Source organism: Arachis hypogaea, chromosome 8, assembly GCF_003086295.3.
Source record: "Arachis hypogaea cultivar Tifrunner chromosome 8, arahy.Tifrunner.gnm2.J5K5, whole genome shotgun sequence".
NCBI classification, from domain to species: Eukaryota; Viridiplantae; Streptophyta; class Magnoliopsida; order Fabales; family Fabaceae; genus Arachis; species Arachis hypogaea.
Window position 1 is genome coordinate 15,229,948 of NC_092043.1, and position 59,002 is coordinate 15,288,949.

The following is a 59,002-nucleotide window of genomic DNA, read 5'->3' on the forward strand; positions in this document are numbered from 1 at the left end:
TTAATTCAATTTATTACTATGATATGTAAATCAAATTTAATTTACATAAATATATACATAAAAATATTTAAATAATATTTTTTATTTTGGATGATTGGATAATATTAAATTATTTTTTGTTTATATAAATATATGTTTTACCTAAAAAATAATAATATTTATTTATCATGTAATATTATTCGAACCAATAAATTGTTGTATCTAAGAACAGAGGAAAGAAAAATATAAAATTGACAAAATAACGTAACCTTTGGTTAGTTATTAATTAATTAATCACAAAAGCAGAATATTATGGTTGGGTTTAGGTTGAGATATATATGATTCTCAGGACCAAATAAAAGTGGGACAACCACTAATGAGTAATGACATTGTGACAGAAACCACGTGTACCAAAAATAAAGCACTTGAAATTTGAAATACTCGTTAAATCTCTTACTAAATAGATAGTTAGAGATAGAGAGAGAATCCTGGTGGTACCTAAAATGAAAATGAAAAAAAAAAAAGAAAAGAAAAGAGATCTTGATTTCCTTATTTGGAAACCTTAACACAACAGATTAAAAGGGTTCTTTAGTTGTTTATTATATTTTTTCAACATTAATAAATGACATTGTTCACGTAAAACAGCGACACGTGCACCATTTACAACATCGTACTTCAGACAATGAGCATCTCACCATCTTCTTGGACGCGCATGCTCTTCCACAAAATTTCCGTTATCATAAAGTAAAAAATAATTAGGTTTAACTATTTTATTGCTTCGTGTAGTTTTGTAAAATTTTTAATTAAATTTTTATATTTTTTTTAATTAAATTTTTGTATCAACTTTTTTTTAATTTGATCTCTACATTTTTTTAGGACAAAAAACACATTTAAACTAAGAAAAGACAAAAATTACGTGAATCAGCCAAACCGAAAATAACATCACAAATCAACCAAAGTACGTTTTTATGTAATTCGAACTAGCATGATTCGAATTATCGTAACATATAATTCGAACCAACTTAACTCGAATTATGGAGGAGCACGTGATGAACATAATTCGAACCTACCTAGTTCGAACTACCAAGGAGCATAATTCGAACTCAATTGGTTCGAATTACACTCAAGAACGACTCACCAAGTAATTCAAACTAAGCTGGTTCGAATTACTCACAATTCGTTCCAAACACTAATTTCTATTACTAGCATAGTTTCCGCATCATGTCTTAATTTAACTCGTAGAGTTATTTATTCCGGTGTGCATTCAACATACATTTCATTTAAAATTCCGGAAACAAAACATATTCATTAATTAAGACCCCGTGCACAGTATACATCGCACTAACATTAACAAATTCTATCACTTATCAACTACAAATAAGAAAACCGATAATAGTAGAATCTAAACATGAAAGTGAAATAAAAAAAAGTACCAAAGCTAGCAACACACCTACTCATGTCCCTGTGTGTGCTTTGTTCCTCCGAGCTGTGGGCAACTCCGACGTGTGTGGTCGGGCTGCCAACAAAGCCCACATCTCTTTGGCCGGTTCGGATCTGCCTCGTCCATATTGGTCTGTATCCGAGTGGACCTCGGACGACCCTCTCTCGCACGCCTCTTATTCGGGTCCGGGATGACGGTCGGCCCGTCATATGGTGGTCAGAAACCCTCAGGAATGGGAGGTGTGAAACCCATCCGATACACATTGAACACCGAACTAAGATGATACACATGGTGGACGTAAGGCTCCCATGTAAGCCGTGAGTAAGCACAGCATGCCAGTGCGTGGGGACACGGGAAATGAAGTGCTTGGAAGTATCCGTAGTCACATGTCTGAGATGCAAGCGAGACTCTGTAGCTACCCAGTGAGAAAGAACCAGTCAGAGTTGTCTCTGCGACGGTGAACTTGGAGTTATCCCTGTCGTACAAAATCACCGTGAAGCACCTAGCCGTCTTCAAGTTGGCCTCTATACACTTCACCAAGTGCTGACTAAATTGTCGTCCGGTTCCCAGCTGCGCCTCAGCCTCTCTCCCTTTGCGAACAAATAATTCGGCTAACCTTCCGTATGTTGCCTTCACTAGCGAGCACACAGAAAGGTTTCTGACACCCTTGAGGCTTGAGTTCACACACTCAAAGATATTCGTCGTGATGTGTCCGAATCTACGCCCCTCATCACAATAATGTGTCCACAACGAATACTCAATCCGGTTCGCCCAGTCACACATCACCGGGTCTTTAGACCTCAGATTATCAAACCAGTAATGAAACTCGACCTCGGTCTTAGCATACGCCGCATTCACAAGTAGTCTCCTTGTGTCTTTGCCCTTGAAGGTTAGGATGAAATTTACCGCTACATGTCGAATGCAGAATGCAGAACGGCAGGTCTGGAGCTAGAACCGGCTACCGTGGCTAAAGTGGTGGTATTCCGGTTCGAACTCCCCAAGTTGGATACCACGTCAACCAACTTTGCCAACAGTTCTGGTGTCCTCACCTCTGAAAACTGCCGGCGACGATGAAACATGACATGCAAGTCCTCATCACTCCCGATCGTGAAACAATCATACTTTACGGTTTTCTGGAGCACCGTGATTGGAATGCGATAGAAAAACTTCTTAACCCGTTTCACACCTTCTAGACCAAGTTTCAGCAGTACAGAGCTAACAAGGTCCTCATACCTCGTCGTAGGCCTGACGATAATACAAAGCAGATCCTTATCAGTGAACTTCACACCGGAACGAGTTTTTCTCTTAATGGATCCTCTGTGGTGAACCAACACTACGAAACTCTCCTCACTAGCCATCTTACCCCCTCTAATGAGAGCAGCTCACGTTCACACCATATATATACAGGTCTGGTCCTCACTAATTCGAACCATCCTGGTTCGAAATACAATTTGTGTAATTCGAACCTACTTGGTTCGAATTACGTTAAATTACGTGCATGGAGGTAAGTCGAACCTCCTTGGTTCGAATTACTTGAAATGTGTAATTCGAACTCCCTTAGTTCGAATTATAAGCTCATAGTTCGAACCAAATCAGTTCGAATTATATACAAATGTAAATCGAACTTTGTTAGTTCGAATTATATATTAATGTCCTTTGGTTGATTGATGGAGCAATTTTCTTATTGGCTGATTCACGTAAATTATCTCCTCCCTTGGCTTATTTCGATTTTTTGCCCTTTTTTTATTTGAGTTCCTGCACTAATTTTTTTTAGTTAAGTCCCTATAAAGTTAAGCCAATTACTGCTAAGAGGAACCAAATTAAAAAAAAAATTGATGCAGAGACCGAATTAAAAGAAAAAAAAAGTATAAAAACCTAATTAAAAATTTTACAAAATTATAGAGACCAACAAAATAATTAAACCAAAAAATTAATATACAACTATATTATACTATATTATATGAATATTAAAATTAATTATCAAAATTAATTATTACTATAAAATATATATTAAAATATATAATACATATTAAAAATAAATTCAATAATATATATTAATATAAATAGTAATTAATTTCAGTAGTTAATTTTAATATATAAATAATATTTTTAATATATTAATTAAAATTTATCTAATTTTATACGGTAATTAAAAAAATTAAGTTTTTTAATGTTTCTGTGGCACATTTATCAAACAATTTTTTATTTTAATAACCTTAATAAATATTGTAAAAGCGATTATTAACAGTTTAACACGACTCTTAATTATATATATAATTTTAAATGACTATTTAAATAATAAATCAGAACATTAAATTCAATCAATATGAAAAATAATTAATTTTATTGATATAGAATCTATAATTAAGCCAATAAACTTTTTTCTACACTTCTAATATATATAAATTAAATTAATTAGTTAATAAAAATATATATTTAGGTCTTACTAGCAAATTAAAACTAGTCAGGACCTACCGAAAATGCTTTAAAGTATACTTTTACCAAAAATCCTACAAATGACCATGTGAAATTAGTCAAAATAATAAAATATTAATTTTTTAAATTATTACTTAAAACATTTCTTAGCAAGTGAAGAGTATTATACTTTATTATATGAGAAGATCTTGAATATATATTTTTTATATTTTATATGGATGATTTAAATTTTTAAGAATAATTTATTGTTTTGGTTGACTAACTTACCATGCTATATCATAATAATAATTTAGATGTCAAATAATATTTCTTAGTATATTTTTTTAAGCAATTATAATTTAAAAGAGCTATCATATTATAATTATTGTTCAATAAATATTACATTCCCTACTTTTCCTAGAATGAAATAACATCAGTCATCTTTTAATTAAAATTTTCAAATTTTAATGTCTTCGCTTGAAGTCTTTTAACACTTTCACCAATGAATTCTACACATTAAAACAAATTGAAAATAGAACACTTCAGGGTTTGAAAAAAAAAATCTCTCCATATAAAATCAGAATGGACGATTATGAAACATTTAATAATAGAAATTGGATATTAATTATTTCGTTGAGATCGAAGATGCACTCATAAAATTTTATGGATCCGTCACTGGTTTAGACCAATTTGATTAAACTTAATTGCCAAAAAAACTTTAAATATATAGTAAAACTCATTTTAAAATATTCTTTAAGGTATAAAAAATAAATGTTTTATCTCTTTTCTCTTATCAATCACTTTTACTTAAAAAATAGAAGATGTACAAAAAAGTGTGCACAAAAGTAGTAGTACAAAATTTTTTTTTGTATAATAGATATATATATTTACATAAGATAATAGACTTATCGAATTTTGATAAATATTTTGAAAAACTATGTGGATACTCTAAGTAAAAGTGTAAGATATATAGCATCTTGATGACTAATCACACATCAATTTTAATTATAAATATTTAACAAATAAGATTTTGAATTAGTGTCTATTATAATAAAGGTGAATAATAGCAAAAAATTAGTGTTTATGTTCGAATTCGCCGTAAAATTGACAGACTCGCGTCAGTTCTGAACTCCAGTTTAACCTCTGCTATAAAATTGTTTAAAATAGCGGTTGTTCAGTTATAAACTGCTACAAATCAATCGTTTTGGATATATATTCAAGAATCAGCAGATTTTCATCTTATTTTTCTCATGCGAATACAAACAAGAGCAGATAGAGGCGCGAAACACACCTCCATGCGCTAATCTTTACCACCGTGTAATTTAGTTTGTTAGTATCAGTTGCATCGCGTTTCCTCTTAGTGGATCCAAATTTGATAAAACAATAACTGTCTTATTGAATTCTAACCAAAAATAAGAAAGGCGCAATTTTCCTTCGGAGCTCAAAAATAAATCATTTTATTTGATAACACTCAAAATCAATAGTTACAACGCAAAAAGGGTGACCTATGCATGAAAATATAATAATTATAAAAATTTCAACCGCATTTACACATTGAGATCGAGGAAAGAACCTTAAATACATATATCTGTTTAGTAAACTGGTAAGGAGGAATGTTAGAATGTTAGGGATCATAAATTTTTGGGATTTGTAGTCATCAAATAATTATCAATGATAATTTTAATGGTGTGAGATTAGTATAAAATTTCATCTAATGACTTACTATTATTTATTGATTATATGTTGGCCAAAATTTAATAAAGTTGTTGGCTCTTTAAACTTTTTCATTGATAAATTATATATATGTGTATAGTTGTGTACGATCAACTTAATTAATAAGTCCCACTTGAGTCTTTTAAATATACACGTAATAAAATTAATTTAGATTTGTTGAATATCGTAATTAGTTCATTTATTCGCTTAAATAAATATTAAAAGTTTAAATTATATCTTATGCATATAACAATTTATTAGTCTATAATAAATTTTAAAATAGAATTTAAATTCACAACAAATTAATTTTTAATATGTGGATTAAAAGATATCATTACCAATATATATATATATATATATATATATATTATACACACGCATAATGAATAGTTAAATAATGCATTTTGATGGGAGCACAAGGATTAATTAAGGTGCAGAGATGCCCATACTAAACTACTAATAATTGATTGCCAGCGAGAGAGGATTGCAGGTAGCTCTGTAATTAAGGTGAAATCACGTGTATAAACTATAGTCCGTACACATCCATTACAGTGCAACAGAAAATATTAGAAAAATAAAAATGGAAAAGATGATGGCCATTACCGTCAAATGAATAATTATTTATATATTTTTAATTTTTAAATAAGTACATAATTTTATAGTACTGTGTCAAATATTTTATGAATAAAAATATAGAATTTGATCTTTATTGATTCATACCAACAATTTCGACTTCAGCAGCTTTGATCGAGAACTGTTTAATAGAAAAAAAATCTTCGGGTCTCACTAACAAATCGAGATTCTCCACTCAACAAATCATATCAGAATAATCCTAAAAATCCAACTAATAGCTCAGTGCAATGGCTAGAAGCCAAGATTTTTTCGCCTATATAAATTTACCATTCAATCCTCCTCAGGGGACAATTTTCTTAACAAACACAAAGAAAATACCACACAATAACAATCTCTTACTGTTTTTGGTTATTTATTCTCTCTTAGAAAAACCACTGACTTGAGCGTCGGAGTCTCTTTTGCAGCTTCCACGCCAAGCCTGTCCAAGTTCTGAGGACCACCTTCCGAGTTAGAAGAGATCCGCAGAGGAAGCGTGTGTCCGAGCTATAATTCGGAAGAGATATCCTTAAACGGAACATTTGGCGCCCACCGTGGAGCACTGAGTAACTAACCCCACCTTTCTCTACACTACTCCTGTTTCGTTTTGCAGGGTCACCAATCTCCGCAAATGACAGACAACGAAATTCAACAACCCTCACAAGCCGAACTATTGGCCATGATCGCGGAACTTCAAACTGAAGTTCAAAAAATAGCCGAGCAATCGTCGAAGAATCCAGGAGGGAATAGCTCTCAGGCTCGAGAAATAGAGCCGCTAGAGATTACTCCGCCAAAGGAAAAACTCACACTTGATAACCCTTTCTCGGAAGGTGTCATGAGTGTTCAAATGCCAAAGAATATTGTGCTTCCCATCGGGCTCAAACCCTACGAGGCTACGAGGGATTCGACGACCCACGTGTACACATAAAAAAATTTCAATCCATGATGTTCTTTAACGGTGCCTCTGACTCTGTACTCTGTCGATCTTTTCCAACTTGTTTAGATGGTGCTGTTTACTTTGGTTTTCCAACATTCCCGCAGATTCCATCTCTTGCTTCGAGGATTTGGCAACGTCCTTTATTGACTATTTTGCAGCTTCAATGATATATGTCCACGGGGCGAATTACCTCAACACCATTAAGCAGGGTTCACATGAAAGTTTGAAGGATTATATGACCAGATTCGCCAAGGCAACCATGGAAATACCCGACCTCAACCCCAAGGTACACCTCCACGCACTAAAGAGTGGCCTGAGACTAGGCAAATTCCAGGAGACAATAGCTATAACCAAACCCAGGACCTTAGAGGAATTCCGCGAAAAGGCGGTTGGACAAATGGAAATTGAAGAGCTTAGAGAAGCTCGGCGAGCGGAAAAACAACAGCCTCGGCGAGAAGAGGAAAAACACCCCAAGATACTGAATCAAAAGGACAATAAGAAGCCCTTCAAACTAACGGCGAAATATGATGCCTATACCCAGTTCAACACCAGGAGAGAAGACATCATCAAGGAGATATTGAATGCAAAGATCTTCAAGCCACCCAGCAGAGCGGGCTCATATCAAGACCAGAGATACGTTGACAAATCAAAACACTGCGTCTTCTATAAAAAATTTGGCTACACAATCGACAAATGCGTGATCGCTAAAGACCTCCTGGAGAGGTTGGCCAGACAAGGCCACCTGGACAAGTATATAGGCGGCCCGAATGCAACAGACCTGATAGAACACCGCCGACCTTCAACCAGAACAAAATTCAAATACTATAGAAAAGGCCAAGCCTCAACCACCACCAACAAGGGGAGTCATAAACTGCATCTCAGGAGGATTTGCAGGAGACGGACATACAAGCTCAGCAAGGAAACAAAGTTACAAAACCATGTTAATGGTCCAGACGACGAAGGAAGCAACCACACAGCCACCAGCCATACCTACCATCACATTCGAACAATCTGATTACCAAGCAACAACTACTAACCTTGACAATCCCGTGGTGATATCAATCCAAGCAGGAGATCTCCTCGTTAGAAAAGTGCTACTTGATCCTGGCAGTAGCATAGATATTCTCTTTTACTCCACTTTTCAGAAGATGAAACTCAGTACAAATGTGATGCAGCCATACTCAGGAGAACGAGTTTCCATCCTGGGAAGCGTATGGTTGAAAATAACAATGGGGGAGCACCCACTATACAAAACAAGAGATGTGCGATTCCTAGTAGTCGACTGCCCCAGCCTATACAATATAATTCTGGGTAGACCATCTTTAAATTCCTTTTGTGCTATAGCATCTACTGTTCACCTATGTGTCAAATTTTAGGTATCTAACAACAGAACAGCAACAGTATACTCCAACCAAATAGAAGCTCGATGATGTTATAACGAGAGCCTAAAGAACAAATCAGAAAGCAGCTCAAGAGCCGAGCTTTCGAAAGAGTCCTACCATGTATCAAATATCTCAGGAACGGTCGACCTAGATCCCCGAGAAGACCTACAAAGCAGGCCCTCACCCACAGATGACCTGGTGAAGGTAATTTTAGACACCGATCATAATCATGTTACTTACATTAGTCGTTCACTCCCTGCGGGAACCAAACAATACATAATCGGCATACTTCGAAGAAATGCTGACCTTGTGCATGGACCCCGATAGACATGTCAGGCATTGATCCGAACTTCATATGCCACAAGCTATAGATCGACCCAAAAATCTAACCTATAGCACAAAAGAAAAGAAACATGAGTAATGAAAAAAGATCGGTCTGTCTAGAAGAAACACAGAAACTACTAAAGGCTGGATTCATCCAGGAACTACGCTTCACAACGTGGCTCTCTAATGTAGTTTTGGTAAGGAAAGCCTCAGGTAAATGGCGAATGTGTGTAGACTTTACAAATCTAAATAAAGCATGTCCCAAAGATGCATACCCCCTCCCTTGCATTGACAAATTAGTAGATAATGCATCCTGTTACAATGTTTTAAGCTTTTTAGATGCATACTCAGGGTATAATCAAATACTAATGCACCCCAAAGATCAAAACAAAATAGCATTTATTACTAAATTAGGGAATTATTGTTATAAGGTTATGCCTTTTGGACTTAAGAATGCATGTGCCACTTACCAACGCCTAATGAATAATGTCTTCGGAAAGCAAATCGGAAAAACTTGGAGGCTTACGTCGACAATATGGTAGTAAAAACAAAACAACATCAGGACCACGGAGTCGACCTTGAAGAAATCTTCGAACAAGTCAGGAAACACAACATGCGGCTCAACCCCGAAAAGTGTGCATTCGGGGTAACTGGTGGCAAATTCCTTGGCTTTATGCTGACATCTAGAGGCATAGAGGCAAATCCAGAAAAAATGTAATGCAGTAATAAAGATGCAAAGCCCTCAGACGGTGAAAGAAGTGCAATAATTAAACGGCAGACTAGCTGCCCTATCTCGTTTCCTCCCATCAATTTCCACACACTCGCAACATTTTCTCAACATAATCAAGAAATAAAATAAATTTAATTGGAACGCTGAATGCGAGACAGCCTTCCAAAAACTCAAAAATAATTTTGTCCTCCCCACCAGTCTTACAAAAACGAAGTCCAGGTAAGCCTTTACTAATATATTTATCTGGTACCTCTAACGCTATAAGCTCGGCATTGATCACAGAAACATATGGAAGACAAGACCTAATATATTTTGTAAGCAAAACATTACAAAATGCAAAGCTAAGATACTCACCAATGGAAAAATTAGCTTACGCATTGGTGGTCACATCTAGGAGGCTAAGACACTACTTCCAAAGCAACAAAATCATAGTAAAAACAAGCCAACCTGTATGACAAATTCAAACAAGACCAGAAATCTCAAGAAGACTGGTGAAATGGTCGGTTGAGCTCTCAGAGTTTGACATTACCTATGAGCCCAGGACAGCAATAAAAGCACAGTTCCTGGCTGACTTTATAGCTGAATTAGCAGAACACCCAGAACAGCATTGCATTTGGGAGCTATATGTTGATGGGGCCTCCAACACCGAAGGCTCTGGAGCAGGAGTCTTACTCACCAACAAACATGATCTACAAACCAAACAATCCATTTGGTTCACATTTCAAACAAGCAATAATCAGTCTGAGTATGAAGCATTACTTGCAGGATTAAGACTAGCACAATCTCTCAGTATTACTCATCTTCGGGTCTACTGCGACTCACAACTAGTCGTACAATAGGTAACAGGGCATTTTCAGGTAAGAGATCAATTAATAGAAAAATATCATGTGATGGTAAAAGATCTCATCTCTCATTTTCATTTAATACAAATCACACACATAGCTCGGGAACAGAACACCCGAGCAGACGCCCTATCGAAACTAGCAACAACTAGGAAAACTTTGAATGATTCTGTTATATCTCAACTAACCCTTACTGAATCGAGCTTTAGCAGCAAAGCTATTATTTCAATATCACAGGAAGATGATTGGAGGACGCCATATAAGCAATACCTACAAACAGGGAATGTGCAAGAAGTAGCCAATATCAAAACATTCAGAAGGCGCACAACATCTTTCACACTAATCGGAAAAGAGATATACAGAAGAGGTCTTTCTCAACCCCTCTTATGATGTTTGAGTAAGGAAGAAAATAAAATCGTCACGGACGAAGCCCAGGAGGGAGTATGTGGCAACCATATAGGAGGATTAAGTCTGGCATCAAAAATAGCTCGGGCCGAATATTATTGGCCAATAATGAAACATGACTGTATTAATAAGGTTGAAAAATGCGACAGCTGCCAAAATCATTCTTCGGCCATCCACAACCCTGCTGAGCTGTTACATACCTGGGAGGTAAGTTGGCCTTTTCAGAAATAGGGCTAGATATTCTCGGGCATTTTCCAAAAGCCCCAGGCCAGATAAAATACTTACTTGTAGCAATTGACTATTTTTCAAAATGCATAGAGGCTATTCCGTTAGCAAAAATAGGAGCTGATAAAGTAAGGTCTTTCATTTGAAAAAATATTATTTGTCGTTTTAGATTACCTCATGATATTATCATTGATAATGGCTAGCAATTCACTGACTAAAGTTTAGCAACATTTTTGAATGAATTTCAGATAAAGCACTATTTTTCATCAGTAGAGCATCCACAAACCAATGGACTTGCCAAGGTGGCTAATAAGGTCATCCTCAACGCATTAAAGAAAAAGCTCGGAGATGCCAAAGGCAAATGGGCCGAGTTGATCCCTGAAGTTTTGTGGAGCTACAACACCACAAAACAAACAACAACACAAGAAACACCATTTAGATTGGTATATGGGACAGATGTAATGATCCTAGTATAGATCTCAATATCCTCACCACAGACCAATCACACCACAACAAACGAAAATGGCAACATCAGAAGAATAAAACTCAACACAGTAGACGAAGACAGTGACAAAGCTAAAACAAGACAAATAGCAATGCAGGAAATAATAAGAAAGAAGTATAACAATAAGGTACAGCCAAGATCCTTTGCCGAACAAGACCTCGTCCTCAGACGAACAGAAGAAGCAAGAAAAACTCATGCACATGGCAAACTAACAGCAGCATGGGAAGGCCCTTATCAAGTTATATAAGTCGTTGGAAGGGGAGCATACAAACTTCAAACACTCCAGGGCAGAGATGTCCCTGGAATTTGGAATGTTTCGTCTTTGAAATTTCACTTTTCATAAAAATGATATGGACAAGGGGAGACACTCTTTTTCCTACTCTCAAGTTTTTATCCCATACAGAGTTTTTTTTTGAGAGGTTTTAATAAGGTTCCCCACCCTCATATCATCCACATATACAAACATTGTTGGTTAACAGAAATACAAATATCCAAATCCAAACAATTCAATCTACAATCAAGAAAGGTACCAACAAACCCTGCGAGAGATAATTTATAAAAAGTCAATTAGAGTCTATCAAAGTCTCACAAAACAAGTCACTTTACAAAATAAAAAGTCAAACAAACATTTCAATCTGCCTTTCCAACAGAAACACTCTCGTCCTCCTTGTCAGACAGAGCTTCATCCTCAATCAAATGGCTATTACTAACGATCTTTGTTACGTCCAATTTACTCACATCAGCGTCTGGAGCAACAACTCCTATCTGCGCAACAGCACGGTCAAATCCGAGCGTAAAAGCAAAAAGGATATCCTCCTCTAACTCAAGAATGCGAGCTCTAGTTTTCTTAGCTTCCTCGACTTTAGACTCAAGGTCAACCCTGACCTTTTGCAATTCAGCCTCAAAATTTTTGAGCTTTTCTTTCAAATTCTTCACTTTGCCCCTGAGTTTTTTCACTCTTAAGTCTCTCTCCTCCAAAGACTCCTTCAATTTTTTGACAACAAAAATATTGTCACCCTCTACAATAGCATCCAACTCGGAGGTCCGGCCAATAGACAGAAGCCTTGCTCCAATAACCTAAAGAAAACAACAAGTTATAAAAAACAAATAAATCAAGGGCAAAATAACAAACAAAACTACCTATAGGTAGCGGGAAACTCCAACTTTCCCAGCATCATGGATAACCTTTACATCAGAATCCACTTGGGCGACTTCATCAGCAACAGCCATGAATGGACAATCAGAAGACCAGAGAGAGTTTTGAGGACCTTCTTTGTAACCATGAAGAACCATTTGACTCTCATACGCTGCACTAATCTTCTCGACAGTAAAAGTAGCAGAGCCCTCCTTTACGCCAGTAAGATCAACCACCTTTGACGAACCGTCAACTCTCTTTCTTTTAAAACTTACATCCTGCTTCACCCCACCTCCCTCACCGACCTTTACAAGCTTCGTTGATAATCCTTCCTTCCCCTTCTTCTTGGCCTTAGAAACAAAGGCCTTCAAGTTAACAGTAGTAAGCGTAGGAGCTTTTTCACCTGTAACACAACACAGAAACCATATAAAGCCACAACAAAACACCAAAAAACACAAAATACACCATTAGCACCTAAATTACCTAGATACTCCTCCATCGCCTCCCTATCCCCTTCAAGTTCTAGTAAATTAGAAATGGAAAGCAAAGCAGATGAGGGCATTGCGCTCATTAAAAAATTCAGAACATACTCTTCACTGGCTACTCTAATCTCACAATCTAAAATTTGTTTAGGTTCTGGAGACCAGAAGACAGGGAATCTTTCCTCAAGCAATGAATCCAAAAAGAATAGGTAAAAATTCTTGACAATATGAATCTTTACGAACATTTCTCTGAAATCTTTGAAAGATTGTTTGTATAGACTAAAGACACCACGACCCGGATGGCTACTCAAATTAACCCACCCACCCCTCCAGACACCTTTAGCTTGGAATAATGAAAAAATAAACTAAGAGAGGAATAACACTCAAGGTGTTCCATCAAGCATTCAAAAGTTCGCACAAACGCCCATGAATTCGGGTGTAATTGCGTCGGAGCACAGTTCAACTGGGCTAAGACCCCACATTCGAAATCAGTAAAAGGGAATCTCATACCAAGTTTAGTCCACATGCAGGTACATATATAAAAGTAGCTCCAATCAAACTTTTTTTCGCAGACTTTATCATTCTCATCACAAGGAAAAAACCTAATCTCTAACTCGTTAGCATTCTTCACCCACCTAGCTTCGTTCAACTGTTTCACCAACTCTGCACTACTAAAAATAGAAATGCAAGCCCTCACATTACCATCAACCCAACTATACACATCCCCCCTACAACCACATCATGTTCCTTTCTCCCCATTACAGAAAAGAAACCAAAACAATGAAAAAAAGTACAAGACAGAAGTTCACTAACTTTTTTTAGTCATGATGTTTCTCTCGGTACAAGTACAACCCTCAGAAGACAAAACGTCCACTACACCCACAGGCAGTTGAAAAGGCAAATACAACTCCCAAGGCACTCACTACCCCACGATCCCTTACCTACTCGTAACAAAAAAATAGAAGGGACAAGCATAACACATAAATACAAAGCCCAAGTAACTAGAGCCCATATAAAAAAAAGAGAGACAAAAAACGAACAAAAATACGTTGACCTTGGGGGCTCCTACGATACATATTCTCATAAGGCAAAAAAGCTCCAGAAGCCGAGAATATAGAAGCTCAACCTATTTTTTACAGGCCAAAGTTGGGGGTTGTGATCCATACCAACAACCTCGGCTTCAGCAGTTTTGACCGAGCACTGCTTAACGGAAAAAGAATCTTTGGATCTCACTAACAAATCGAGATTCTTGACTCAACAAACCATATCAGAATAATCCTAAAAATCCGACTAATAGCTCAGCGCAATGGCTAGAAGCCAAGATTCTTTCGCCTATATAAACTTACCATTCAATCCTTCTTAGGGAACAATTTTCTTAATAAACACAGAGAAAATACCACACAATAACAATCTCTTACTGTTTTTGGTTATTTATTCTATCTTAAGCGTCGGGATCTCTTTTACAGGTTCCACACCAAGCCCGTCCAAGTTCTGAAGACCACCTTCCGAGTTAGAAGAGATCCGCAGATCAGAGAAAGTGCGTGTCCGAACTATAATTCAAAAAAAAAGTATCCTTAAACAGAATATTTATTATTTATATTTTTTTAAGCAAAAGAAAAATTTTAACAAAAAAAAAATTATTATGTAATCTTCACTTCAAATTAATACGAATAATTTAAAGCCCTATTTTAATAAAAGAACATACGTATTGTATATAATTATTTATTTAATTTGTTTTTGTCAAATGATTTAAACATATAGTAGATCCATGTATATAATTTCTGGATAAGAAAAACTATATAAAGTGTAAATACAGTGAAGCTAGAGAATATTTTATCTTCCAACATTACATGTGAAATTAAATTATGAATTCATTCGGTTCGTTTCTTTTTTATTGTGGGCAAAATATATATATTATAATAATAATTTTTATAATTATATTTTATTATTATAAAATATAATTAGTCTTTAAATTATTTAATTAATAAATTAAAATATTAAAATAATAATATAAAATTAAATTTTTATTTTTTTGAAATTTTATATTTTAAAAAGATTAAATAATTTTTTATTATCAATACCATTAAATATTTTTTTAATATATGTCGTTAAATAATTATTTAAAAATTCATCTTTCATATGATTAAAAAATTGATTTTTTATAATATTCATATTTAAAAAAAAAATTTCAATTGATATTGTCCCAAAAAAATTAAAATTAACTTAAAAAAATGAATAAACAATATTATTTTAATTTCTTATTTATTATTATTATTATTTAATTATTTTTTATTTAATAGTCAATATAAAATTTTTTTTGAAAAATTAGATATATGTTAAAAAAAGTTTCAAAGAAATAGATATACCTTAAATATATATATTCTAAAAAAAGATTTTAGATATCATATTTTGATGTAATTTTTTGTAAATAATATTAAAAAAATATTTTTATTCTTAAAGATTTATAATTTTATGTCAAGTGAATTTTTTTAAAATGTTTTAATTGTGAATGACTAATTTTTTAAAAAAATTAAAAAGAAAAATCTAAAGATCAAATTTTGTTCTAAATATTTTTGTGTATCTTTTAAATATTTATTCAAATGTTGACAAAATAATTTAGATTAAATGGATATGTTATTTGTTAAATACAAAAGTTTTTTTTGTCACTTTTAATAAATATAATATTTATTAGTTATTTTTATCGCAATTTTTAAATCATTCGGGGATTATTTTGTCTGATCTGACCTTAAATCTTTTAATTTGGATACTAAATTAGTAGTTACCTCTATTTTGAACAAATAATCATATATATATATATATATATATATATATATATATATATATATATATATATATATATATATATACACACACACACGGCACAATAATGATGTTCACTAAGCATATATATAGATTTTTTCAAATTTTAAATTTATTTATTAGTTACAATTATAAAATAATAAATTTATAATTATTTCACTCCTTTTTAAAAGTTATTGTAACAAATTCATTTGAATCTTGAATTACCATTTATTTCTACATAATTGAAGTTGATGAGTAAAGTTCAATCATGGTGGGTCAAATTTAATTATATAGTGGGGACAAATAAATCTTATTACTATGTATCAGTTAAGAAAATTTTGTATTCCACTTGGGGGCACTTGCCCCTACATCTATGAACATGAATCCGTTCCTGATCCAAATTCAACAAAAATCACTTTCATTAGACGCAAGTCACAATGTATATACATGCACGCTTCACTAATGCAAACATATCCTTCTTCTTCTTTATATTCATTCTTCTTTGGATTCCTTTTTCTTCTTCGTGTGTTTTCTCTTCATCGTCATTCTTTGACTGTTGTTGTTTTACTATATTTTTTCTTTTTCTCCTTTTTTTTCTATTAATTTTGTAACATTAACTTTTTTTATTTCTCTTAAGAGAATGAAAAAAAAGAATGACAAAAAAATAAAATAAGAAGAAGATGACAAAGAAGAAGAAACAACAGAAAGATGAGGAGGAGGAAGAGAAAGAATTTTGAATTATGTAGAACTTATCAGAATAAAAATACACCAAAATTTTTTAACAATAACACATAAATTTCTTAGCTTTTACACCTAAATTTTGCTACAAAGGCAAAAAAATGTCTTCTTTAATGCTATATTTTTTTTTCTTTTTTTAGTTGAATGAATGTAGGTTCATTCTCTTCCTAGTATTTTTGTATTATTATGTGTTTCTTCTTCTTCTTTGTCTAATTTTTTTGTTTTTATTCTTGTTAAGAGAGTAAAAAAAAACTTAAAAAGATAAAATAAGAAGGAAAAGATAAATTAAAAAAAAGATGATGGTGATGAAAAAAAAAAGAAGAAGAAGCAACAACAGAAGATGAGAAGGAGAAAGAGGAAGAGTTTTGAATTATGTAAAAATGATACATGCTTTAAATGTTCGTGATATGAAGAGTTCAACTGTTATTTATTAGAAGATATTAGTTTATATTTTTAAAATATTTTAATTTAATTTGATGTATTTTAATTTTTTTTATTTAGTTACTAGATTTGGCCTTATGCTGCACATACAAGCCTTTTTGCCTTACAAGTTTTATAAGTTGGCACAAGTCCAACAAAACACACGCGCATTACACTCCCACATTCAAGAGTAAATACACGTACGTTACTCAACCACCTCCTATTTCCAAAGCGCGCTACTCATCACCATTATGAACGACTCTTCTTCTTCTTCCTCGATGAAAACCAGAACTGTCATTTTTCTTCGCGTTTCTCCTCATCCTCCTCCTCCTCTTCTTCCTTCTTCTTCTTCTTCTCCTCCTTCTTTGTGTTTCTCCTCCTTTTTCTTCACGTGTTTCATCTTCATCGTCGTGTTTCTCCTCTTTCTTCTTTTGATTTTGCTATATTATGTATTTTTTCTTCTTTGTTTGATTTTTTCCTCCCAAAAAGGATTATGAGAATATTAAATAAGAAGATGAAGAAGAAGAAGCAGCAGAAGATGAGGAACATGAAGAGGAAGAGTTCTGAATTATGCAGAACTTATCAGAATAAAAATACACCCAAATATCTTTGTTTTACACCCAAATTCGCTGCAGATACAGAAATGAGTTATGTTATGTGTACACTAAAATCAGCCATCAAAGTCAACAAAGGGTGCAAAATACACCCAAAATACACCATATTAAAACAAGCATAAACTATAGAATGCAAATACAACTATAAAACCATCATAAAAAATGACAAAAACCAAATTCATGAATCATAACTAAACAGAAACTAAAACAATTCAACTAAAAGAATAAGACAATTCACCCTCCGTCAGATGAAAAGTTATAAACTGTAAATACACCCAAACTTTTATTAAAATACACCCAAATATTCCTGATCTACACCTGAATGTCTGATATAAAATGAACAAGATTATATTAATTCTAATCAGAACTAGTACATTAGATTCAATTCAAATAAAGCAGAATTAACAGCAAATTTCATAGGCAAGGTTCACGCACTGGTTCATTTGACAATCTGAAGTTGAATTATCCATTATCTTCAAAAACGATTTCAGAGTTTGATGTCAAAAAACAATGGAAATCGAGAATAATGAAGAAAGAGAACAGAGAGAGAAAAGCACATAAATGAAGAAGGAGAAAAAGAAGGCAAGAAATTCGAAAAAGAAAACGAAATCCTTTCAAAAATTAAAAATCTGTCAGAGGCGCGTGAAACATATGTGCATAACAAGCGCGTTTGAGCGTAATATCATATAGAGAACTTGTAAGACTTGTATAGTAAAATCACTTGTATGTAGAGATTAATTATTTTCTATATTTTAACCTAATAAGAGGTTATAAATACCTCATAAACTAGGGTAGTTGTAATATAGAATGATTTAGAGATTTGAAAACCCCTTTTTTAGTTTTGTGATAAAATCATGATGTGAACAGTTGAGGTTGGGGAGTCCCTCTCTTGTTGCATCGGGAAATTGAGTAGAAGGTTGAGGAGTCTATTTCTTATTGCGTCAAGAAATTGGATAGAAAGTAGAGTGATTCTCTTTGTACTCAATTTCAATCTATTATTTTTTATTCTATTTCAATTTCAATGTATCTTTTTTTATTCAGTTTGAATACTTATCTTCTTGTTTATCTTTTATTTCTTTATCAAGAACGTATCAGAGAAAATACACCGAAATTTTTAACAATAACACATAAATTTCTTAGTTGTACACCAAAATTTTGCTACAAATACACAAAAATAATTTATTTAATGTTGCATTTTTTCTTTTCCCTTTTTTCTTATTTCTTTCTTTCTTTTAGTTGAATGAATGTAGGTTCATTCTCTTCCTAGTAATTTTGCAGCATTATATGTCTCTTCTTCTTTTTTGTTTGATTTTTTTATTTTTGTTAAGAGAGTAAAACAAGAAGAAACTTGAGAAGGTAAAACAAGAATGAAAAGATGAATAAGAAAAAAAATAATGATGATAAAAAAAGAAAAAGAAGAAGCCTCCGAAGATAAGGAAGAAGAAGAGGAAGAATTTTGAATTATGCAAAACTTATCAGAAACAAATACACTGAAATTTCTTAACAATAACACATAAATTCTTAGTATTTATATCAAAATTTTGCTACAAATATACTAAAATATTTTTTTAATGCTGTATTTTCTTCTTCTTTTTTTCTTATTTTTTTTTTAGTTGAATAAATGTAAGTTCATCCTCTTCCTAGTAAATTTGCAGCGTTATGTTTCTTCTTCTTTGTTTGAATTTTATTTTATTTTTATTCTTGTTAAGAGAGTAAAGAAAGAAGAAACTTGAGAAGGTAAAATAAGAAATAAAGATGAATAAGAAAAAATGATAATGATGATAAAAAAAGAAGAAGAAGAAGTAGTAAAAGATTAGGAGGAGGAAGAGGAAGAGTTTTGAATTATGCAGAACTTATCAGAATAAAATACACCGAAAGTTCTTAACAAAAACACATAAATTTTTTAGTTTTTACACCGAAATTATTCAACTATAGAATCATAAACTATTAACGAATTACATTAACTAGATTTGAACCACACCTCAACCACTTGATTCTCTTCAAAACAATAATCCAATTCGTCTTGGTTCAATTGATAGTCTGGACTTAAATCATTCATTGTCTTCGAAAACGAAATACCTGTTTAAATCTGATTTTACTGTTTGATTTTAAAAAATTTAATCCAAATCTTCAAATCAGATAAAAGAACATTGATCTTGAACGAAAAAAATGGAGAGAACGAAGAGAACACAGAGAAGGAAGAAACGTAGAAAACACAGAAAACGTAGAAAAATTTTCAAAAAAGAAAACGAAATTCGGATGAAAAAGTCAGTTATATATATTCGCGTGTTAAGTCAAAAGTTTGTTTAAGATAGTGGCGCGTGTAGGTGAATTAGATTAAAGCTACTTGGTTGGTTAAATAACTTAGACGTAGAGATTTTTTAATTAAGAAAGAATTATAACCGTACAATGATTAGATTATAACTTTTTAACTATGTTATCGGTTATCAATATAAAATTTATAATGATTAGTAAAATATAAAATATATATTAAAAATTAATTAAATAATATATACATAATAACTAATTTAATAATTAATATTTTGTGTGCACATATACTAAGAATAATTCAAAGATGAAATAAATCATCTAAAATTAAACGAGAAGTTCATTGGTAATTGATTTATATATATAACTTGATTATTTTTTAAGCACATATAATTTTTTATGAGCTATCTATCTTTTGAGTCACTAGGCCATTATTTGAAATCTTAATTAGAAATAAAATGACAATTTAGGTCTAAAAAATCTCAAGTAAACATTCACATGTAATGTATTCTTTTGTATTTGAGATAATATAATAAGTTGGTGCACTCTTGTTTTTCTGATAGATTATTACTGTATTCATATTAGGGGTTTACTTGTATAATAAGGAGACGACCAAGTGAGATGAGTAGTTTGGCAGTTTAATTTTATAAGTGATCAATATATATTAATAAATATATTACTAATAAATAAAATTTTGGTTATGAATTTTGTATAAAAAATGGAAGTAACAAATATGTTGGAAAAAAAATTTGACAAAAGACAATAGAAATTTTATAATGGGAGCATAAAATAAGAAAATTTGACAACAGCTATATATAGTTATCACTTATTACTTATTAGTATCTTATCGGGTTACTATTAAAGTATTTTAATTTTTTTTAGATAGTTAAATATATATATTTTTAAATTGCACAGAAAACACAATATTATTTATAGTTCAGTGACTAAAAATGGTGTATATGATTTATAATTTGAAGATGCGGTTTAAACAAAGTTAACCGAATTTTATGTCATATTATATTATATATTTATAAATCAGATATAAGTATAGAAAAATAAAATAAATTAAAAAGATAAAATGATATATATATATATATATATATATATATATATATATATGAACTATAATAAAAACAAAAATTTATAATTAATTCTTTATATACTATGTAAATAAAAAATGTTATATGTACTAAAATAAGTTACTATATATTTATTTATATAAATATTTATATTATTTTATATATTTTTAATATATATTTTATATTTTAATATATTTATATAAATAATTGATTTGAAAATTAATTTTCAATCTTCACATAGTACAACTATATATAAAAATATTCAATTAGATTATTGCTAATAATTACCACTAAAGAATACCTTGTATAAATGAAAGTATAAGTTTTTGAGTTCAAAAAACGAGTCATTTGGTAAATTAATAATAATAAGAAGAATAAACAATTTTTTATTTATTTTATCTTTAAATTAACATGAATTAACTTTTAATTTTTTTTTATTAAAAGTGTAATCTATCATTCCTCTTTTGTATAATTTACGTATACGTATACCAGTCAGGCGCATCCGTAGGTTCCACGCGTCAAAGTCGGATACGTTATACAGCTCATAATTCAAGAATCGAATAAAAGAGGCCAATAAGCTCCCATGAGTCAGAGTCTGATTGGGCCACGTGCCCCCAGTCCCCCAACTGGCAAAGGACCAAAACCACTAGTGGTTTCTTCACGCGCTCATTAGCGGTTTTGCTCACACACACCCAAACCTCTTTTCCATACTTTCCTTATATAGCTATCCCTTCCTTCCATCTCAGGCAGTTTTTCAGTACAACTTGCAGAGCCTTCCTTTGTCTCTTACAAGAACCCAAGCGTCCACAGTAATCTCTCTCTCTCTCTCTCTTCTCTAACCTTTTTTCTTTTTCATTTTTTTTTATCCTTTATAAGATTCCTTTTTTATCGGAAAATCAATCAGATATTTTCTCTTTCATTTTCCGTCGTTTACTCTTTGCATCTAAACACTGCAGTAGTCTGAACTCTGAAAGGAAATAATGGAGACTCTTCTCTCCTTGCAGTTTCCTCTTATTACTTTGTTAAGCTCTCTGTTATCGCATTTTTCTTCGGAAATTGAAGCTGCGGTGGTTGATCTGTTCGTAGGAGTAGCGATTTTTTTCTTCTGGTTCGGTAGGATCGAGGTAGCTAGGGTTTTGACTTGGAATCCATGGGGAGAGGGAAGATCGTGATAAGGAGGATCGATAACTCGACGAGTAGGCAAGTAACGTTCTCGAAGCGGAGAAGCGGTTTGCTGAAGAAGGCGAAGGAGCTTTCGATTCTTTGCGATGCTGAGGTTGGAGTTACGATCTTCTCCAGCACCGGAAAACTCTATGATTACGCCAGTTCCAGGTGCCTGTTAATCTCTCAGATCTTAAGGTTTTGAGTTTTCTATATCTGTGTTCATATATGTGCATTGTGTTTGTTGCTGAATTCTGAGTGCTAAATGCGTTGTTGCATAACTAATTCGTAACCGAACGCAAGCGTAGTGGTTTTCTCTGTTATGGTAAAATCCGCGTGACTTTAGGGTACCGTTAGTGCTAGCGAAGTAGCAATTGAAAAGTTTGATCTGTTATTAGGCGTGAGTGAGAACTTTGCTATTTTGAAATTCGTAATCTGAACTTAGTTTTGAGAGAGTTACGTATATGCTAGTCTTAGTTTGAGAAATTGCAACGGTATAGCTTGAGGACGGTGTAGTTTTCTTGCGTCACTTGGAAGAGGAAGCTAAGATTGGAGACTGAAATCCTCCGATCCTATTGGCTATTTTTTGTGGCATATGTGCGTGCAGCTCAGAACGAAATGTTCATGATGGTCAAGCTACCAGACATTGTGAACAACAATGGCAGATATGCAATATATATTAGATGATGATCATAAGATTTTGGGAACTGGCGTCACAGATTAACAGCACGATGTGAGGTTATTTGCTGATTTTATATCTTGTGCTGGAAGTTATTCAAGTTCATCTGAGTGTTAGAGAAATAGGTTTGAGTTCGCTCGAGGATTGTCCATTCTTATGGTTAATTAGGTACTAAATACTAAGAAAAATGATGAACAATAGCTATGGATATATATTATACTTTTATCTACCCAATCTATGTTTTTACGGATTAAATATTTAAATACAAAGAAAATGATATTTATAACCGTGAATATGTGCTTCACATTTAATTTATCAACCAAATCTATTATATTACTAATTTAATTTTATTTATCTTCTGTTAAATTTAATAATAAATGAATTGATTATCAATAAATATGCAACTGTCACTTTCTAAATGTATAAATAACTAAATAAGCCTATAGGTTTGTTTCAAGTTCTTTTAGGCGATTTTAGAGATTCTTTTGTCCCAAACATGCATTTTTCCAATAAAAACAGGTATTTATTGATATAATAAAATTATAAACGTAATTAATTTCTTTCTCAACGCCAGGGACACTACAAGATTAAACTAAAAATGTTTAGAAGTACAGTGCATTAATAAAAGCAAAATACTACAGTTTACACAAAGAAAAAAGGTCGGAGGTCCTTAACTAAAGGGAAAACGAAAAAGGTCATTCCAAATATACATAATGAATTACGAAGATCATGATAATTAGATTTCAAGTGTGCAAGTGATAAAAAAAGGTCTTGTATTAGTTGATAATAGATTAAAATACTTAATTATTCTATTGGTTCTTATAATTTAATCAAATTTTTAATTAGATCTTTATAATTTAAAAATTTATAATTAAATTTTTATGTTAGATTAAAAGTTTCAACTAGGTTGTTCTTTCTAACTATTTTTTTTGTAAAAATACAATTATTCTTTTAAAATATTCGCTTTTATGTTTGATATATATAAAATGAATTAAAAAATATTTTAAAAACAAATATTCTAGAATTATTGTATGTTTTTTGAAAGATAATAATTAATAAAAATTTAATTACAATTTTTTTAATATAAGGATTCAATTACAATTTTTTAAATTACAAGGAGTTAATTAAAATTTGATAAAGTTATAGAAATTTATAGAGCTATTAAACTTAGATTAAACGATATATGTATCTAATTAAAAAGAATTATATTTATTATTGTAAGATTCTGGATCAAGTTATATGTGATATTTTGAATCATGACAACTTAAATGCTTTAGCAATTAGTCCAATTAAATTAGTAATTAAATAAAGCTACAAAGATTAGTCTGTTAGTAAAGGTTTAGCCGTTTAGGTAGTATATGAGGTTCTAGTTTAGTCCTCATGTTGTTGGTTATATATTGATAGAGCTGTGTGATGATATTAATTTACTTGCTTAAATTAAATATGTGTGGTTTTGCTAAGGAACTAACGTTTTCTTTTTCTTTTCAATAATCTGTCAATAAATAGAAAATGAGTAAGAATTAAGTGTTTGAATTACTAATACAGAGAAAGAAGATAAAATTCAAAAGAAAAATAACGATTTATTAATAGGAAAAAATTGATTCCTAATCTTATCCTGTATTTGTGATATTAATTTATTCTTTTAAAGAAAAACTACTTTTTAGAAAATTGAGAATTTTATATAGAGAAATAAAAAATATGAAAGAAAAGAGGGAAAAGTGTATAAATAACACTTTTAAGTAATACTAATATATTAACAGGTGCTAATATGTTTATTGATTTACTTTTTTATTTATTAAATATATATAACTAATAAAGATTAAATTAATTGAGATGACAAGTGGTTTATAATTTTACTAAAATGTGAATAACAATTTCTTTATGAATTATATAGTATAGAAGTATAGATATAGTATAAAAATATAGAAGTATAAATGACGTGATAAAACATTAAGTCCTATTTATTTATAATAACACTAAAACCCTGATCCAAATTAATACGATTCCACCAAATCTAATAATATATAATTAAGGGTAATATTAGTTGGTCAGTAAAATTTATTATTTTTAAGTAGTAGTTAGTTATTAATATCTAAAGTATAGACTACAAATATATTGTAAAATTATTAGAACAAAAAAAATTGAATGAATGACTAAAAATATTTGTAAAAGCAACAAATTCCGCTTATTCTTGAATATTCTTCTATAATTAAAGATGTGGTAGAGAAATTATATCATATGCTAGTGATTAATAAGTTTTTAATTTTTATTAAATGGATAAAATATATAATAACAAATATTAGATTAATTAAGATGGTAAAATAAATATAAGGAAAAAAAAGTTAGTTATATAATATTTTCTATATTGAAATGATCTTCAGGTTAATATAAAGTTTTTATTCATGCAACAATAACGTATGGACGTCTTAAATAGTTCTAATAAAAAAGCATTGGAGATTCAACTAACACTAATGAGGGATTATTGGAATGGTGAAACAACAAAGGCGCAGATCAACTATAGCTAGAGTGATGTGATCAGACGGAACAACAGGGACGTTCAATCATCTAAACAACTTTATAATTGGTCAAAAGAAAATAAAAAACAGGATAGTTATGGAAATAGGATGTCAAAATGAGTTCAGTGGTGCAAGCGATAGTTGCAGACAACCATCGTCAGTAGGAAAAACACAGGAAAAAAAGGTTGGTGCAGGGTGCAGTTGCATGCAGCTTTGAAGGAGGCAACAACATCGACCACAAATTTTTATTTTACTGTGTGAGATCGGTTATATATATATATATATATCAAAAAACGTAATTAAACTTTATCATATATCGTATTTACAACAAAATTTTTACTTAAATATTTTTAACCATTTTATTATAGTTTTTTTAATCTTTTTTCTATTTTTTATTCTCTGTTTATTTTTTATCTCATACATCTACTTTTTTAATTAGGTATTCTATTGATTTTTTTCTATACCATCAAACTATCTAAAATGAGTCTTTACAATCTTTTTAACAAAAAACGTAACTCTAACTTTTTTTTTATACCTTTATTTTTTATTTTGTCTATATATGTGTAGTGGTTCATGTATTTTAATATTTTTATCTCTATCACACTTAATTTATGTTTATGCTTATTATTTATGTCCAAAATTCTATTTCATAAAACACAGTCAGTCTAATAATAGTGTGATAAAATATATGTTTAAGTTTTAAAGGTACATTTTGTCACATAAAATTAAACACATTCCGTCATTTTGACTAATCTGCTTAGATTCTATATTTTATATTCTCATCAATTTCTCCAATATCTTATATCATACACCCAAGATATTTAAAGCGCTTTATTTGTGGTAGGATGTTTTCTCTAATTTTTACTTTTGTATTATTGTTTCTTCTTTGTGGGGCCAAACTTCCATTTTATATATTCCGTCTTACTATGACTTATGCGTTAATTATACATCTCTATAATTTCTCTTTACATATCTAAATTTTTAATTAAATCTTCCCTTAATTTTCTAAAAGAACGATATCATCGACAAAAAACACACATTATTGTACGAGTTTTTGAACATGTTAAATAAGTACTACTACTTCCAAAACCAATATAAAAATATATAAATTTAAAGATGATCATAGTCCTATATTATACCAATAAAAAATTTGTATGTTACATCACGTTGAGTCTTTACACTAATTTTAACTTCATCATATATATCTTTAATTGTATGAATACAATTCTTACTCTTTTTTTTTTCTAAAACTTTTCATAATACTTCTCTTGATATCCTATCATATATTTTTTTAAATTAATAAAAATTATATGTAAATCTTTTTTTAACTTAGATACCTCTCTATAATTTTTCTTAACAATTGTAAAATTTTAGCAGTGAATCTGTCCAGCATGAAACTAAATTGATTTTCTGAAACATCTCTTATTTTAATCTTCGTTCTTCCATAATTTTATAGTATGATTCATGTCTTGATCTCTCTATAATTTTTACAATTTTTATATATCTTTTTTATTCTTGAAAATAAGAGCATTAAGTAAAAACTAGACTACAGCAGGTAACAATGTCTATGCATATTATGAGTTCCAGAATTTATGAAGTTGGTAGAGAAAGGAGACATTACAACTCTTCAAATCACAAAAGATGGTACCACTTTGATACCGTGTTGATGTTTAAGCTATAAGGTTTCAAATAGGGAGGAATTGAATAAGAGAAAAGAAAGAGCTATACAGGTAACAGGAGAAATGTTAGAGACCGGTATTTTAGTGGAAAAAATTAATTTAAATATAAAAGATTTTAATTACCCAATATTTATGATTTTATTCTTTAGATATTTCATTTCGATTAGAGTTAGAAATACTATAAATAACTAGGAATATATAGCTTTAATATGTATAGGATTCCCCAAATAAAATGTGATGAGTGCCTTAAGTCATCGTACTAAACAATATATTCTTAGCCACTTGTATATAACACAATCAATTTTATTTTGATCTAAATATCCAAATACTAGCTTTGGTTTTATCAACTTGGCCACTTGAGAATTGGAAGAAAAGAAAATAAAAAACGTACATATTTGATTTTTAAAAAATATTTTCTATTTTTTATTTTTGAAATTTTGTGAAAAATAAAAATAAAATACAAAATTTTATTATGTTTATTTTTTTATAAAATTATGAAAACAAAAATATTAAAAATAAACATGATTTTGTTAGAGAAATAATTTTTTTAATGAACAATCAAATGACAAAGTAGTTGATGAACAAAAAATTAAGAAAAAAAAAGAATATTAACTAATTATTAACCGAAAGAAATAATTTCTCAATCTTTTTTCAAATAAAAATACGACCTAAACACATGCTAATATTTTAGTAACTAAGTTCATGTCCAAAACTCAGCACAATTGACAGATAAGTAGGTCTTTTATGAGCTAGGTCAATTGTTCAATTGTTAGCTATGAGCACATGCACTAGGTCAACAAGACATACCCACTTGAGTAACCTCCAATCTTTACTTTGAGGAACAATATGACCTCTTTAAATCATATATTACAGGACGTGACATTTCTGTCATGCATTAGATATAGCATTTTTCAAAAAATCATTTTATATAAACACAAAAATTAGTCATATCAATTAATTTTGTATAAAAATACATATTTGCTATTCAAAAAAAGTTTGATTATATTATTGAAAAAATATTCGATTATTCCAATATAAAACGTTTTATTATTCTAATAGTTCATTACTTTACTAAAAGAATATGTAAAACTTGTATAAATATAAACAAATGCATAATGAATAAATTTTTGTATTTATATAATACTTTTATTTTTCTAACAGATGTTAGTGTTTAGGCTAATGTAATTTTTTTTTTCAATTTTATCTCATAAATGTTTTGAAAACTAAACTAACACCCTTAAAGATTTTAGTTACATCAGAAATCATCGATTGTCTTTAGAGGATGACAATACACCATTTATGGGTGACTTTGTTAGTAGTTAAAGTAAGATTAGACTTATGTATGTCCTCGTCGATTAAGTTCACTCTTACACATATAAGATATAACTACGATTTTAAGTAATTTCATATGCTCCAAATATATCGTCTCGTGAATTTCTTAATTACAAAGCAAAGAAAATTTTAAATACTTTCTGTTTGAAGCATGTCTTAAACGACAATAAGGCTTAGTTTGGTAAAGCTTTTACTTTTTAAAAGTAGCTTATAAAAGTTAACTTTTAAAAGTTGTAGCATTTATGTTTGGTAAATCAAATCAAAAACAACTTTTAATAAACATAAGTAACATCAATTGTGTTTGGTAAAATAGCTTTTAAAATTTAAAAATACTATAATAGACATAAATGCAAACATTAAATTTGAAAATTAGTTAACATATGAGGTTATATTAGACTTTTAAATTTTGAAAAGCACAAGCCAACTTTGAAAAGCTCTATCCTAGGTGCTTTCAAAAGTATCCAGATCTTTTAAAAGCTGCAAGCACAAGCACATGATCTTTTTGATTTACCAAACACAAAATGAGGAGCTTGAGCTTTTAAAAAGCACAAGCACATCTTCAAAAAGCTTTACCAAACCAAGCCTAAGAATACAGAATTTAAAAAAAGGTAAAACATATTTTTTATCTATGAAATTTGTTAAAAATTTTAAGAATATCTTTAAATTTTATTTTATTTTAATTTTATCTTAAAAAATTTTAGTTTGCATTAATTGTATTTCTAATAACTATATTTTCAAGAAACACCAATTTAGATATAATGCTTGATAATTAGAAGTCAGTATTAGAGTTAGAATTGTATCCGATTTGTTTGTGTGTTAAAAATTATTCTTATAAAGTTATTATTGAATTAGTCGTCTTAAATTTTTGAAAAATTAATTATTAGAGATATATTTAATATAAATAAACAAATTTAAAAACAAAATAAAACTTAAAAATATTTTTAAAAATTTTGACAAATTTTAAAAGCAAAAAATATACCTTACCAGAAAAAAAATCTAAAGAATGAATTATATCACTAGCAATTTTTCCGTACTGAAAATCTTAACAAATATTTGACAATCCCCCTTTCTTTTTAGTATATGTAAGCAATGATCTAGATATTTCTTTACTATAGTTCAGCCATTATTTGATACATTAACTTTGTGGTATCCTCAATCATCCACTAAGGATGTTTAGCATTATTTCACTTTTGGAAAAGAACTTCAACCATTAACAAATGTAATCAGTAGCGTCTGGTTCAACTTTCTAGGGTTTTTTAAGAGAACTTTATTCTTGCCGATCATTATATAGCCACAAGGGCGGAGCTAGAAAAAATATTGGAGGGGGGGCAAAAAATATTTACACAATAAAATAAGACTAAAATAAAATTTTAAGGGGGGCTAAACTGAAATTTATATATAATTTACATGTAAAAAATTAAAATTAGGGGGGGCCATTGCCCCCCTTTGCTTGTACCTAGCTCCGCCCCTGTATAGCCACGTCTGTTCTCCTTGCCGAATCATTTTTCTCCTTGCATCCTAAGACACCAGGTCATCCACTTACACTAAAATGGCCTAAACACTCTTCTACTATGCAAAAATGGAAAGAATCTATAACCGCATACACTTCCATTCACTTAAGAAGCAAAATGTTCAAACTACCATTTATACACAGTCAATACCAAGAAATCTCTATAGATACTATAGTATAAATAGAAGATAAATAGTTAAATATTATAGTACTCATTATGTGTACTGTGTCTCTATTCCCTGTGATTCTCTTAATGTTCTATGCAATTCCCTAATTCCGGTAATTCCAATTTTGTATTGTTTCAACGGTGATTTCATTTGCCACCATACCTAATTTCTTCTGTGGTGGTTTGGCAAACTCAGAAGTGGAAACTGACTCAGTGCAAGAGTATTACTAAATTTTTATGGATTATTTTATCCGGAAAATAACAAAACTTCACACAGAAATGCAACTAGACATTATTGAGATACAGGATAAGCGGATAACATCTTTATAAACACTGCATTTGACTACTTTAAAATGAATAAGACAGCGTACGTACCTATGGCTAGCAAACGGGCTAGCCTGTCCCGTCCTATCCCAATCTACCGTTCCAATCCGCCGAATGGTGAATCGGCGAATTGACAGGCTAACAAAAATTTTTTTAATATATTTTTTTATTAATAAATTATTAAATATTAAATAATATATATAATTTTATAATAAATTTAATAAATTTATAATTTTTAAAAATATACAAAAATTATAATTTTTAAATTTACAGACATTAAAATTTTTATAATTTTAAATATGTAATAAACATAATTATCAACCAAATCTTTTGAAACAAAATAATAAAATTAATATTGTAAAAATAAAACAAACATAGAGAATTTATGTTTGTATGACTCATTGTTAACCATTAAGATCTAATTTATATACACTAGAGTTACACTTAAAAAAATGATAAAATTGTTTATTATCACTACTTTCCCCATTAGAAAGCTTGCTTTAGTAAAGCAATATTCTATGTTTTACAATTGCATAACAAATATTTTTGAAACCGTTTTTTGTTTCCTTCAATCCAAAACAATTTTTTTCATTTCATTCATCATACTCTAAACCCCTTTGTTTTGAAGACCGTTTAGATCTAGCAGTTTGAATGGTTGGATTGGAACTTCTAAGCTCATCCCAAGATTGATCTTCATGCAAAATCAGGGGTAAAAAAATTGATAAGGACTTCCTATTCTGCATTTTAATCATTTTATATTCTCATTAGATGTTATATTGCACTGGTGTTCCTATTTCGAAAGGAGATCAGAGTTGACCGTTTTGATTCTTAACTGCCAGGCCACCTTAAAAATAAATTTGTTTAATGAGAATAATTTTTCAAAACTTCTAAACTAATAAAAATTTATTAAAAACTAAAATGGCAAACCTAAAATTTTCAACAGAAATATTTTTAGTAGAGAATCAAGAGAATGAAAAACAAATTGGATAATAGTATAGCATTCATTCAGAGATCCCTTGTGAGCATGAGGATTTGGTGCCTCTCAAGACTTGAGATGGAGCTTTAGCGTGACTATGATATAATTTTTTGCAGAAAAATATTGCGGCTTTCAAAGGTCTAAGAAAATTCGATGAGGTTTGAATATAGGAACACCAGTTTCTTTTATGTACTAACTCTTATCAGGGTTAAAATGGATGAAGGCTAGTGGTGTAATGTAACATACCCTGAAATCATAGAAGCTTCTAATTCGTACCCTAGTAGAGGAAATATTCTCCTACCATAAGCTTTTATTATAGTAGAAGCAATAGAGTTAAAAACAAAAAGGATGGAGTGTCAATAAAAATATTCTCCTAACTAACTATCCACCTGGCACAGGGGGTGAGGGGCATTAGGAGCAGACAGGTATGATTTCACCTGATTTGGAAAGAGAACATAAGGGCTAAGAAGGGGAGAGAAAGGTAGGAATTCAATGAGGATCTATACTAGATTTCAGTCTCACCAACACCCCATTAACATTTCAGGTCCTGATGAATTAGGTATTCAGACTATTTTTAAGAAAATTTATACTATGTTCTTTGATGATATTCTGGGGTATAGTACCGATTGAAAGAAACATTGTGTGCACTTGAAATTGTGTTGGAAGTTTTGAGACAGCACAAACTCTGCTTGAAGAGGAAGAAATTTCATTTTCTCTGCTCTATTCTCTGTTTGTTATTATTGTGGAAAAAGTCTAACAAAATTCAAAAAGTATTTTTCTCTTTTCATTTTAAGGACAAGGTGAATCTTTAAAAGAGGTATTGTAGCACACCCTAAAATCGTAGAAACTTCTAATTCAAACCCTAAGAAAGGAAAGATCTCCCCGCTACTATTTTTTATAATGGAAGAAATAGAGTTGAGGACCAAAAAGAAAGGAGTGACAAGGAGAATATTTTCCTAACAATCCACCTGGCACAAGGGATGAGGGACATGAGCAGAAAGAGGCAGGTGTGATTTCATTTCACATGATTTGGAGAGAGAATAGGCAGAGAATATAAGAGCCAAGAGGGGGAGAGAATGGTAGGATCCAATGAGAATCTAGACTAGATTTGGGGGAAGGCTGACTTTCATATTTCAGCCATTGTACTTTTCTTTTTCATCACTATCTATTTCTGTTTCACTATTAAGGGGTGAGATCGTTCTGATTTATATTTGTGTGTGAATTTCTCTTATGGCATTTACTAGTTGTTAGTTCTAAGAGTGGCAGAATGCACCCTATTCGTGGGTATCCAACTCTATCCAATCTGATTCGGTAGGATTGAGTGCAGAGTGGGTTTGAACGCAGATCAAATAGATGCAGGTTGAATCTCAACCCTATCCAATCAACCAACACTCTATATATGTATATGTTATAAAAATATATTATAGGTGGGTGTTGAACCAAAGACCTCTCAATTAATACAAAAAATTTATCATTGAGCCAAGATCATCAATTAAAAATTTAACACTTTTGTTTTATAAAAACCAATTCTATTTTAGTGATATATAAATAAAATATTTTATGTGTTTGTGTTATAATTTTAAGCAAAGATTTTTATGTAGAATTGAACATTTGATAATTATGTTGTTTATGAAAAGATTGTATTATTTGTGAAATAATTGTGTTGTTTGTATTAAATTTTTAATTTACATACTCATTAGATTATATAATAATATTACATATTTGTAAAAACTCGCAGGTAAAGTTAGATACCCGCGAGTTGACTCATTAGATTATATAATAATATTACATATTTGTGAAAACTCGCAGGTAAAGTTAGATACCCGCGAGAATCGCGGATAATATTAGAATTGAATTGTTCCCAACCCGCAGATAAAGTAGGGGTGAGTTTTAATAACAAATTCAACTCGCAAGTAGGATTAGAATTAAGTTCATACTCTATACTCCTAGTTGTTACACGTAACAAAGCAAATTTTTTTAAGACGGCAATTCTTATTTAATAAGACTATTTTGTAAGCATAATGAAATGGATCCTTCTGCCATGTCCTTCTAGTGTTTTCACGCTGGTCACTACGAAAGAGGTGGCTTGATTAGCAATCAAACATTTTCTTCTTCAGTCATTTTTTGGAGGCTTTTCCCAAGTTGAACCCGGGATTGTGAATGCTTTTGTAGTCTTTACACCTAAAATTGACAATTCCGTACACTTTAGGAGTTGTTACCAGATCAACTAGTGTAATGTGGTTTACAGGGTAGTTACTTAATGGGAAGCAATAAATCAATAATATCAGAAAAGCTTTCAAGATTAACTTGAGAAAAAATTATGATAGCATCAACTGGGACTTCCATGGACATTCACTAAGGATATCTCGGTGTCCTTAACTTATCTATGTATCGAGATGATGGCAACAATATAATAATCAAAAGTAGGGTAAATCTCTCCTCTATTGTTATTGACAATGTGGACGTAAAATTGGCCACTTGGAAAGGAAAATTACGCAATTGTGCACGTCATGTTTGTTTGATCCATTCAGTTTTCTCTCCATCCTTGTGTATCCCATGTAGTCTATGTGGTTGCAACGCAGGGTTTATGCCAGGTTAGACCAACAAACCCGCAACTTCATATAGAAATTAGAATGGTAATAGAGGGAGTCGAAGGTTGACCTTGGTTAACTAGAACCATGTTAGTTAGCTCAATGAAGTTGACAGCCTTGGTTTCAAGGACACTCACAATATTAACATTGCTTTGCTGGAGATGTTGGTGTCGAAATTGCTGACAGGGGAAGGAAGTCTTCGGTGTGATATTCTACGAAACATATATGTTCAGGACCCCGAGGAGGATGTACACCCCCTGGGCCAATTCCTCTGTCCTTAGGAGTAACATTTCAACACACTGGTAAAATTTACAGTCTTACAGGATAGCTTCTCTCGACATCATTGTGTTAAGGAATTCCTTCTTCTACTCTAGATGGCTAGATGGTGACTTGCACAAAGTGGCTAACTTTGCTCACATCTCAAACATTGACTTTCAAGTAACGGCTATTTGTGATGCTGGTTCTTGGTGTCTTAAGCAATTAGCTGTTTCAATCCCTCCCTGTCCCAGATCCTGCTGAATACCATAACCAATCAGTTGTCAGCTTTTACTCATTAAATATATTGCAAGCAACATTAGTAAAACCTGGCATGCATAAGTGTTGGAAGTTTGCAACAAAATTACTTCAGCTAACATATCCATGCCAAATCTGGCGTCTAATTTATATTCTGCGGCAGCAGTTGCTGATATAAGATTATTGTGTTCCAGCATTCACCTCTGCATAATTTGTTATTTTCTTTTATTGAACATTTGTCACCAGAAACACAAAATTGATAGAATTTGAATTTGGATGACTTTGTCAGCATGAAATCAGTGATTGATCGATACAACAAAACAAAAGAGGAGCATAACCCCCTTGGAAGTTCAACCTCTGAGATTAAGGTATTTAAATATATATCTTGCACCGCCAGCAATCAAGTTCACTATCAAGATATATCTTACAAGTATGCTTAAGGAATTATAATCATATAAATATAAAATATTAAAACCTTAGTTAGAAAAGAGAAATATCATATTGTTTTATATTTATATATTTTTTCATTTTCTTATTTATAATTTTCCTGGATATTTAAAAATGCAACACTGTTCAAGAACTGAGAACAAATTAAACAACAGAATACTGGGAGACAGAGTCAGATTAAGAATATGAGAGCAGAATTATAGAAGGGAGAGTAGGAACAGAGTAGAAACGAATGAGAAACACAGAATCTGGAGGATATCAAAGTGATACTCTCTCAGTCTCTGACGAATTGATTGAAGAACCAATTATGGAAAGTAGAGAACAAGGTAGCATTCAAGAGGCTACCACCATCCTAAGGTCCTGCCCAGTCTAAAATTCCCCTTTGAATCCCTTCATTCCTCCTATTTTACTCTTGATCATCTCTCCTATAACAGAATTCATTCCTCTATCACGTCTTCTCCACTAACCTTTCCAGCTCCCTATTTGTTGAAATAGTTGGTCCCACTGTATTTCCATTTTCAACTTTTCTTTCACTCTTCCACTGCAAATAAAAAGTGAAGGAGCTATTTTACCACTTGCCTCTCTAACTGACTTAACTGCTTCCATTCCCTCCTATTTTACCACTTGGGTACTGGAAAGAGTGAAGGCTATTTTCTGAATTTTCAGCAGAAAAATTAAAATAATATATATATCTCATAATGGTGCAGGTCTGGTTAACTTCGTGATAGTTTCAGTATAGTCTTGAAGGTTTAAGAGCTGAAACCCCACTATTTACAAAAAAACGCTAAGAAACCAAAGTAAAAGAGAGCCACTGCAGACCTTTTTTCAATTGCGTTCTTTTGGGTTTATGCTGAACCTAAAAAGAAAGAATATGGGGAAACAAGAGAGGCTCTTGTTAGCTCACCATTTTCAAAATCGTACAAGTTATATGTCAAATACCTGGCAGCTATGGCAATGTGATGTTGCATTGCCATTTGCCACACTAACTAGTACTATGGCAGAGAAACTCCCATGGCAGTGCTAGGAGAATCTCTCATATACATAGAATGCAACAAAGTATCCCAATCAATTGAACACCTAAAAATTGAACAGTAATATCTCGTAAATGAGACAACTGGAAGGAACTCAACAGGACCTTTCAGAATATTGCTGCCATGTTTGTGTACCTAAATGAGAATCTCTTTTAGTATTGTACCATAACAAGGGCACAACCCATCCTGCAACCCAAAAGGTATGATCTGCCAGAAACATAACAAAAGAATGCATCAGATGTAAGAAATAGATTCAAAAGACAAAGAAAAGAATATTAATGATTTCCCCAATTTTTTCAGGAAACAATAATCCACAACAGAAAAAGGCACATTTAAGAACTACTGTCACAAAAATGGCAGTGTTCCTTTGGACTTTTTCTTTGATGACTGTCTCTACATCATTCAGTCCTTCCAATCAACTGAAAATAATGAGTTCACCAGGACTAAAGATATTTTCAGCAGTTATGCTTCAAATCCTATTGGTAGATGCTGCCTGAGCACCACATCAGTAACCAGATGAGTTGTTCTTCTTTAGGAGCAGGCCGCAATTCAAATCATTACAAGCAATGGCCTGATCTAGATATCATATTTTTGTTAGCAGAAGGTGGAAAATACATGCATAGCAAAAGTCATCTGAAATACCAAAGCTACGTTGGTGATGCACAAGTTCCAAAATTAATTCCATTAAAAATTAGTTCGTTTATCTTGATCTATAGGTACAAGGGATCTCAGAGTTGGGTAATTCAAAATAAGATTGGGGAAGCATAGTCAAGGAACTCGAGACTAGAATCATCAAGCTCTATATCCTGTGGAACAAAGCATCATAGCTGATTCAACATACTCAAATCTATTGATGAGTAAGTTATTTTGCATACATTAACCATCGTATTCCTATTATGAATGATTTGACTCTGAAATTAGGCTTTCTAGAAAGCAAGAGCTATTCAGGCATCTTAAACGAAGCATGGTTTGGCTCAGCCATCCACTAGCTGGTAAGAATCAACCTTGAGGAACTTCAAAAGTTGTTCCTGAAATGAATTAATTTGTTTCCTTCCATTGTCTAGTAATGCAAAGTCTGAATATGGATTCTAGGAACTCACAATCATGGATTTGATAAATTGACAAACCAAAATGAATGGTATCTTCCCATACACAATAACCAACTGTAGGTGAAAAACATCAATAGCATATTAATATAGTTTTGATAGGGAAAAGAACTCACCTTTATTGTAAGCAAAGTAAGTATATCCAGAGGAAGTAGGAATCCCTGCACACTTAAGGTCAACAAACTCAAAACCCTCAGGAATACCTAAATCACTAGGCCAGATGATCCTCAAATAAATCAAGGGCTGTGCATCTCTCTGCATGCATAAGGGCACTATTCAACAAACCAAGACTTGAAGATAAGCAAAGATTGAGTAACGCAAACGTTGGTGAGAATCTAATGCCTCGAAAACCTAAGGGCCTAAGATCAGGCCGAAAGGCGTAGTCGATGGACAGCTGGATAGATACCTTTGGCAGCCAATCCTCTAGATATGACGGTCGTAGCATCCAAATGTGCAAATGTCGTAGCAGGGGCCCAGCTGCGCCAAGGAAAAGAATAGAAGACTGACTCCTTCATGCAAGCATTTGTACATGCTCGGAATAAGGGTCGTAATCTTGCTAGTGAGGGTAATGAAATCATCCGTGGTCGGGGGCTCTTTTGCCTTGGAAAATAATACTAATTGCTTCGAATCTTAGTAATTGATGTCTTTTGATGAAAGAAAATAATATTTTACTTTTTCTTGATAAGCTAATTCCCGTGGATGTCTATTTGCCAGGCTGTCCACCTAAACCAGAGACCATTATAGATGCTATAACAAAACTTCATAAGAAAATAGCCAAGTGCGGAGCGGATAACTGCTGAAAGCATCTAACTAGTAAGCCCACCCCAAGATGAGTTCTTTCAAAAGAGCGATTAGGCTGATAAAATAAAGGATTTCTAACTAGCTTGTTATCCTAGAATAAGCAAATCTTTGACCATACCGTTCCTACTAACTACTGAAAACATGAAAAAGCCCAGACAAAACAAACAAACCTCCGCTCTCTCACTAGATCTTGGATAACCAAAACAATGTGCATCTTACAGACCAAATAATCTCCTTCTCACTGCAAATAACTGCCATGAAATCATCATTGTTAAGGACCTCAGGGAAACATTTCCCAACAACCAAAACCAACAGTAAAGGTCATAAACAAAAATAGAATAACTGAGGACCATTGCGTTCCGAATTCTACATATTCCAACTAACCTAATTATGAAGCTCAACAGTAAACAATTGCCACAGAATTTCAAATGGATTAAAGTTGGCTAGATGTCCTGTGAATTATTTCACGATCCATAACGACACAGAAAGTACTTTAACGACTTTGTACAAAGCAATCAAAAGTGATGAAGGGGTCGAATTTATACAGAGAGCACTAACTCCAATCTTATCATTCACCACTATATCCATATTACTTGTGTTCTTGAAGGATTTGGCTCCTAAAATACAACAACAACAAAGCATTCTTTGTTTCACTAGGTGGGGTCGGCTGATTTGGCTCCTAAAATGCATGAGATATATTACCTTTCAAGATAAAGTGCACAATCTTCATTAATAAGATAATTAATTAATTAATTAGTAGTTTTATTTGAACATCAACACAATAGAATACACATGTTCGACACCTGCAGTTGAGATTGTGGTTACCTCCTTAAATGCACCTGATACTTTAAGAGGCGTCAAATCCTTTGTTGAATCTGCAGTTTTGATCCAATTCTTTACATTAAAAAACTATGAGAGAGAGAGAGAGAGAGAGAGAGAGAGAGAGAGAGTGAGTGAGAGAGAGAGAGAATTAAAATATAGGACAACTTCTAGCACAATACAAATAGATTATAAGTTTAACCCAATATGACAAGTAATCAAAGCAAAAATTAATAAATCAATGAACCTTAAGTGGAAGCATACTTCATTCCTCAGCTCATTACAATTAAGCACTCCTTAAACAAATCAAATCATTAGAACAATGACTTAAAACCTAAGAGAACATCCTAACAGACAAACAGCCATTCAAAGGGAAGCAGATCCAAATAGCACCAAAGATACAGTATTCCATGCCAAAATACAAGTCCAAACAGAGTGTACAGGGACACTTCAGACAAATAGAATGCGAAAAAGTTGGAACAGATCAGGTGATGACCAATGCTAAGAGAGGGAACAACAGATGAAGGGAACCCAAGGAAGGATAAATTAGCCAAACTATCAAAAACAAGCCAAAGGCAGTTAGCTTGGCTAGAAAAACATTCTTTGGTGAAGGTGTCCTAAGACATGGCAACTAGCAGCTTGAACATTGGTATGTATAGTTCAGGTTGCCTTTCCATCAATTATTTTTTCAAAATCTAGGTAATAAATGCTTGTTTTGAAAGAAAGTGACAACAAGAGATTATGTGAGCTAAGCATGAGTTCCAACTTCCAACCAAGCTAAATTGATAAGAAATCAGAGGAATGGCAAGTTAGTTGGAAACTTTTTTTTTTTTTATTAAATTCATTAGACGGGGAATTAAAAAGGATAAGAAAACCCACCAGGTATAATAAATATCATGAAACAAAGCTAACCAGTCTTTCAATCAATCTAAAAGGGAAATTGGGCTGGAAAAGAGTTAAATATGATTGCAAGCAGGAAAATGCAAGACGTAGATATAAACAGAAATCACAGAAATGTGAAAACAGGAGGCTACAAAGAAAGATGATCCATCTTTTAGGAACTCAGAAAAATAGTTATATGATTAGGTCTTAGTTGATGTTACCACTTTGACACTATGTTGAAGAAAAAATATGGAAAAGGAAGAAAAGACGATTGTTCAAGTAACAAAAACAGGAATATAAAGATTTCAGAGAATATTAAGATTAGAGAGAATGAATCAAAATGAGATATTTGTGATTATGATCAGGAAAGAGTCTACAAGAGGAAGTATAGGGGAGAGGGCAGCTTGTCTAGCATGCTACACAGGGGGTTCAGTCTTTACAATGACTGAGTTAGTTAAAAGTTGTTAGTCACAGTAGTCACTGGCTATCAAGTGTCAAATTCATCAGTTTCACATCAAATAGATACATTCAAGTGGCTAGTTCTATCTGACAAAAGTTGCATGTCTAAAGATTATCACTGTCCAAAATCAAGGCCAAACAACCACCACCTTACACCCAGAGGCACCTCATTTTCACTAAAGAACAATTAATCACAATCACAATCACAATCTCATCTCAATAATATACATTTTCAATCAAATAAGCCAATCATATGACAATTACTATATCATTGTGAAGTTTCCACATCAGATAATTAATCTTTTTTTCATCTTTTTTTATTATTGTTTTTATTTATGCAGATTTTAATCAAAACACCTGACCATTTGCATCACATATATTTAGTTAATGAAAGGGTACACCATGGCATAAGCACGTGTATCTAGTGATTCTTTCTCCTTTAAAATCTAAGACTTTTTATTGGTATTTTCTAGTTTTGGCAAAGGGAGGCAGCCATGTTAAGGCAACAATTGCAGAACTTGCAAGAAAGTCACCGGTACATTCTTTTCTGTGCAACATATATTTATTTTAAATATAAGTTCATAAATGTCCATGTAAAACCCGATTGATAGGATAAAAGGTTTCTTTTACGATGTTGTCTGCAACCCTTTCAAAATTACAAAGGCCTTCTCACAAACAAGGAGTGTAATGCTGTGGCATCAGCAGAAAAATGCATTTCTTTTTTACATTGGACGTGTTTTTGGTAGACGATTATATTTACGACTTCTCCATAGCTATTTCAAGGCAAAGGAGTGCGGAGTGATACTTAAATCTGCCCAATCTTCTCACAGCATCATTTCTTTGAACTCAAACCCAACTAAATCATAACTTGACAAAAGATTAAGTTAGACTAGGGGATATACTTGCCTCCCTACTAGAACTTCTGTTTCAAGGTTTCCCTAGAACTATATTCGAAGAAATATTATTATACTTAAAACATGTTACTCCTATGTATTGTAAAAAATTTGAATCTTTTACAGTAAAAATTCCTGTAATTGTTTATGCCATTTTCCTAGGAAAAAATTATAAATGCATTTGATTTATGGCATATTCTAGGATCACGATAATTCTTAACATACTTCTAAATACATATTATTACTTATTATTAATACATTAAAGTAAGAGACATATTAATATCTTTACTTAATAGTTCTTATTCCTTTGTCATAGAAATATGCTATCCTCAACCTCTATAGTGAGAATAAAATCTTATTAAACCATTAGAATTTGATATTTTAAAGAAAAACTAATGTCTACCAATAATTTTGAGACATAAAAAACGAAACTTATTCCCTAATGATTATTCTAACAAAATAGTTTTTGTCACCAAAAAGAAAAAATATCTTGAAATAAAAAACCTATAGTTTTTCTAATCTTTCAGTTTGTGTACCCTCTCTATATCCCAATCTAGTGCCTTTGAGGGAAAACGAATTAGAAAGTGGGCTTCTTCTATAAAGCAGTTGTAAGCTTGTATGATTTACCTGGTGTTAAAGCTTGTTGACCACAGTGACACGCATTTTTTTTTTTAACGAAGTTATTTGTAAATGTGAACACAACTGTGAAAGGGGTGATGTTAAAGACTATGGTTGAGTGATAAAAATTAATTTGAAGGGTTTACAGACTTCTTATTGTTAAAAAGAAAGAACACTCAAGATATGATGTTTACCTCCATACCAGACCCTTTCTCTCTACTGTTAAAAACATGGATCTAGAAGAAATGTTTAAATAGTCAAATGCTATGCCAGGATGTTTTCTCTCTCTAGTAAGAACCTGCAACAATCAAAATGTTGTGGAAATTATAGAGTTACAGTTTATAAAAAGGATTGAAAGAGTATATATCAATTTTGTGCTTAAACTAGAAAAAAGAATTGAAAATGTACATGTTATCGCGGGATAATCTGCTCATTGCCAAATAGCGTTGGTGATGAACTCTCAATCCAAGTGTACAAGATGCAATACCAAACTCTTTTTGGGATTTATGATCTAACAGGCAAATGATGGGAGAAGAACTGTCAGGTATGACTGTCAAAGATTTACATAGTTTAGAGAACCAACTGGAAGTTAGCCTCCATGGTGTCCGTGCAAAAAAGGTGTGAATTCACCCCAAAAATTGCAATTATCCATCTTTTAAAATTCGATATATGTATCTTACACATAATTGACTTATGCAGGAACAACTTTTAATGGAGGAAATACAGGAACTGAATCGAAAGGTTAGTCTACACAGAAAAATATTGACTTTACTATCTTTCATTCATTAAATGTTTATTCTTTAAATTTCTGCAGGGGAACCTCATACACCAAGAAAATATGGAACTGTATAAGAAGGTAAACCTAATTCGTCAAGAAAACATGGAACTGAAGAAGAAGGTACTGATTTGGATAGGAAGACAAACTAAAATAATATCAAATATTAAAAAAAATCCATTTCTTAAAACAAATGCAACCACATAAAGAGTTTTTATTCTAAACCTTAAAAAGGGAGTTTCATTAACCCAGGTCTATGGAACAAGAAATGGGAGTGGAACAGACAGAAACTCTGTTCTAACAAATGGTATAAGCATAGAGGAAGACTTGCAGGTTCCTGTGAATCTCCAGCTAAGCCAACCACAGCAACAGAACTATGAGGCCACTTCAGGAGCCACAAAGTTGGGGTATGATCTTATTTAGCTAGTCAATTATTGAACCATTACAAACTAGAAGAAATCTTGATGAGATTCATTTTGATTGCTGCAGCAGATTGTAGCTACACTGATGCATCTACAAAAGATGAATGTTTCTTGATAGCAATCAAGAAGATGATCTCAGCTTTGAATTTATGTTTTCTCTATCAATGACATGTCATATAGGCTACTAGACCATCAATGTTTGTTTTTCTATCAACTAAAGCACTATTGCATGTGTGAGTGAGAAACAAGAAGAGCAACATCTTATGTAAAGTCAACATTTAACAAGGTAAGAAATTCTACATACAAAACATATATGTGCAATTCTTTTTTACTTTGTTTACTGCCTTGGAAACTAAATATTTAAAACTCTGCTCTTCAAATGGGTAAAGACTGCCAGAGTTATTAGCAATACATGAGACAAAAATTGATGAACACAGACTATGAAATTTCATACAATAAGTTAACACCAAATTAATTAAATAATATCAGAAAAATACTCAATTGACAAGAACGAACTCAGAACCCATTGCCGTTTTCTTGTGTTTTTTGACATGAATCACCAAAGCGACAAATGTGTCATGAAGCATAAACGAATAGACATTTCAATCAGTCTCTCGGAGATTACAGACAAGGAATCCCAAAATGACATTTTTTTACCCTTCATTTTCACAAAATTCCCAATATTTTATTTGGTATCAAAGAGAGATCAAAATTGTTGAAAAATGCCTATCTCTTACACTCACTTCTATATCTACAATATTATCAATATCTGACCATTACGGGAATTGTTTTCAAATGCTAATCTAACTGACCAGATTCAAATGGAGGGAAAAAGCCAAATACACATTTAAAATGCAAATTTCAAGGGAATTTAAAATGATAGCATCAATGAATATGCAGAGGCATAAGAACACAGAGTAAGGAGTTCAGATGGAATCATACCCTATTGACAGAAGGTTAAAACAATATTAAAATGATAGCAAAATGTGCAACACCGAAGTAATGGAAACTTAAAAGAGAAAAGAAACAACAAACAAATGGATCAAAAACAGGACGGAAGTTTTATAGTAAGATGAGATGTGTAGAAGAGAATGGAATATCCAAAAGAGAAACTAATGTGCTTATACAAATTGTTCAATACACAATTGGAGATGATGTGGAAATCATTCAGTACAAGATATAAAGCCTCATAATATAGCCTTCACCGTACCAGTTTTGCTTTAGTTGCTGCTGTGACAGCCGTGTATATTGCTCACAGGAAATAGATCTTAGTAAAAAAGGGTCAAATGATTTCAAATGAAAAATTGCAAAGTTATGTAGTTGATCACATATTATAATTTACAAAATGCTAAATATATTACATCCCAAGAAATTTCAAACATTAAAAACCAAGACACTGCCCGAACACATTTATTTCAAGTTAGCAATTTAAATTTTTTTTCTCATATAAATTATGTATTTAGAGAAAAGCTTTCTAACCCATGACAGGATAGCTAAATAATCTTTTGGCTCTAAACCACTCAAGATTAATTGAGTAGGCACGAAAAGAATTGATTTCACTTGGACATTTCCAAAATTAATAATGGCATCAACTTGCACATTTCCAAAACATGTGACAAGTAGAAACCTACAAGGATGGATGAGTTCACTAAAGACATGCACAAGTCAACACAATAACTAAGCCTTGTCCCATTTGGTGTGGTTAATTATATGGATAAATCAAAACTAACATTTTGTTGTGAATCATAGCCACTGATATTTAGATTTTTTAATAGTTTCACCTATGATTTCTTAGAAGTTCCTCTACCTTTAGTTTACAACTACTCTTCATTTGATCCATCTCCATATTGGCACCTCTACAAGTCTTTCTCATACATGGCCAAAGTACATAAGACAAGATTCTATATCTTTACAAATAAGCACTGCCTTAGCTCTCTATCCAATGCATTCAATCATAATCCTATCTTATCTAGTGTGTCCACTCATCCATCACAACATCATCATCATCTTTGTTGCATGTAGCTTATTTTCTTGTTGACTTCAACTAACCAACATATAGTTTCATACAATATTATCAATATTTTAGTTATACTATAAAATTTAATCTTGAGCTTTAATGGTATATTTTCTTTTAATCACAAAATATACCCAAACCACTCCTCCATTTTGACGACCTAACTTGAATCCTATGGTTAAGATCCCCATCTATTTCTCCAAAAGTTTAGATATTGTACCTTAGACACTTAATTCTTAAGATACTTTGCATCTCTTTTGTAACTTGGGGATGTAAGAAGTAGAATGTGGTGGCTAGATCAAGTACTAAGACAGAGCTTCGTGCTTAGGCACAAGGATGTGAGAGCTACTATGGATGAAGTACTCGGCAACTTGAAAGTATAAAAAAAAAATAGTATTGATGATGATAACAAGTCAGCAAGCAATATAGCCCACAATTCAATCCAATACTACGAAACTAAGCACATTTAGACTGACTGACACTTCATTAAAGACATATTGGACAGAGGATTAATCGCCACAAGACTTCTACCTTTGGGATTCACAGTTGACATATGTGTTGACTAATGGGCTTCTCATGTATCCATTAACCACCTTGAAGGGGAAGTTGAGATATGTTACATTTATGTATACAAAAATGCCATGTATATACTAAAATCAGCCACCATGTATTTGTGTATAAATACATGTGTTGTTTAACTCATTTTCAATGTGTATTTTTGTATCCCAACATGTATTTTATACTAGTGGCTGATTTTAGTAGCTAATTTTGGTATACACCTAACATGGTTGTTATGTAAAATAGTGAATAAATTTATTTTCTTGTTGCCATTTATTGGAACAATTTAGAAAAGCACACTTTAGGCTTGATTAGGATTTGGCAATAATTACCAGATGCCTGTATGTTGTAACACATATTGTACAGTCCAATAATCAAGAAAAAAATTTCTATCTTCTTTCAAGTTTCTATATGCCCTATCTTACTTTTACTTCATGCAAAAATCATGTGCTTTCAAAGCTTGTCTGGTGTTTTCATTGCTATTGACAGTCTTAATATAACCATTTACATTTGTAAAACATTACTCTGGACATAGCCACTTAAGTTTTTTCTCTTTCCCTACAAAATTCTATTGGAAAAACTTAAGTTCTTGTCTCTATAGCATTCATAGCTAAAATGATATCCATGATCAAGACCACTTCTAGAATCCTAAAAGGCACAACCTATATTTGAAATCCTAAATAACTATACATAGAATATCCATATTAAAACTCCAGTACCACATTTTGAACACATACCCATTGTGTTGAATCAAACTGCATCCATTGCTCCAACAAGGCTCCACAAATTATACGTAAAGCATGCAAAAATTATCCCCAAAATTTGACAATGACGTGTATGAGACTTCCGCCTCATCTGATCCAGGGACAATAGATACGTGCAGTATTACCTCACAAGCAAAGAGACTAAACTTGCCTTAGGAGGAGAATAATACGAAGCTTGTCAATCCTCAACATCTCAGAGGAATATCTTCAAAAAAATTATTGTGAGCCTTACCCTCCTAAATAAGGGGCACATGTTTATTCTCATTTCAAAAACTTTCTTTCTTATCTAAAATTCTTTCATTAGAAGTTACAGAAATTACACTCTAACCAAATATGTTAGTTGCAATGCACTAGTACAAAGATTTGACTTGTGTTTTTTTCTTAAATCAGCAAAACTAGTCAACAAGAACCAAATCAAAACTTCTAAAGCACACCCAACCCTTACCAGATACCAAACAAAATAACCCATAAAAAAGTCAATAACGAAACAATGCAAAAACATATACGTATAAATGAACAAATGCACAAATACATCAATGAAATTAGTCATGCAACTTTGCTCGTACCTGTATTTCTTTTGTAACATGGGATTAAACTTTTTGTAGGGTTTTTTTTTCCATCAAGTCTAGTGTTTTCAGCACATCAGAATAAAAACCATCACAAATCCTGTTAGACAAGGAAATAACAAACTATCCTCAATAACCATAAAAAATCAATTTAGTAAGAGAAGGGTGGGGTGGGGGAGCTATAAAGTTACAATTTGAACGTAAGTTTGGTGATAGAATTAAGAGTAATGCATAATCAAACATTATAAATATTGTCTTAATATTAAATACAACTTGCAAAGCCAGAAAGTAATACACTCTGCTCGGTAATTGTCTCAAGATAATAAAATACAGAAGAAGAAGAAGAAGAAGAAGAAGAAGAAGAAGAAGAAGATTTCTGTCTATGATGTCTCTAATTATTTAGTGGACAAATTTTGCCTTAGGGTGAAGATAATTGCTTGTTTATCTATTTATTGGATAAATTTGTATCTATCTTTTTCTCCAAACAAATTTATATCTCTCAATGTCATTCTATTTTTGTCTTAAAAACAATTTCCAAAAGAGTTGCATAAAATGGTGATAAAACAACTCATTTTTATCTGCTAGTCAAACTAGCTCATTGGCAAATACCGAATAAGAAAAGAAAATAGAAGTTTAAGAAAGTCTAAAATTGTTCACCATTGCCATTTCTTTATCTACATAGCAAGAAGATTCCATAATTAAAACATAAAATTGATCACGAACAATAAATAGGACATGTACTCACTGTTTAAGGCAAAACTTTATTTTACTTTAATCCAATAGAGTGAGGGACACCAAAAAAGGAGTCATCACTAGCACTATTCAAGTTTCAAGAAAAAAATAGAACAACAATTGGGAGAAAAATAAGTGCATCCGACAGAGAAAATTTGACTTTTATTTAGAAACAAACCAATGAACTGAAACAACAGGGAACTTAAAAACTGCATTAAAGTGGCCAAAGGAATATTTAATAAACTACTAGGGAGAAAAAGAAAAAATGTATACTACAATCACAGTCCGAGTAGTGTCTTTATATCCTATTGTATCAATCTGAGATCCAAATTGTTTTTAGGCCAGAATAAGATATATTATTTTGCACTCATTTTTTTTTTCCTATACTAAGTTAAAAGAGTCTTCTCCGCCGATGGATGATATGTGAAAAGTGAAAACTCATCATTTTCGCACAACGTCTAATGGTTTTTTTCAAAAAAAGTTATATCCACAAAATAGAGGTTCTAACAAAATATACATGTAGTCTCCAACGTGTAGAATCGCCATAATTTTATTTTGATGCATTATCAACTTTTTCGGATGCAACAAAGTATTCATAATTTTCGTTAACAAGCGTAAGGAAAACGAGAAATCTCATAATATTAGAACAGAAAAAGAAATTAGAGGACAACAACAACAAACAGAGAAGTTATAACAACTTCGAATCAACAGATATAGATTTTTCATTCATTTTCTCACATACGATCATGAGCTTCAAAAATCCTGAACCAGTATTTTATACGTCCTTGTGAAGAACACGTATTCTATAAGCTTTTGTACGTATATTTTATGGCAGAGTTTCAGCGGTGTCAGTGTTATGAGATTATAACTTTTACCTGTATTTTCCCGCAGCTTCTCAGCAACCAAACGCAATTACAACCTGAAGAATTTGCTGTTGTTCGAACTGGATGAAAAACAATCGGCGATACTTCCGCTAACGTGATTCGGACGAAACGCAGAATCTGTGAGTTGCGAAAGAAACCGATAATGCAGTACGGAAGCGAGCTTCACGGAGAAGATCGCAGACTCTCTGTAAAGCTTGACGATGAAATAAGGCATGAAGAAGAATGCGAGATCTGGTTCCGAGAATTCTCATACGAATGGCGAATCAGATGGAGAGAGAGAGAGAGCGCGATGCTTAGGAGTTTCGAGTTCATGAGAAAATATCTGGGCCAACTAGGGATTTAAATAAGTAGCGGCCGTTTTCTGCTTTGGACACACTCGAACGTGTCGATCACTACTTTTATCTAGCAAGAAAACCAAAAGGGAAAAGCTCTGCGCTGCTCTATGTACGACGCGCTACATCCCTTCTTCTTCTCTTTCTTTTTCTTTTTCGATCGTTCTTTTCTCCTCCTTTCTCACTGGTCGTCGTTGACGTTAGTTCCTCCACATATTGTTACGGCACGTTTTCATTGCACCTTCTTCTTCTTCTTGCTGCACGTTCTTCTTCCTCTTCCTCTTCCTCTTCTTCTTTTCTTTTGTTTCTTGCCTTCTCTTTCTCCTTCTTCATTTACGTGCTTTTCTCTCTATTTTCTTTCTTCGTTATTCTCGATTTCTATTGTTTTTTGACATCAAGCTCTGAAATCGTTTTTGAAGAAGAAGAAGTAGCAGAAGATGAGGAGGAGAAAGAGAAAGAGTTCTGAATTAATGCTTGGGTGTATTTTATGTAATCGTTTGGGTGTATTTTTGTAATACTTGCCATTTTTTCTGAAATGAAAAATACACCCATAGATATCAGTAAGATACACCCATAGATATGAGTCAGATACACCCATAGATATCAGTCAGATATCACTCAAATACACCCAAAGGGTTACAGAAAATACACCCAAAAGATTTAAGAAAATACACCTAAAATTCGTTGAAGTACATCTTATGCATAATTCAGAACTCTTTCTCTTTCTCCTCCTCATCTTCTGCTGCTTCTTCTTCTTCAAAAACGATTTTACCATGAAAAATCGAAAAAAACGAGAAAACAGAGAGAAAAGACGTAAATGAAGAAGAAGAAGAGGAAAACGAGGAAGAAGAACGTGCAGAAACGAAAGAAAAGAAGAAGAAGAAGAAGAGTAAGAGGAAGAAGAACGTGTAGCAAGAAGAATAAGAAGAATTTCAGAAACCATGAAAATCGAAAAAAAAAACGAAGAAGAAGAAGAAGAAGAGGAAGAGGAAGAGGAAGAGGAAGAAGACGAAGACGAAGACGAAGAAGAAGAAGAGAAGAAGAAGAAGAAGACGACGAAGAGGAACCGTTTGAGTGGGGCGCGTGTAGTTACGCTCCATTCAAAATGAGTTAATGCGTGTGTTAATAAAGTTTGGGCTGATAACTTGTAAAACTTGTACGGCCTTTTTACTTGTATGTGTAGCAGGCCCCAAACCAAAAACACCAAAAATAAGAGAGAAAATAAATCTTTAATGAAAAAAACATTTAACGTATTTGATACAAATAACCCATATCCCATAACATAAGATAAAATCTAATCAACTCATCTAGTGTTCAATAAAGTATTCGCAAGGAATTAGACTTGACTAAAATATTAATCCAATCTATATCAAAATTAGATTTAATATTTACATTTTTTATATTCAAATTCGATCCACACAAAATAAAAATATATATTAAAAAATCTTATTTTTATAAAATAATCAATAAAACCTTTTTTAATCTAATAAAACTCTTTCTTTATTTTTTAAATAAAAAAAAGATAATATAACATATATCAATAATATTATTAATTTAAATAAAATATAAATATAATATATATTATTTATTTATTATTTAGTGGAGATTTGCGAATATAGATGTGATATGTGTTATCTGATCTGATTAGAATGCAAATCGAATCCGATCCGATCATCTTGTGAATCAGATTCGATCCGATCTGATTATCTTGCAAATTGGATCATATCCACAAATTACAGATTTGATATGGATAAATACCACAAATTTACAGATATTATTCGATCCATGAACACCTCTAGTGTTCAAAGCCTTCATTATAAATATCTAACCTATTATATTTTTCTAAATATTTTTAGATTATTCTACATCACTCTTCATACTTTTACACATATCCATACTCTTCTAGTCTTCTAGAATATTTTATGACTTTTCAGAATTCTCTAGAATCTTCTAGAGTCTTCTGTGACCTTTCAAGACATTCTAGATTATAGAACATTTTAGAACCATCAAGAACATTCTCAAATACTCTAAAATACTATATAAATATCGTTGAAATATAACATCCTAAAATTCATTGTGACAATTCGCTCCGTGTTAATACAAAAGGCAATTTTTCATCTATTTTAATTAAGAAGTTAATTTTGATTTATTGTAATATATACATTTAATTACGTAATATTATATGAATAAAAATAATTATTTTTACATTTAGCACATGAATAATTATGAAAAATGAATATAATTAAAAAGTTGTATAAAATATTTTAATTAATTTCATATTTACTATTATATCACAAAATATTCCATATACATTAAATATTAGTCATATTATATATATATATATATATATATATATATATATATATATATTCATCACATATTTTTTCGGCTTTTTTACTTAAATAAATGAAACAAAAACCAACTTACTTGATTCCCTAAAACAAATTTTTAAATTTGTTTTCCCTCTTGCATATATTATGTAAATCGTCCTAGAGTGATAAGGATTATAGAATATGTTAAACATGGCACCCTAGGACGATTTATGCATGTATTGCATAGGACAAAAAGTCATAAATCGTGCCAACGCTAGAGGGGTTATAGTTACACATAAATCGTCCCTCCCTTGCCATGATTCACGTGAAGTTGGGCTAAAGTACAAAGGCCTGCCATGATTCAAGTTCAAAAGCGGACCCTAGGTAGCCTGGCACGATTCACGTTCGGAAATGTAACCCTTAAGGCTCAGGGACGATTAATGCTTGAAGAGTAACCCTAATGTGGCTGCAACGAGTTATTACTTGAGGCATTCCCTCAACACACAGCGGCGAGTAACGTTAGTGAGGGAGGAGCCACCACATTTGGCCATATTTGGGAGAGAAGGGTTGGGAGGAAGGTAGGTCAAACCGATGGAGGAGGTGGCAGTGAACGGAGGCTTCGGGCGTTCACCGGTGAGGTGTGGTGGCGGCGAGGCCAGATTTACCATTGTCTGGCGTATTAAGGCACAGAGCTGTGGGTTGTGCGGCGGAGTGGGAGGTGTCCGTCTTAGGAGAAGAATGGCGGCTAACCACGGAGATATGTACCACCTTGATGGTATTGCGCATGTTACTGGATTTATCGACGATGAGGTTAGTCGTTGGACAGTAAACTTAGTTGAGTTGGTTGATGTCATGGCTATTTTGGCTACACTCATATGTTGATGAATAGTAGTTTGAATATGCATGTTATAATATTTTTAATAAGGATTTTGTGATTTTTACTGTTTAATGATTTCGTAGGTTCTTTGTTGGGTTAAAAGATGTTAGAGTTTGAAATTTTTAATGATGCATGGATAAAGTGGTCGATAATTTTATGGTTGTGATGTTAGTGTGGTGATAATCGTTTTCTTGTGCTACTTGAAGTGTGATATTTTTTATGAATAGAGATAATGTGGACTTTTTTATTCCAGAAGCTTGTTGAATAACATTTTATACTGAGCAAATTTTTTTTTGTATAATGACCGGTTAAATTGTTTCACTGATATTTGGGTTTTATCAGCTAACTCGATGCGTTCGGAGTATTCGTAGGCAACAAAAGATGATCCTGCATGATCGCATACTACCGTACTTAGATCGAGCCAATTTACTGCATGTTGCGAGGTTAAATGATTGTTGGTTCAAGCTTGATGAGCCATTAATCAATGCATTCGTAGAGTGATGGCGTCCTGAGACGCACACATTCCATACGTCGTTCGGGAAGTGCACGATAACACTACAGGATGTGGCATATCAGTTTGGCCTCCTTATTGACAGACATGAGGTGAGCGGGTGTCTCAGTGACTTCGAGCAATTGATGGAGGGGGGAAGCCTGTCTGGGTGTGGTTTGTAGAGCTATTTGGAGAACTTCCACCAGATGATTGTATCGATAACTTCACAGTTTCTTTTAGCTGGTTCTAAAATAAGTTCAGAGTCTTGCATGCCAATGCGTCGGAAGCAACGGTACAGATCTATGCACGGGGTTACATTATGATGTTGTTGTCCACGGCAATTTTCGCAGACAAGTCTGGTGCTAGGGTTCACTTACGCTGGATTCCGTATGTTGCGAATCTCGATGGGCTCAGCAAGTATAGCTGGGGTTCGGCCACCTTGTCCTGGTTGTGCAGGGTTGCTAACCAGAATGTAAAGAACCTAGCTGGGCCATTAGCACTGCTTCAGTCTTGGATTTTTTTGGCATTTTATGATGTTTAGGCCTATTAAAGGGTTTATGCCATTCTGTGGCCACTTGCCGCGAGGTTTGACCTTTTCATGTAGAATATGTCTGTTATACACTTGTTTGTATCTCGTAGGTGGGGTAGGTTTCTGCCATCATCGGATAAGAAGGGACCCCAAGTCATTGCAAGTTGCAACCTAACACAAATTAGACAGACTGAGTGGGGATGATGTAAGTCTGATTGTCTAATTTGCTATTTTCCTTGCATGTATATACTTATGTAACTCGGTAAATTTTAATTGATTCCCATGTTGCAGTTCAGTTGGATGCCATACAACAGTTTTGAGGTTATCCAAGTAGTCCATCCTGATATCCTCAGGCCTAACCACACGCTTTTATGGAAGTCGACCACTGTCTTGATATACTTTGCATCAATTGAGTAGCACTAGGTTGATAGGATTTTATTCCATCTCGGAGGAGTTCATCACATCCTAGATCCAGCCATCAACATTGACTTCTTGTTATCGAAGGATGGCAAAGGACCGACGAGGTGGTTCTCAGAGGTGTTCGACACATGGCATTAGTATTGGGACCAGAGATAACAGAGCGTGCTCCTTTCAGTTGGCTCCAGATCCTCGTCCATCTGCTGAATATCTTGATTGGTGGTTTCATGTAGCACGAAGGTTCCTTTCACATGATCATCTACTCATAGATCCTTTCCATGTTAGGATCCCAGCAGATGCTCCTGTTCGGGGTCATGTGGCTGCACCTGCTAGGCAACAGGGACCAAACGTGCCAGACAATAGGCGAAGAGCGACTCGTGAGTGCATTGGGACTCGTTACAGCCAGCCTATGAGAGGAGGATTCGAGGATGCTTTGGGGTTAGATGAGGATCCAGAGCATGACGATGGTGACGGTTGTGACGGGGGTGAGGGTGGTGGTGCAGGCAGTCAAGGTCATCGAGGAGGTTGGGGTCATGGTGGCAGTGGGTTCGGTTGGGGTTGGGGTGGTAGCGGGGTGCGAGTGGGTCTGGGTGGGGAGGAGGAGGTGGTGGTGCTGTTTGGGGAGGATGTGGTGGTGGTGGTGGGTCTAGTGCGGGAGGGGGTGATGGTGGAGGTGGATCGGGATGGGAAGGTGGTAGTAGTTATAGAGGACATGTTACTGGGGTTCATGGTGGTACCGATAGCGAAAGGGTTGACGGCACTTTATTCTGTTGTTGTGCTGAGGGTGGGAGTGGAGGCGTCTAGGTTGACACGTCGACCTTGTTTTTCGACTTTGGTAGCCCGAACTAGATGGAGCAAGTTTTTGAAGCTGGTACATAGTTTTTTGCAGACTTTGCCCAGTTTGGCATCCTAGCTGGTGATTACAGGCCACAGTTTGAGGGAGCTGCGATGGATCTGAACGTTGATATAAATGAAATGCCGATTGGTTATTAGGGAGGTATGTTTGTGTTGGGAGACACTCCAGCATCTGCCATCGGAGGACAGAGATAACTTCCACCAGGTTATCAACCGGATCAGGCATCCACAGCAATCAGTCAGCCACCTGATCCGTTTGTCCCAGTCACGTAAAGGAGGAAGCACGTCATCAAGCTGGCAAAGTGTGGCACCGGATCACACATGGTATAGTTGTTGGGATTACATCTATCTAGCTTTTGTTATAGCCTACCCATCTTTAGACTTTGTTGGATCTTATGTATCTCATGGTTCCTGTTGTAACTTATTTATCCTTAGACTTTTGCTGTAGCATATCTATGTTAAGACTTTTGTTGGATATTATCTATCTTTAGACTTTTGTTGGATATTATTTTGTTGCACATGGTATGTTTTGTTGTATCTTATCTTACGTGTATCACAAGTAGGTGCAACGATGAATAACGATAACATAAGATAACATAATACAAAATATCATAGAATTGGGCCAATTTAACAATAATATCGACCTAACGTAAACACAGAAGAAATAACACAACATAAAAACACATGATCAATAACAAATAGTAATAACCTAATGCGTCAATAACTGGCGGTTATGCGTTGCTTCCTTCATGCGATCTGGAAGCACCTGGGCACTGTGGACAGTTTCTTCGAGTATGACCTGGGGTCCTACACATCCCCAGTATCATCCATACTATTCCTTATCCTAGTATTCCGAGGTCTCCCAACAGTAACTCGCATCATGCCGGGATCGGGGATCACATGAGGTCCCTCGTATACAGGCAACAGCTCTTCCTGAATAGGTGAAGAAAAACCCATCTTGTCAACATTGAACATGGTACTGATGCGGTACACATCATCAACGTAAGACCTCCAATCCAATCTACAAAACGAGCATGCTACAAGCATATGACGACATGGATAGTGGAGGGCTTAAAAGTATTCACAGTCACATGTGCGCGCGAATAAAGAAACCTGACAGCTACTCATTGCAATTCTCCCCCCGGCCGGCGCAAGATCCTCAACTACAAACGCAGAGTTTCCCTGTTATATAGATCTACCCGCATATTCCTGGAGGCATGTAGATTCTTCTCAATAGCCTTCACAAGGGTCTGACAGAATTCTCGCCTAGCTCCGAGCTACGACTCGGATTCCTTTCCTTTCATCACAAAGATCTCAACCAAACACCCATATGTTGACTTAACTAGTGAACCCACCGGTAGGTTACGTGTCCCTTTCAATGTGGCATTAATGCACTCAGAAATGTTAGTCGTCATATGCCTATATCGACGACCTCCATCCTGATATTGTGTCCATAACTCTAATCCAATCCTGTCACACCAATCAACCATGGCAAGATCATTCTTCCGCGGGATATCTATGCAATACCGATGCTCCTCCTCAGTTTTTGCATATGCAGCATTCACGAGGATCTTTCGGGTATCCTTAGACTTGAAGGATAGCGCAAAGTTATCCGCGATGTGTAGTACACATAATGCACGGTATGCAGTTGGCGGGAGCCACCCACCGTCTTCCGCAAGCAGAGTAGCCTTGATGGCGTTGTGCCGGTCAGAGATGACTAAAATGTCTGCCTGTGGAGTCACATGCCGATGAAGATAACTAAGGAAAAACTTCCACGAATTTGTGTTTTTGCCTTCGGGCAACCCGAATGCTATTGGGAGAATGTTCGAATTTCCATCTTGGGCAATAGCCATTAACAGGGTACCTCCATACTTCCCATATAAATGAGTACTATTGATGGATATCAGTAGCTTGCAATATTTGAATGTCTCAATACACGGAAGAAACGTCCAAAATAATCGATGATAGAAAACCTTCGTTCCATCCACCATATTACCTGCCCTCACTGATGAAATGCGCAACGTCGTTATAGTGCCCGACATATACAACGGAATCCCGATAATCCACCTTGGTATGTGGTTGTAAGACTCCTCCCAATCTCCATATATCTGAGCAACGACCTTCTGTTTGGCCATCCAAACCTTCCTGTAGCTAGGCTTGAAACCAAACTTTGATAACATCGGATTCTGTAATACCTTAACAGAGACTGATGCATCCACCATGATCAACGATAGAACTGAAGCACAGATGACACGATAACCGAGCTGCCTGTGATCCGTCGATATCTCAGTTGCTAGACATGTATGTGCTTCGTTGTACTTTCTAACTTCCCAGTAGCCTTTCCTCTACCTCATAGTCACATGTATCAACTAGTTACATCTATTCCTGAATTGAACACACTTCCCAAGATACTTTAATTGGTCGGACTCAAACACTTTATATTCTACACCATGACGGATATTATAACTATTATTGTCAGCATAGCTTCATCTTTGGTTTCGAACCGTTGCCCGATTTCAAAGTCGTCTGTGCCAATCATACTAGGCCTGTCTTCGTGAATAGTAGGGTGCTGTTGATCTACAAATGCAGTCTGGTTCATTGCATCAAGGTCCAAAGTAGAAAAGTGTCAAGGGTACTGCTGTGTCTGACTGCTTGCATGTGTTTGTGCTCCCCTGGCACGAGTGGTGTCTTCCTTGCCATCACTTTTATCACTAATGATTGGTGGCTCGAATTCGACCATTCATCGCCTATAGCCTCCGCAAATGGATCTCTCTCTCTTATCTCCATGAATGTCGGTGCATCGTCTACTGCAGGTGCTGCTCCCATTGCAACCGCGAGCTGTCCGAAGCTACGCCCATCACCTAAGTCATCTACCGAAACGAGCAAAATAGCCACAAATGATGGGGATGAAACAAAGAGAGTCACCGGTTTCCCAGTTGGAATGACGGTGGAAATTTCTTCTATGATGCCAGTTAGCGGATTCAGAGCAGATCCACCAAAGCTACCATCTACATCAACCATTCTGGCAAACAACTCCATAGCGCCCAAGTTAGAAAATCTTGCTAGATTGTGGAATATAGCTCGCATGTCATCATCGCCCAGCATCTCGTACTTTCCAAACTTAACATAACCTTGCCTCAGTGATATAGGAATGCAAAAAAATAATTGCTTGACACGTTTTTTTTACCACACTTTCTTGCCTTCTGTAATATACTATTATGTAATTCCATCAAAGTTGTTGATGTATTTACAAACACACCTATCTGTTTCTTACTATAGAAAACAACATCTTCACTTGTATTTTCATCAATCTTTCTTCGATGATGAACTAAGAAAAATATACTCTCAGTCATCTCTCCCTAAACTCACAAAACTTCAGGTGTGATTTGTTTGCGCCAAACTCATTTATTTATAGAATTTTTTTCATTGTAAATTGTCCTAGGCTCATCGTGGGAGCCCTATTAGGTTTAGCAAAGATAATATAAATCGTGTCAGGATTGTTAAGGTTCATAAAATAGATTAATCGTGGCAGGCCTTTGTGCTTTAGTCCAAAATCACATAAATCATGGCAAAGAGGGACAATTTATACTTAAGTTGTAACCATGGACACCCTGGTACGATTTATGGCTTTTTCTCCTATGCAATATATGCATAAATTGTCCTAGAGTGCCATGTTTAACATATTTTATAATCCTTATCACCCTAGGACAATTTACATAATATATGAAAAAGGAAAAACACATTTGAAAATTTATTTCAGGAGAATCAAGTAAAATTAGTTTATGTTTCATTTATTTAAGTAAAAAAGCCTATTTTTTCAACTAAATAATTAATCAATAGAATAATCAACCTACAATAATCAAATATATAATTGACGAATAACTAAATTGTTTACAATAATACACTGAAAAATTTATGAAATGTAAATACATAATTTTATACATGATGATAAATTTTTTATGTACATATAACAAAATTTTTTGCTATACATATTTAATAAATAAAATACCAATTAATAAATGCTAATGTTTATTAATTCACTAATTAAATAATAATGCTATATAAACAATTTTTTAATTAACAATATAAAAGATAGAAAGTTTAGGAAACCAACTATACGTGCAGTTAATTTGACCAATTTTTTAATTTTTTTTTTAAATATGAATTTTAAAAAAGTATCAACAAAAATTAAAAAGAAAAAAAAAACACCCACTTTTTTTATGTGGAAAAATATTAGTGTTTTTGTTAGAAATATGATTATTTGGTGTAATTATAGGTGGATAAATTTTGTAGGTAAAAAGTCAACGGAGAGCGTGTTGAATACGTGGCAACATTCTAGTCAACAAGCGGGAGAGTGTTGAAACACGTGGGGAGGCGTGTTGAATATTTCCATAATACTGTAATATATTTCAAATATCAATATTCAACCAAAACATCTCCACTTCCATATTAAAAATAATTTCTGCCCAAAAGATCCCATCTAATTTTATGCTCACACACATTCACAATACATAATAAAAAAATAACCGCACAAACTCTTATAACTCTCTCTCTAGCCACGTCCGCACCCCACCCAGTGTCATCGACCACCGCCATACGCAGCCTCCTTTGTTCCCAAATTTAGTGCCATCGACTACCGCCGCACGCAATACCTTCTATTCTTGAAACTAGTGCCACAGCCGCGTTCACGCTATGCCCTTCCTTCGTAGTCGCGGTAAGAACGAGCCCTTGTCGCGATTGCAGTGGCACAAACCATCGTCGCTCTTTCCCTCCTGAGTGCACTGTCGACCGCACGCAGCAGCTTTCTTCCGGGGACATAAACCTTCTGTTTGTAAAAATAGTGTTATCGACCAACGCCGCACCCTTCCCATGCGAACGCATCGCATGACACCGCCGAGGAGACCGCCACACATTCGTTGCTGTTGCC

General features: G+C 33.2%; 1 protein-coding gene and 1 long non-coding RNA gene across 18 annotated transcripts; one reads left to right on the plus strand and one right to left on the minus strand.

Annotated features, from left to right (window-relative positions):
* The first annotated feature begins 21,730 nt into the window (after positions 1-21,730).
* On the plus strand, positions 21,731-43,053 carry LOC112706274 (MADS-box transcription factor 23). Of its 10 annotated transcripts, none has more exons than XM_025757485.3 (10): positions 21,731-21,854; positions 22,132-22,377; positions 31,041-31,121; positions 34,782-34,860; positions 40,511-40,572; positions 42,067-42,166; positions 42,248-42,289; positions 42,363-42,446; positions 42,576-42,730; positions 42,813-43,020. In XM_025757485.3, exons 2-10 carry the CDS (start codon positions 22,196-22,198, stop codon positions 42,820-42,822), a joined length of 795 nt encoding a protein of 264 aa, XP_025613270.1. In that variant the 5' UTR covers positions 21,731-21,854; positions 22,132-22,195; the 3' UTR covers positions 42,823-43,020. The 10 variants fall into 10 exon arrangements, with proteins under 10 accessions (XP_025613270.1, XP_072056864.1, XP_029144186.1 ...); XM_029288353.2 differs by having other exon boundaries at positions 21,748-21,854; positions 22,050-22,377; positions 42,816-43,053; XM_025757483.3 differs by having other exon boundaries at positions 21,748-21,854; positions 22,050-22,377.
* LOC112706276 (uncharacterized) lies at positions 33,673-48,677 on the minus strand. 8 transcript variants are annotated; one of them, XR_011864557.1, is made up of 10 exons: positions 48,255-48,635; positions 46,648-46,747; positions 41,957-42,059; positions 41,743-41,846; positions 38,944-38,992; positions 38,703-38,752; positions 37,483-38,128; positions 37,193-37,331; positions 36,075-36,177; positions 33,673-34,494 (listed from the first exon to the last, which is right to left on the minus strand). It is a non-coding gene; the product is annotated as an uncharacterized lncRNA (long non-coding RNA). The 8 variants fall into 8 exon arrangements; XR_011864556.1 differs by lacking the exon at positions 38,944-38,992; XR_011864562.1 differs by lacking the exon at positions 38,944-38,992 and having other exon boundaries at positions 33,673-34,491; positions 36,106-36,177; positions 37,483-38,752; positions 48,255-48,677.
* Between the last annotated feature and the right edge of the window lie 10,325 nt (positions 48,678-59,002).

Excerpts from the sequence above, each read along its gene's own strand:
- LOC112706274 (XM_025757485.3), top strand. The coding sequence starts at position 22,196 with ATGGGGAGAGGGAAGATCGTGATAAGGAGGATCGATAACTCGACGAGT. Across the intron at positions 34,861-40,510 it reads GTTCAACCTCTGAGATTAAG|TTTTGGCAAAGGGAGGCAGC; the intron begins GTATTTAAATAT and ends GGTATTTTCTAG. Across the intron at positions 42,447-42,575 it reads ACATGGAACTGAAGAAGAAG|GTCTATGGAACAAGAAATGG; the intron begins GTACTGATTTGG and ends TCATTAACCCAG.